The following is a 67,005-nucleotide window of genomic DNA, read 5'->3' on the forward strand; positions in this document are numbered from 1 at the left end:
AAGCCCTGTGCTCAACCGCCATCTTGTCCTTGAAGCACCTTGCACAAGCCTCCACTTGGTACATTTCTCTCTTCCACTAGACTTAACTTCCTCGGGGTCGTGTCTCGCTCACAGCAGTGTCCTCAGCATCCAGCCCAGTTCCAGGCGCCTAGAAGGCGCCTGGTAAGTGCTTGCTGAAAGCATCCATCACTTGCAGCTTTGACACGTTCCCCCCCCCATTCTCTCGGTGTGCGTCCACTGTGTGCCCAGCTCCCGACTTGGTGCTGGGAGACACAGTCCCTGGCCACAGAGCGTTGACAGTCTCGTTCAGGAAGCGGAAGCAGGCGTGTGCACACACGATTCCCCGGAAATCAAGGCTCTGTCCGCTTGAGGCAGTGAGCTACAGGAACATGCTGGGAGAGCTCAGGCACTCAGAACTCGGGGGAGAGATCACAGTGAAACTGGAACCTGAGGACTTTGATGGATGAGGAGGAGAAGAAGGCTTTGGGGGCCAGGGACCTGCAGGAGTGAGGCTGGGCTGTGAGGACACAGAAGACGAAGCCACCAGCCCAACAGGGTGACTCGAGGGAAAGAAGAGTATAGGGCTGGGAAAAGACGCTGAGATCAGACAGTGAAGGGCCTCAGATGACAAGGACGAGAAGGAAACTAGAATTTATTGAGGATGTGTGGGCCAGGCACCTCAAAACTACCCTATGAGATGATGGCTCAGAGACGTTAAGCAACTTACCCAAGATCACACAGCTAGGAAATGGTAGGCCTGGGGTTCAAAACCAGTCTGACTCTAATGCCCAGCTCTTCATTCCACTGGACTGTAATCCAGAGGCAGAGGGCAGGATGGAGCAGGAAGGGAGGTCACAGATGAGAAGAGTCTTTACAAAGATTATGATAATGCTATTTGAACTGTGTTCTCTGTCCCTGTATCAATGAGCTCCTGGCTTATTTCTTCCTTTGTTGGAAACACCAACCCTCCACGAACCACCTAAGCAGTGTGTTTACCTCCACTGCTTCTAAGGAGACAGGACAGAGACCGAGGCCTTGAGGCTAGCCCTGGACCGAACAGGTGACCTTGGCCCGTCCTACCCCAGCGAGCCTCCCCTCCGAGGCCTCCCCTCGTCCCGGTCAGCACAGCCGGCTCTGTGTTCCATCTCAGGGAAGTCCTCAGAGGACAGGTCACGTGCTGCCCAGAAATCGATGTGTGTTTGACCAGCTGCTTCCCTTTCATCTCTTCATTGTATAATTCTGCCCCCAGAATGCAAAAACATTGGTCTGGCAAGATTTGTTCTTTTTTCTTCTCTTTTTTTTTTTTTTAAAGTCTTTATTGAATTTGTTACAATATTACTTGTGTCTTACATTTTGGTTTTTTGGCCATGAGGGATGTGGGATCTTAGCTCCCTGACCAGGGATTGAACCCTCACCCCCTGCACTGGAAGGCGAAGTCTTAACCACTGGACCGCCAGGGAAGTCCCCAAGATTTGTTCTTTTTAAATCTGGGTGGAGCCTCACTAAGGGCCGTTAATCTTTAACTCTTTATAGATTTTTCCTCTTAGAATATATGCCCTGTGCTTACATTTCACGTGGGGATTCAAGTTCTGCTTCCATATTGATGATGACTTGGCAGACTTATGTTCTCTCTGGGGTTTTCTTCTGTGGGCTTATTCATCAGAGCCAGCACACCAAGATCCCCTACATCTTTGCCTCATTCAGGAGATAATCCGCAAGGTCAGGAGACCTTGGGCTTGGGGTCACACAAAGCCAGACACAAATCCAGTCCCCAGCTCTGCCACTCTACCCATGCGACCTCGAGCCAGACGCAAGCCTCTCTAAGGCTCATTGTCTTCTGAAAATGAAGACCCAAGGCAGTCATATCTCACCCGAGGTTGTATAATCAGCACAAAGCCCATACACAGTCATAACAATTACTTTTGAAAAGTGCTTGACTCTGCAAGGACTCCCGTCTCCTCGGCCTCATCCCTCACCTTTTTCCAGTCTCCCCTTTTCTTCTAAGAGTAGCTGCCTGCTCTTTCTCTGTCCACTAAGTCAACTTTTGGGGGCCACCTCTAATCCTCCCTTCCACCCAGCACCTCTGACTAGCCCTATAAGAAGGCCTGGGATAAAGTACACAAAACCACAATCCTCCATAAAAGGCAGGGAGGTGGGTAAAGTTGTGAATATGTATGATGCATTTTTTTTTTCAAATTCATTACTGGTCAAAAATATATTTTAAGAGTATCATTATGTGTATATATATATATATATATATATATATACATATATATATATGTGTGTGTGTGTGTGTATATATATATATACATATAACTGAATCACTTTGCTGTACAGCAGAAATTAACACAACATTGTAAATCAACTATACTTCAATTAAAAAAAAAGAGTATCATCAAAGTGAAAACACAAAATTTATAAATCTTTTGTTAAATCTCAAATCCTCGAGGCCAAGCACACCAAGTACTTGAGAAAGGCTGCTCAAGAGAAGTGATTTAAAAAAAAAAAAAAAAAAATTGGCCACCTCTACCCAGCTACTGGCCCAATGGACCTACTGAAACCACAGCAAACACCACGTGGGTCAAGATGTGCCTACACCTATTTTCTATCTAATAGTTGGCAAGGGCTGCTCTTAGTTGCCTAGCTTCTCAGATAAGCTATGCCACCTCCCACTTTAGTCCTTTTGTGGGCATGTCCTGGGGAGGTAGGCTGACTGGCCACCAGTAGGCCAATAAATTATGTGGACCCTTTTCCCACCTTTTAGTGACACTGGTATAACCCAATTGCTAATGACATCTCATTTAAAAATTGCTTTGCTTTGCTTTTGACCAAAAACACTTCCCGCATCATTGTCATGACATGGCAAGGCATGGAATCGTGACATGTCCCATCTTTCCATCCACTGTATCATTTCATCCATTTCATTGGATGAAATGTCCACTTAAAGACCGAAATTAGACTGGAACTCAAAGACTGACTTCTTCTGATTTCCTACCAGCTATGCCACTATACAAGATCTCTCAGCTGAACCAGTGCCCTGGGGAACCTTCCTGTCAGACAGCTGTAACTCCACCCAAATCCTCCTGGTCCTGTCATCTGGGTTGGTGAGCCTCTATTCCATAAAGTCTCCATCCCAGTCTAGGGCTGTTAGGTCAGGAGACATCCAGCACAGTTGTCTCCCTGGCACAGCTTTGGAACTCACGTCGGGGGGGCGGTGCTCACACCAACCGTCGATGAAAAAATGTTGCCTGCCATATCAGTAAGCAAAGGATGCTGCAGCCATCAAACCATCACATTACAGCCGCCCCTAAGGTGAGCCCCGAGGGCACTCAGGATGGAAACAGAATGCTGGCCATCTAGCAGTCAGTTGCTGCAGCTGCCCCTGACAGTACAGCCTGAGGAGACTCAGGATGAGAAACACAGGATACTGGCCCCAGATAGCTGAGGTGCCTATCAATGGAATGATTTTAGCAAGCCCAGACCCTTGCATCTTCCCATACGTAGAAAAGCACTAAATTCATGAACTTGAGATTTCTGGTTTTCTTTCATTAACAGTAATCTTTTGATGTTCCAACACCCTGGTCTTTGTTGGAAAAACCCCTGTATATCCCGGCTTCTCCCTCTCCTCTTTGGAGCGGTCCCTTAGAGCGATCTGAGAGGCTCTGTCTCAGGCTTAAGTCCTCAGTTTTGTCCGCCGAATAAAACGTAATTCTCAACTTGTGCATTTTTTTCAGTCGACAGAGCTTATGGGTAATCCCCCTACCTACCTGACATCTATGCCTGCCCCACAGAAATCACAGGATTCCACAGGACCCAGGCTTCATTTTCCAGGAGGCAATTGCAAATATATGTCTGTGAGGCCACAGGATTGGAAAGTTGGGACCCAGGTATCTTTGCAGGATGTTAGGCTGGGGAGGTGGACTGGAGTAGATAAAGTAAAGTGTGCTCTGTTCTTCACAAAACTACCACTACCAAAAACGTCTCTTCATTGAGTGTCCTGGATCTGCCTTCTGGACAGTGTCCTCACTGTGGGCAAGACCTTTGCTAGTCCCCATCTTCTGTATCACCCTTTCCAAGGTGCTCTAATCATCTGGCAGCAACCCAAGAGAGCTACCACACCAGCCTGCCACTGGGATAGAAGGAAGGCATGTGAAAAGTGACCCCCCTCCCTAAAACTGGGCCCTGACATGCCTCAGCGGGAAGCCTCGCAAGATGGTGGACATATATGGCAGCCCATGGGGTACCTCTCATCTTCCCAGACCCTGGGATGCTCTGCTTTCCTTGGCCCCCTGAGCCTGGTACGCCATTTCTGGTAGCATGCTATAGTCACATGAGGCAACACTCAGGAATAGGGACTGCAGATGGAGTTGGTAAACACAATTTAATAAAACAAACCCAGAAGTCACATCTGAGCTCAGCAGTTCCACCCCATTCTGACGTCGTTCACACGTACAGAGGAGATCAACTGGGGCTTTTAACAATCCTGGCTAAATAGGAAAATGACTGCTCACTTCTTGGTATCAAAACCCTCCCCAATGCAAATGCAAACTACCCTGATATACTCTTTTTCACGGAGCGAAAATCCAAGAGTTTGACAACATAATCTGTTAGTGAGGAAACAGAAACTGTCATGCATTGCTGCTGGGAAGGCAAAATGGTACTATCCTAAGGAGGGAAATTTGGCCGTATATAACGAAAGTACATCAAAGTCTTTGACCTTTGACACAGCAATCCCACCCCTAGGAATCTATCCCAAAGATACACTCGCAGAAATATAAAAAGGCTTAACCTGCTTATTGCCGCACTATTTATTATAGCAAAAGACTGGAAATAACCCCTGTGTCCATCAGTAGGGGATGGGGTCAGTAAACACATCCACACAATGGAGCCCTTTGCTGCCGTAAAAGGGGAGAAGGAAGCTCTAGCTGTATTGCTGTGAGTGATCTCTAGGATGTTTGGTTACATTTTTTTTAAAGTATATAGTATGCTACCATTTATCTAAGAAAGGGAAGGTATGACTATATATTTATATTTATATATATATATTTTTATATTTTTATTTTTAATGAAAGATAATAAAAGAGATATATCAACCAATGGTAATGTACGAAACTTGTTTGGCTCCTGATTCAAACTAACAAACTGAAACAAAAAATTATAAGTAAGCTCTTTCTGGATATTTGATGATATTAAGGAATTAATATTATTGGTTTTTAGTTGTGATAACAGTGTTGTGTTATTTTTGTTAAGTGAGTCTTTATCTTTTAGAGATACTTCTTGAAATGTTTCCAGATGAAAGGATGTGATATCTGGTATTTGACTCAAAATAATTTTGGAAAATGAGGCGTGGGTGGGGATATAGATGAAACCAGATTGGCCATGGGTTAGTAATTGTTGAAGCTGGTGAGGTTGAATCCATGGGAGGTCAATGTACAATTAATTAGCTCTCTCGTTTATGGAGGTTTAAATGTTTCCATAATAAAATAGCTAAGAAAGCAAAAAACAGTGAGAGGAAAGAAAGAGAGAGAGAGAGAGAGGAGGGAGGGAGGGCGAAAGGAAGGAAGGAAGGAAGGGAGGGAGGGAGGGAAAGAAAGGAAGAAAGAAAGAACAAAAGAGAAACACGTCCCATGCAGGGTTTATCACAGTCTGTAGAAACAATTGTCATGTGTCAATGAAAGGTAGCTAACCCACTCTGCAGAACCATTTTCTGTACAGAAATAAATCCCCATTCCACCTCCCCAAAGTGGGTTTAAGATTCTGGGGCTTGAAGACCTGGTGTTTCATTTGCATATTTGCCTATTCATAAATGCATCAAAGACAAGCGTCCTGTGTAGACCTTGGTGCCCCTCAGCCCCTGTGGCCTCTTGACAAGCCCTCTCAGCCCCGAACATGGTGGACACGGGGAGGCAGCTTTGTTGGGCCACCCTCATACTTTCAGACACTAGCTTCACAGATGGTATGGCAACAGCTCAGGGACTGGAGGGGGGTTGTTCTCCACAACATAATTCCAGACACATATTTGAACACAGGAAAAGAGAAGATTTTACCAGTCTCTAAAGTAACATGAGCTCTTGAGAAGAGAAACGTGGATGAGGAAGGTTTTCTTTATCAGCATGAGGCAGGAGTATGAGGTCACCCATCCCCTGCTAGGACACCTGAGTCTCAGGGAGTGGGAGACCCAGCAAAGAGGGCAGGTGCTGGAAGGCATGCTCCTGCCCAGCTTCTTGTGAGGAGCGTCTTTGCGGGAGGGATGGAGCCTCAGGGTCTGTCCCAGGGCTCTCTGCTCCAACCCCACTGCCCTCGGGAAGCTCTGCTGCCCCACCGGCTAGGGACACACAGGGCAAGCTGCCTGACCACTCAGTGATACGGGAATAGGACTGCCCGCCTCACACAGAGATTGTAAGGACCATGGGAAGTCAAGGTATCCTTTCATGGAGATGGTTCTCTGAGCTCTGATTTATCCCCCGGGAGCAGACTGGTCAGCTAAAGAATGGCACGGCACATTTCCTCCCCAGCTCCTCTGAGCAATCCTCTCCCCCAGGCGACCACCTTGGGGGCCCTTGTCTCTCTCTTGTCCTCCCTCCACCCAACCCAGGATTGCTCACTGGCCTCACACATACAGCCTCAGGGTGGTTCCGCACTGGCCTGGCTCCCCTCCTTCGCGGTCCTGCTGGCTCTCTGGGACTGGTCGTGGATCTCTGGATCTCCACTGCTCTGCTCTAAGGCTAGTGAATGACACACGTCTGGTTAGGATGTCCTAGAGTGTTTACAAATCTCTCAGCCATTCACAAGTCGACCCCTTCCTCAGCACCCCCTTGTTCACCTCTCTCCCTCCTCCCCTGGCCTGTGCGTTCCCCCCCTCCCCTACCTCTCTGATCCCGGCCATCCTCAACATCCAGCTGGAGCCTCACCCCCTCCAGGGAGCCCTCACTGACTGCCAGCCCCTCACGGGTCTCCTCTCTCTTCTTCACAGTCTGTCCTCAGATGCTCTCCTTGCTTTACACATCCCAAGAGATATCACCCCAGATAGAAAGGAGCACCCAAAAATACTGATTAATGGAGTAAATCAAGCATGATGGAGTGGGCTGAGGAAGGATAAGGGTGATGATATTTAATGCTCCTGCAGCACTTCCACAGAGCATTTTCACTCAACTCACTGGATTGATCTTAAGGTCTCAGAAGCGGGGGGCACAGGCCAGCACCTCTTCTCTCTCTTGCCTTTTCCCTCACTCCTCTGGCTCAAACAGCCGTGTATCTGGAGCAGTACTCTGTGCCATGCCCTTTGTATCCCTTATCTCCTTTGCTTCTCACCACCTGAAGAGTTAGGTAGTCAGAGCGTCCGCATTTGACAGATGTGGAAACTGAGGCACAGAAGGGATAAGCAACTTAACCAAGATCACTCAACTAGACAGCGACACAGCCAGCTTCAAACCAAGTGTTCTGCCTCTAAAGCCTGCCCTCACAACCAGCCCCCAGCTGCAGGTAACAGCACAGCCAGCAGGGGCTACACTTGGGAAAGCCCTCCTGGGAGGAAACCCAGCAGGGCAGGAGTATACTTAGCCACTGGGGGACTAGACAACGACAGACAGGAACCAGGCAAAAGCAGGCTGAACTAAGTACCATGTGCCCGGCCAGCCAGCTCAGAAGACTGAAGCTGGGTGAGCAGATGACCAAAGTTGCCAGGGGAGGGAGGAGTGGCTAGACCTTGGCTCTTTGGGATGAACAAAGGAGAACCGACTAGAGAGGTGGGGAAGGCGGGGGGGCGGGGGGGTGCTCTGCCTAGTGCACAAGGGGACCCTCTGGGCATGGCAGAGAGCCAGCACTGACCGGCCCTTGCTGTGCACCTTCAGCCTGGGCGGGGCGGGGATAGGCTGCCCCACTGTCCCACTGAGATGAGCCCCGGGCTGGCCAGGGAAGGCTGCAGAGCCAAGGCCTGTGTGAACGACCGATGGTGTGAGCGTGAGACGAGATGGGAAACAGGCCTGATGAGGGGTAAAGCTGTCCACAGCAGTGGCCCTCAACCAGGGGTGATTTTGCTCCCCCTGCCCCCCGGCCTGGGGCATTTGGCAATGTCTGGAGACATCTTTGTGGGAGGTGCCAACTGATATCTGGCACGTAGAAGCCAGGGATGTTGCTAAACCTCCTACAATACGTAGGGCACACCCCTCCCCACCTACAAAAAATTATGGGGTCCAAACTGGAGACAGTGCCAAGGTTAAGAAACCCTGGTGTAGAGCAGGGCAGGTTAGAGAGGCTGAAATCCAAGCCACTCCCTGGGACGAAGCTGCCCCTACTCTGATGAAGAGGCATCTTTTCCTAACTCAGCCGGATGTAGTGTGAGGGGAGGGTGGGCGGGGAGGCGGTGGGGTTGGAGCCATGGTAGAGCTAGAGTGGGAGGGGAATGTACCTGCTGTCACCTAGGCTGTGAGTTGTGCAAAAAGCAATTTAAAAGAGTTGTTTAGTCTTTAATAGAGGTCAAAAAGTCAACCCGCATGATTATGTCATCTCCTTGCTGGCAAAGACAGAGGTTTTAAAGCACCATGACATACCCACCAGGTGAGAAATGAGATGTGCTCAAAGATCTTCATTGCAGTACTGCTTCTAATAGTAAAAGATCGGAAAGTAATATATACATAAATGTCCAGCAGTGGGGGACAAGATGGATACACAATGGAATATCCTGCAAAAGAATGAGGTCTCCAGGACAGAGTAAGTGAAAAAAGCTAAGTGCACAACACTGAGGAGTGCTGTACTGCCACTAGGTGAAAGCGGAGGGGAAAGTCAACAATGTATTGATAATTGCTTACATTTGCATGAAGCAGTGGATCTCAAACTTCACTCTGCAGAGGGCCTTTTTTTAACCATACTTACTTCAAGCAACGTCAGCCTTGCTTTTATGTGGGGGAGGGATGTGGGGCGTGCCCCACTTTTCTTTCCCAGAGTTGAACTGCCCAGCTTTCTGGATCCTGGAGCCCCACCGGCCACCCGCGCTGTAAGCCTGTAAGTGGTCTCTTTCCCTAATTACTCCAGCAAACGCAGGAGAATGTTTCCCCACCCTCAAGGGGCCGCTGAATGTGAGAAGTTCAAGGCGTTTGAAGGAATCCCGCAGGAACCGAAAAGTTGGAATCAATAAAACAGCCCTCACCTCCACCGCCATCTCCTTTTCCTTCCTAGGGAAGGAAACTGAAGGTCTGACCTAGGCGGCGGCGGGCCGGGTACAACCTGGCCCTCGGACATCCCCGGCCCCTCCCCGCTGAGGGGGGAGGAGCGACAGCTACGGTGGATCCTCCCGCTGGCTTTGTGCGCGCTTGCAATCCAGCTGTCGCCGCCCCACGAGCCCCTGCCCCCCGAGGGCGCACATTTCCGGGCCGCCCACCATCCGGATCGCTCCGCGAGCCCAGATCTGCTCCCGCCCGCTCGGTCCCGGTCCGGCCCCAGTCGCCCCCTGAAATGCCGGTCGACTTTACCGGGTACTGGAAGATGCTGGCCAACGAGAATTTCGAGGAGTACCTGCGCGCGCTGGGTAAGCGCTGCCCGCCGCGCTCTGCCCGGGGCGCCCGGCCGGGCCGCCGGGGGTGGGATCCCGGCGCCCTCCCGAGCCGGCCGCCCACCCGCCTGCCTCCGCCGGCCCAGCCACCGCCCTGAGCACCCCGACCGGGGAAGGGGCGTCTCCAGGGGGCCAGCAAGTGCGAATTGGAGGACGGGGGTTATTAGGGTTCATGGTGGTCAATGTCTGATGGTTGGCTCTCGAAGTGGATAATTTCATTAGGAAAGCTGGGCTTGATTGTCTAGCTTTAGTTTTCAAAAGGTTAGCATAAGGGTAGAAAACTTTGTTGTAAAAAAAAAAAACAAAAAACAAAGAAAGCAAAGAAAAGAAAGAAAGAAAACAACACAGACCAGCTAGCTGCACGCAGAGGCCTTGCTAATGGAGCAGGGGACCCCGATGGTTTCCTTGCGGGGGGCGGGTGGGGGGCGGGAGAAGCGGCCTCCTAGGGCCCCGCTACCTTGGCAACATTTCTCTGAATTTTCCAGTCAACTCTCTGCTCCTTTCTGCCCCCGCACTCCCTGCAGATGTCAATGTGGCCTTGCGCAAAATCGCCAACTTGCTGAAGCCAGACAAAGAGATCGTGCAGAATGGCGACCACATGATCATCCGCACGCTGAGCACTTTTAGGAACTACATCATGGACTTCCAGGTTGGGGAGGAGTTTGAGGAGGATCTGACGGGCATAGACGACCGCAAGTGCATGGTGAGGCTTTGCGTACACCTGGGCATCTGCTGCCCAGGGTTCCTGACCGAAGGCAGGGCTAGTTCATCTGAGAGGGGAGCAAGGGCCTTTGTGTTCTTAGGGGCCCAAGATCTTCACACTCCCAGCCCCCAAGGTAGGCAGCTCTGGACTCATCAAGCATACCCTCCGAAATGAAAGCTGTGGTTTGTTGAGTCTCTACTGTGTCCCGGCATTGGTGCTTTATACACTTGCCTTCATCTAATCCTCATAACAACCTCTGAAGGAGGTCTCAGTACGCCCATTTTACAGATGAAGAAACAGTCTCAAAGAGACGAAGCAACATGCTCAGAGTAACACAGCTAGGGAGGGGCTGGGCAGGAATTCCAGGCAAATCTGTTGACTCTCTTCTTTGTCTGAACTGTAGGCTGGGGGAGGAAAGCAAGATGAAACACAGGCAACCCTTCTGAAGTGTAAACTTCCTACCAGACCTAGCATGAAGCCACTCTAGGAAGCAGGGGGCACCGTGACTCTGCCTTCTGACCTGCCCCTCTTCATCCCCAAAGTGGGGTTTGGCTCCTGGCCATCCCCTTCCCTACCCTATCCTCCACTGCCCCCTGAGCTTCCTTTGAAGCTTGCAGCCAACAACCTAGTCAGTAGGTCAGTGCCACAGCAGCCCAGGCCAGAGGAGGAACAGTGGGGGAAGGGAGTGAGCCCCCTGCCCCCAAGGGTGGGAAGCTGGTGACCCGGAGACCCCAATTAGCGTCACCACAGCAGCCTCCGGAAGGTCAGCCCGGGGCCTCCATCAACATTCTTGGGGTCACTGGGAGGTCAGGGTGCTTCCGGTCTCCCTTTCCCAGTCTTGGGTCCAGAGCTAGCTCACTCCCACCCCCAGGGAGCTGCTTTGCTTACTGGTGAGCTTCTCCCTGACTCCTCTTCCCCTCCCCCTCCTACCCTTTACTGAGGGTCTGCTCCGTGCCCTGCACTGTGCCAGCTATTTTACACCACAGCCCAGTGAGGGAGGGGTTAGTAACCCCGTATTTTACAATGACTGAGGCTCGCAGAGGAGATTCCAGAGACTGGACTTTGAGGCCCACACTCCTGCTCCGGGCCAGGCTCCTCTGTGGCTTGCCTTTGCAGAAACCGGGTGTCTGGGGTTCGTCAGGACTGTGGTTGAAGGAGTGCCAGTGTCTGGGGATGAGGAACCCCAGGCCAGGATGACTCACCCCGCTACTTGTTGATTCATCTGAAGGGGATCTGAGTTAGTGTCTGAGTCTGCGCTTGGAATGGTGGCGGAAGAGGGGGTGGCCGCCAAGGAGGATCCTTGGAGAGGCCACTGCAGGGAGAAAACACTACTGTTGTAGGGAAATGTCAGGTCGTGCCTTTAAAAGGCCCAAGGCCTCTTAATCCTCGTAGAGGCTCACAGTGGGAAAGGAGACCTTCAGACAGGGCCTGCCTTGGCGAGGAGGGGGCCTGGGCCTGTCAGACCACTGCCCAAGGTCTGGTCCCTGGCTCGCTGCCTAGTAATGCACGTAAGAACAATCCTTGTCCTCGGCCCACTCTTGAGGTACTTACAGGGCACAACAAACATCTCTATTTATTTTGGGTCACTGCCGCCTCTGGAATGTGCTGGCTTGTACTTACTTGGCTAATTATCTTTGCTGTTTCATTCCCGCCCTCATCCATTACTGTATGAAACATTTATTGATCACCTAGTAATACTAGTTAATATAGGCAGACCTCGGAGATATTGCAGGTTCAGCCCCAGACCCCCGCAATAAAACGAACATCACAATAAAGCAAGTCACACGAAGTTTTCTGTTTCCCAGTGCATATCAAACTTATGGTTACACTATACTGTGGTCTATTAAGTGTGCAGTAGTATTCTGTGTAAACAACAGTGTATATACCTTAGGTAAAAACTACTTTAGGGACTTCCCTGGCGGTCCAGTAGTTTATACCCCACACCTCTAAACCAGGGGGCACGGGTTTGAGCCCTGGTCGGGGAACTAAGATCCCACAGGTGGCGCAGCCAAAAAAAAAATAGAAAAACTACTTTATAGCTAAAAAAATGCTCACCATCATCTGAGCCTTTAGCAAGTCGTAATCTTTTTGCAATAGTAATGTCAAAGATCACTGATCACAGATCTCCGTAACAAATAACGAAAAAGTTTGAAATACTGCAAGAATTACCAAAATGTGACACAGAGACCCAAAGTGAGCAAATGCTGTTGGGAAGATGGCACCAATAGACTTGCTTGATGAAAGTTGCCACAAACCTTTAATTTGTAGAAAACACAATATCTTTGAAGTGCAATAAAACGAGGTATGCCTGTACTCTTCAAGTGCTGAAGTACCGTTCCCGTTTTATTTTGACTCAGTGAATCTTCACAATGCTGGTTTCAGCCGCATTTTACAGATAAGAAAACCAAGGCAGGATTTCTTGTTGTGTGACCTTGGGAGGTTAAGGAAGTGGCAGAGGGAGGGTGTGAATGCGGTCTGACCCAGCGGAACATGTCACAATCTCTGATGTCCAGGAACTCACAGTCTTTGTGGTGCAGACAGACACACACACAGTGAGAACACAGTGTGATCAGTGGTGGCAAAGGGAAGCTCTAGAGGAGGGCATCTCAGAAGGAATTCTGGAGGTGGTGACTTCTCCACTTACTTGTAACAGAAAAGAGGTGGAAGGGACGGGTTTGGACACAAAGGAAGGGGCACACGGCCACCCTCTTTTTTCGGCCATTAAGCATTAGGACAGTGGTAGGTGAACAGATCTGGGAGCCCAGCAGCTGGGCAAACTCGATGACATTGTATGAGGACTCGTGGTCACCTTTGCTGTCCCAGGACTCAGGGCGGCCCCCTCCCAAGTATGATAGATGGCGCGCACTAACCGTGCTGTTGCCTGTTGGGAGGATGGACGGCCCTCTGCTCTGGCCTCCCCTTGGCCCTTGCACTGCAGAGAAGCCCTTCTCCCCTGCTGCCCAGCTGGAGGGGGGCCACAGGGAAGAGCACGGCTGGGGGAGAGCATAGGGTAATGGAATGATGGCAACTGCCCAGCCTCGTGCTTGTGAGTGAAGGGGAGCTGCCTGCAATAGGCCACATGGCCAAGGCCTGGAGGGTCCTCGGGGGTCCCGGGCAAGGTGGTTGCCAAAGAGAGCGCACCACTACCCCCTGCTCCCCGTGCTCTGCAGCCACCAGCCGGGAGCAGTGGCCGGAGGAAGCCAGTTCTCAGCATCAGGTTGGCCTCATTCTAACATGTACTTCCCAGCACATTACAAGGATCTCATTGCTCACCTGTTCTGTTCATTCCTTTCTTGGTCCTGTAAGCATTTCGTGGTGCTCACTCTGTCTTTGCGGCCCTTGCGTTACTAAGATGAATCGCACAAGAGTCCCGCCCTCGTGGAGTTCAGTGTAGTGGGGGCAGCAGACCAAAGCAGTCAATCATACTGAGATGGTGTGCTGATGGGGAAGGACAGGCAGAGAAGGGCCCCCTGGGTCTGGGAGGTCAGGGGCTGTTCCCACAAGAAGTAGAGTCTGAGTAGTGGCTTGAAGGATAGGCAGGAAGTAGGCAAACAGAAAGGGGACGAGAGGAAGGCCAAGGCCAAGAGAACAGCACTTGGTAGGTGCTATTTCAGACCTGTCCCACACCAGCCCTGGGCTCAGCCTGGGGACACAGAGGCAGCAAGGCCTCCTGGAACACCCAGGCCAGTGGAGGAGACGGACACAGCCTCAGGCCATTACAGCCCAGTGCAGTGATGGAAGCACAGCAGGCTAGGAGGGCAGGGATGGGGGGATGGGGGGCAGGCAGTGGTCAGGGAAGGCTCCTGGGAGGAGGTGGCGGCTGAGGGGGCCTTGAAGGACAAATAAGAATTAGGGCGGATGTGGAGAGCATTTCAGGCGAAGGGAACCACGTGCACAAAGGCCCAGAGGTCAGAAAAGGCCTGGCTGGGAGGGGTTTCATCCGGGACAGAGGTGCAGTCTGCAAAGACTTCATGTGGCCAGAGTGTAGGGTGTGGCTGGGGAAGAGGGCAGTGCTGAGGACCCAGTGGGGAGCCTGGATGTGGCCCCGACAGGTCCCAGGGAGCCTTCTGGGAGAGGCGTGGTCAGGTTGCCATCCTCCCCAAAGGGCCCAGAGGCTCAGAGAGCTCTGCTCCTGCCTCTTTCCATGGCAACCTTATCTGTCTTCTGGAACAGCAGCCAGAGGATGAAATCTGGCCTGCAGATGTGTTTTGTTTGGCTCACACGATGTTTGACAAATTTAAGAGCCAGTTGCCAATGACTGCCAAAGATTGTAAGATGTCGTAGAAAAATCCATATTTCTGGCTATTTGTACCCCAGTGAAATCAAGACTGCTGAAAATGCTGGGTGCCCTTTCATTCCTGCACCCTGTGGATCCCCAGGACACTGTCGCAGTTCCTTCTTTTAGATGGGACCTTCTCCACTCTTCCGCAGCCCTCACCCCACCCTGGTACCTAAAGTCAAGGATCAAACAGCCGTACGTCATTGTTTGCACCGTGTGTTCCTTAGAGCAGTGGTTCCCGAAGCTGAGACCGGCGGCGGCCGCAGCAGCAGCGTGAGAACTTGTTAGAAGCACAGATTCTCCAGCCAGACCCCTGGTGGATCAGAAACTCTGGGAGTGGGGCCGGCAATCTGGGTTTCAATAAGCCCACCAGGTGGTTCTGGTGCAACTAAACCTTGAGAACCACCGCTTTGGAGAAAAGAAACCTCTCTGTACCTGTGTCTCTGTAAAAAGTGGAAAACACTCATGATGTTTCTTAGGCACTCAGGTGTAGAGGGCCACATGCTGGCTTCGTCCATCGCTGGACCCCTGTGGACATGGCAGTCCATGCCCAGAACCACCTGAAATGGCTCTGTGGTCTCTCCCCAGGCTGACGGGTGGAGGGGCTCAGACCTGTGTAGCCGGGATCACTCAGCTCCCATTTGCAGTCTTTTCTATTCAGATCTTTACATGACCACAAGCAGCCAGGGCTGTGGTTTTGGTAGAAGTGTATCAAGACTGGACTCAGCTTTTCTCCACCGCCTCCTGCACGCCTTTATCCATTAAAATGAAATCTCAGGCCCAGTTTGAAACCAGTATGATTTATTGAATCTAGCAGATGGAGGCTTTGGCAGGGTGGGGACCTTCCGAAAGGGAGATGCTCCTTCGCTTCAAATACCGTTCCCCGCGCCAGGGCCAGGGAGCCCTTCGGCACAAGGCATGATCGGGTTCCTGGTTCCCAGCTCCCCCGGCACAAGCAGCTTTTGTGGGAGAAGAGGAACCTCGGCAGGAATCCCAGCCGGGACCCTGGCTCTGCATGGTGGTGGCAGAAGGGCCATTCGTCATCCCTGCATCCCTGTGGACACCGGGTCAGGTTTCCCCTGGGGGAGGCAGCTTTGTTCACTCAGCAGCGGGCACCTCCTCCCAGGCTGAGGCCTTGCCTTCATCTCCAGCCTTGAACTCAGGATGACCCCTTCCGCAGAGCCTGCCTTCCACTTCCAGCCCTCTGTTGCTTTCTTTGTTTTCACTGCAAAAGGAAAAAAAAAGAATTCAAATGGCACAGGAGAAAGTGGACTGAAAAGGAAAGGACCCCTTCCCTTACTTGGCCTCATTCCCACCCCCAAGAGGTTATCACTGTTACTGTTTCTGGTGGATCTGTGCAGAAATCTTCCTCGAATATAGAAGCCATCCAGCCATGTAGTTATTGAGGAGGTGATTTGTCAATGTTTCTATCTAAAGCCGAAAAAGGCAGAAAGAGGGAGAGACAGAGAGAGAGAAAGAAAGAAAGGGAGGAAGGAAGGAAGGAAGAAAGAACGAAAGAAAAAAAATCTACTTCTTAGCACATTGTTTTCTCACTCGATGATATTTCTTAGGCATCTTTCCGTATCAGCACTTATATGTTTCCTTCCCTTCCCTCCCTGACTTACTTTCCTCCATCCATCCATTCATCTAAGTATATATGGTAATACATGATATCTACCAAACTGCTGTTAACGCTTTGGTTTAAATTCTTTTGCCAGCTTTCTTCTGATCCTATTCTTGATTCATTAAAGAGATTTTTTTTTTTTTTTGGTTCTTATTTTAAAAAACACGATGCCAAAGGCAGAATTCACTCCCTGGGCTGCAGAGCTGAGAATGCCATTGGATTTGGAAGCCTTCTGAGAGCCGCCCCTGCTCAGATCAGGCCCCCAGCATGTGGCAGGGTCTTTTCCAGGAAGGAAACACGGAGTCTCTTTCATGTCTTAGCTAAAGTTCTTCGACCTTTGAAATCGGTGTCAGCAGCATGCTTTTGAGGATTACAAAAAGAAGAATTAAAGCAACCCAAATAAAATTCACAAAGTAACTTTCAAGAATCACACTTGTTTGTTAGGTTTTGTTTTTTGTTAGGCAGGAACAAAGGAAAATAACATGTGCTAAATCGTTACTGAGTGCCATGCCTGTCCCAGATGATTTTAGCACTTTTTCTCTTTTGGTCCCCACAGCAAATGCTGTTCGGTGAGTAGCATTATGCCCATTTTACAGATGGGAATCTGAGGCTCCGAGTTGAGGAAACTTTTCAGCCCAAGGTCATCCAGCCAGCTGGTGGCAGAGGAAGGGTTCTAACTAGTTTATTTATAAAGCTATTACAAGGTCTCCTATGGAGCTCTGCTGAGGGCCAGCACCTCAGTTCCTTATTGTGAGGCTCATCGCAACCTGGAGGTGAGCACGGACGGTACTGACAAGGCTTGGGGATGTGGAGAAGGAGTGCTGGTAGTAGAGGCAGACATCTGGTTTTGAATCCTCCTCTATTACTTAGTTAACAAAGTGACCTTAAATGACTGGACCCGCTGCCTCTGTTTTCACATCTGTAAAATGGGCATCATGATTGCTGCTTCACCTGGCTTACAGCAAATTCTGAGGACCATGGTGATAGCACAGAAGACAGGGCCTGGTGAAGCCACAATACTATGTGCAATAAGCAGGCAAAGCCCTCCTGATACCCTAGACTGCAGGCAAAGCGAACTTGTGATGGCCAGATGTTTACTGGAGGATTATAGCTGTTTGTTTTTCTCACCGACATTGCTCTCCTTATTTGGTGGGAGTGACCCCTACTTACCTGTGGGTTCTGGTGAAGCTGCAAATCCCAGTACGTTGTGTCTCCTGGGGTGAGCACCTTAAACCAGGGCCATGACAGTATCCTGTGGCCTGTCCCATGATTGTGCATTTGACCTGCACTGGGCCAGTCGTACGTTTCCTGCCACCCTCCATGGCTGCATGCAGAAATCCAACAGAAGGAAAAAATAAGATGAGGCTGGTAGATAAGCAGAAATGAGAGAGAGAGAGAGAGAAACCTCAGCATCGGAGGGTTGCTGGAACTCCTGACACTTAATGCCATTCTGAGACTTTTCGTGTGTACTTGAACCAGCGAATACATGCCCTTTCTTTCCCCTGAAACTATTTGAACTGGTTTCCTGTTGCTTGCACCTAAAAACATCCTATGACATACAGAGCCCACAGATCATAGGTTAAAAACCACGTAAGTAGTTAAAGCACTAGTTCTCAGACTTGAACTTGCCCCACATCCAGAGTTTCTGATTCAGAAGGTCTAGAGTGGGGACCAAGAACTTTTCTAACAAGTTACTGACTGATGCCGATGCCGTGGGTTCAAAGGTCATGCTTGTGATAACTACTAAGAAAGAGAAATGAGGAAGTGGGCTGGCCCACGCCCGGGTTCCAGTGATGTTCTCGTCATGATTCAGTGTAATAAGCCTGTGCTGGGGTTAAGGGTGCCCAGTTATGGGGGATGAATGAGAGTGGAGAGGTGCAGTCCCTGTGGATGGAATCTGCCTGGGGACACCAAACTTGCAGCAGCCCATGATGGTTTGCAACTGAGGGTCCGAGTAAGTGATACCAGTAGTGTGTGCAGCTGGACAAGCGTGGGATACAGCAGAGCAACTGGGAGCCTTGGCTTTGAGATGAACCTGGATTTGACTCCTGGGTTCACTCTCCAACTGTGTTTCCTTGGGGAAGGTACTCTATCCCTCTGGACTTAAGTGTTCTCATTTGTAAAAAGGAGCCAGAGGTAGTACCACTGATGGGATGTTGTGAAAATTAAATGTGGTGATGAATTATTTCAAATTTCTATTGCTATGTAACAAACCACTTCAAAACTTAGTGCTCCGAAACTCCAAAACAATAACAGTTGTTTATTTTCTTCATGAATCTGCAGTTAGGGCAGGGCTCAAAGGGGATGGCTTGTCCCTGCGTCATGCCATGTCTGTGAGGCGTTGGAGGGTCCACTTTGCAGATGGCTCACTCATACTCACTCTCTACTGGCTGCTTGAGCTTCCTCACAACATGGCAGCTGGGTTCCAAGAACGAGAGGGCCAAGAGAACAAGGCAGAGTGTATGACATTCTTATAATCTACTTAGCCTCTGAAGTCATATAGCAAGAATTTTGCCATACTCTGTTGGTTGAAGCAGTCACAAAGGCCCACCCGTCTTCCCAAGGAAGGGGACATGGACTCCACATCTCAGTGGGGGAGCACGTCGGGTGGAAGATACTTTAGAAAAGTTCAGTGTGCTATATGCAAGCTAAGCTGTGACCACAGTGCCTGGTGTCTGGTGAGTACACAGTGGGAGCTGGAATATTATTCTCTGGCTGAAGTTTGCAGGTCTGTCAGGGCTGGGCTCTTGTTTCTGGCTGATCTCGAGTAGCAGCAGAGACCACAAGGACTCCGTCGGGGTGGGAGAAGGTAGGTGGTGCCTGGAGCTGGGTCTCTGCAGGCAGGGCGGGAACTCCACCTCCCTGGGCTGCCTGCCACCCAAGGCAGGCCCTGCATGGGAGGCTGGCGTGTGAGTTGAAGGGCAAAAGGATGGCCTCAGAGAGTTGGGAGTGGTGCAGGGCTTCACCTTCAGCCCTGCACCCACCTCCAAAAGCACTTGATATATGTTATGTACTCAACCCTCCAACAATGCTAGCACAGAGGGGCTACTCTCCCATTTAACAGACAGGGACCTGAGGTCCTGCCAGGGTCGCACTCCCAGTTAACTACAGCCCAGGGACTGAACTTCAGATCTCTCTGACTCCCAACTTTGTGTGGTTTACAGAACAGGCTGCCTTCTGCTGGTGTCCCTAAGTGCCCAGGAACCACAGGCTGTTAGAGTGACTGTGGGTTTTTAATTCCATAGACCACTAGGTAGCCATGAAAGTGATCGCTGTGAAGATAAATGGAAAGTGTTTATGGGCAATCAGTCCACAAGTTCCATAGATTCTGCTTCTTAATATCTCTCTCCCCTTTCCCCATCTTCTGAATATCTCTTGCCTGTAAAAATAATAACAATTAATGTCTCTTATGCTTAGTATGTGCCAGGCTTGGTGCTGCTGGCCGAGATCTGCAGCTTCCGGGCTGAGGGCGGTTGTTCCTGGCCCTCCTCTAAGCTCTTACTTGTCCACAGCCCGTCTCCCTCTGAGGCAAGACCTGGCAGTCCGGCTGTGTCATAACCGGTTCAGTCCATGAACCAGACTGTCATCTTTGGAATCCCATCTCTGCCACTTACAAACTGGGTGGCATTAAGCAAGTTACTTCACCTCCCTATGCCTTCACTTGTCTGTGAAATGGGAGTTATTGTCAAGTAAGGGATCTACTTCACAGGCTACTTCACAATGAGGATTAGATGCAAGAAAGCCTGCAGTCAACTGCTCCATCAATATGAGCTGTTATTAGTAATTCTCTCACCTTGTAAACTGTGTGCTCCAGAAGACAAATTCTGGAGGTGGCGATGTGTGAAGGGACACCTGGCCACCCAGAGAAGAGCTAGCAGGGTTACACGTGCAGAGGCTGGCCTGAAAGGGCACTTGCCTCTCCACCCTGATGGAGAACGGTGCGGGGCAGCGGGGTGGGCTGCAAGGTCAAGAGCAGAGGGGAAACCAGTGCTTACTGAGAGTCCAGAGCTGCAACAGGTCCTTGCAACCCCTGGTTTCATTTCATCCTGATGGCTCTGTTCTGTGGCGGGACTCATTAGCCCCATTTTGCAGATGAAGAAATGGAGGCTCAAAAGGTAAATTGCTGGGGTCACCCAGCTAGAAAGAGGTGGGGATGGATTGGAGCTCAGGCCCGCCTCTATCCAAGGCCGTCATCAGGTCCCTCCTGAACGCCCAGCTCAGTCAGGCTGCTGTCTGCTGGCCAGACGAGCCCCACAGCCTGCCAGGTTCAATGTCAATGGCATCCATGGCAGCAAGATGTTCATGTGGGAGCAGTAAGCAGGACATGGGTTCAGAGTTGGGGAGAAGGGGGTTGAAACCATGACTCATGCTCTTCCTGGCACAATGACTAAGCACTCCAGGCCTCAGAAACTCGGGGCCAGTGTCACTTCAATGGTTAACCTGTTTATATAAGACTAGTCTATGGAAGAAGAAACATATGCCTGAGATATTTTGTCATTTAAAAAAAGGTGTAAATTACAAGAGTACCCCTAGAATGTTTTCTGCCATTCATTCGTTCTGTTGATTCAACAAATGGTAATGTGCATTTTCTCTGCCATAGATTCTAAGGTAGGGGCTGGTATCCTACAGTGAATAAAAGGATTCCAGAGCCCAAAGAACTCTTGGTCAAGAGATCCTGACCTGCTCACTCTTCCCTGGTTACTGAGCTACCATCTTTTATCTTCTGGGAACTGTTTGTTTCTGTTCGCCTTGCAAGATAAAAAATAGGGGCCAGAGGCTCTCGTGGAAGAGATGAGGCCTTGGGTGGGCTCTGCCCTTCTGAGACCCTCTGAGTACCTTCTGGCAGGACGGCCCCTCCTTTATTCCACCCCCACTGCAGGTGGACCTGAGAATAGGCCGATTTCTTACACTTGTCCAAGTAGCAAAGCCAGCTCTGCCTGCCAGATAAGCAAATATTTGGATTTTCCATTGTACCAGGTTTGGCTGGTGGGAGCCACATAGATGTGAAGTGAGGAAGAAGAGATGCTGGGAACTTCTAGGGTCGGAGGTGCAGGATCACACTCCCTGGGGAGTATCATGCCATGAGAGTCCAGCCTGGCAAAGCCCATTTAGAAGCCTCACTCATGCAGCCCCTGACCTCCCTGCATCTGTGCAGGCTGTTCCCTCTGCCTGGGATTCCCTCGTTCCTCTTTTCCAGATTCTACTTCTTCACCTAACTCTCTTGATGTTTTTTGGTGTCGGTTCCAGCATTACCTCCTCCGGGAAGCCTTCCCTGATGGACCTCTGTCTCTACTTCAGAGGCAGATGAGGTGCCTTCCCACTTCCAAAATCACCATCACCTGCCTCTACCCAGCACTTGCCGTTTTGCTGGAATTCTCTGTCTGCTTGTCTTCAATAGTCTGTGAGCTCTTGAGAACAAAATTCTCACCTCCCCTGCCTCTATTTCTAGCACACGAGGCTGGTGTGCAGGTGTGGAACCCGCATTTGCTGAATGATGCTTCCTTACGCAGAACCATGATGCAAAGTCTTACTGTTCATTCAAGGGTCAGCTTAGATCAGGGAACCGCAGAGCCCAGTAGCCAAGAGCATGGGCTGTAGAGTCAAACCTCATCTCTGTACTTCATGGCTGGGTGACCTTAAAGCCTCAGTCTCCACATCTGTAAAATGGGGAGAAGCATAACTGCTCCAGGAGGTTTAAAGAATCAACTTGATATGACCCACGCTTTAATACCCTGCCCAGCACATAGTGAGTATTAAATAGATGATTTTAAGGTGATGATGGTGATGGTGATAATGACAGTGTTGTTATTACTTACACCAGGAAGTACCCAGCACACAACACACAGGTGCTGTTGATGCCAGTTTACATGTCTGTCTTCCCTCCAGCCTGAGCTGCTCCATGGCAGAGCTTGGGTCCAGCCCAGCCTCAGGGCCACCCTTGGTGCTGGGTCCCTGCAATGACTGAGCCCAGTTCCACAGGATCCCTGTGACCTTCTCCAGCCTCACTTCCCCCTCCCCATCCAGAACCTTGGCCTCATGGGGCCTTGAGCTCTCTGGTGGTTTGTTGTTTTAAAATTAATCCTGGGCACTTTCTGGAATGTTTAAGGAATTTTAAAAATTTTCATGTCAAGATTAGTCTTAACAGTTTATCATTTAGTTTGTCCTAAGAATCGTGTTATCATTTGCTGTTCGCTTCTTCATGGTATTGGAATCACATTTGCCCATGCCCACGAAGGCCTGCTGTGGCTTTACTGGTCTGTAGCTGTTGCTTCTAACGGTGTTTATGTGCCTAATTACTCGTTCGTGTTTTAAGGCCTTATTAATCTAGTTTTAATATGCTTACAGAATGAATCGGCTTTTCCCCCGAATGTGCTGATTTTAGGTCATTGCCGTTCCCCTGGGAAAGGATCAGAGGCTCACCCAACCTGACCTCCCAGGCAGGGCAGCTCATGGCCTCAGCCAGAAAGAACCGAGTTCAAATGATGGCTCAACCCCTAACCCCGAGGAGGCTTGGGCTGGTTACTTAACAAGCCTAACTTTGATTGGCTCTAAATCTTGAGGTGGAAAGCCCCCAGCACCATACCTGGCACTCGGCAGGTTCTCAGTTACCTTCCCTGCCTTTCCCACCCACCCACTTATTTCACAGGCACGGGAGGCTGAGAACCTTCTGTTATTCCAGAAACCCTCAAAGCGGGAAGCACACTGTAACATCAAACTCCAGGAGGAATGGCCAGTTTGTATCTTTTAGCGATTCACATCGCGCTTAGAAAGTGTCTAGTCACCGTCTGGTTTTTCAATTTTCCCCTTAAATTTAAAGAGCACAGGCTTGGGAGTCGGACCTGGGTCAGTCCTGGCTCTGCCCTTTGCAAGCAGCACCGCCATGGACAAGACCTCCCCTCTGAGGACCTGGCTCTAGAACCACAGAGACAGTAAGGTCCAGTCCCAGCCCTCTGGGAAGTGGCTCTGTAAGCAGAGGGCCTCCCAGAGCTGGGCGGGCGAGTGGGGTGCACCACCCATCCATCCTCCCCCTGCTCATGAGAGTGGATGTTTGGGGCACGTGGGAGCTTTAAGGAACGTCACAAGTTCTTGGCAGCCAAGCTGAATCCCACTATTTGTGGTTCATGTCAGGTCACTGCCAAGAGATGGGTCCATTTAGTGGGAATGGTCTGTCACTCCCGGTATAGGTCACTCGTACAGGGTGAGGGGCCTCGAGGCTTCCTTGGGGCCAGCTTCCCCAGGCTGCCTGCGGGAGCTGAGTTTTCTATGTCACCCCAGTGCCAGCTCGGGTTTCCAAGTGGTCAGGGGAGCTGGATAATGGCTTTTGAAGTGACAGCCCCCTGTCAGAGTAATACAAAGCTGTCTTCACTCATCTTTTGGTGCACGTATCTCCGGGAAAGCTGCTGACAAGGCCAAAGTGTTGGAGGTTATTAGTTTTTAATAGAAAAGTGAGACCGGCTTTGCTTTAGAACCAGCTGCCCTGGGCACCAGCTCGTTTGCAGACTTCAGATGGTCTAGGCGGTGAGAATTACCGTTGGGAGGGGAGTTGAAGGTGGCCATGCTTTCCCCTTGTTCTTGGGTTTGTCTGGGCTTCGTTTCCAAGGTGGACTTCCCAGAAGTGGGGTGCCGGGCAGCTCTGCCTATCCCCGTGGTTTGTACCATGCCCACCTCAGCCGCCACTGGCATCTGCCTTCCTGTGTCACTTGAAAAGCACCAGGAACATCTTCTTGCCTGAAACTCCCCCACTAGACCCTGATTAAATGGATTAAGCAATGGTGAGTGTCCAAGCTGGGCGACTGAATTGAATGACCTCTTCAAGACCCTTTCAGATCTGCATTCACAGGGCAAGCTGAGCCTTGTCCCAGACTTTGCCTGGTGTGGCACAGGTGGCTGCTCATCACAGAGCGAGGTCACAGAAGGAGTCCTCGTTATCAGAAGCTATGTTTTGTGTCACAAGAAAACAAGTGACCATTGTTTGCTACATCCCCCTCCCAACATTCTTTCTTTTCCTTCTTTCCTCTCATTTGTTTGTAGGTGATCGTCCCCCCGCCCCCCTTTTCTGTTCTTAGGACAAATCTGATCCTCTGGGAAATGGCTGGTTTATTCCCACAGGGTACAAAGCTTAAAAAGAAAAATCCATGCCCACCACATGTGAACGTGGAACAGCAAAGTGGGAGAACTAAATCGCATTTTCAGAGCCATCGCGGCTGTCAGTGGGGAGTCTCCAAATAGATCTTCTGCTTAAACAAAGACTAACTAAATTTTAGGGGAAGCGGACATCGCAGGGCTCCTGGGCACCCGGCTCAGCAGGCAGCCCCTGCAGGGTCTCCTCTTGGATCCAAGTCTCCTGGAAAAGAAGGAGCTTCTGAAACATGTAGCCATGGTGAATAGCTTGTCCATCACTTCTTCACAAATCTCCAACTTAAAAAAGAAAGGCTCTAATTGTTGTTCAACTTCGACAGGCAAATCCCACCCTTATCTAAGCTCTGGACATCATGATTACCATTACCTCGGGACCCATATGCCAGCCCTATGCATTTTATGTATATTTTCTCTCATCCTCTGCATACACTGGTAAAGTAGGTCTTGCAGTTATCCAAAGCCACATAACAAACGACCCCAAAACGTAATACATTAAAACAACCACCACTTGCTCTCACGATGCTGTAGGTTGATTCAGTGTCCACGGCTCCATGTGACTGCATTCAGCTAAAGGCTCGGTTGGGGCGACCAACAGACTGTCACAACCTCTGGCAGTGACTGCTTTCTCATCGTCTGGGGCTTATCATGTGGGCTTTCAGTCTAGTAGAATAACCTGCACTTCCTGAAAGCACAGCAGCTCGGTTCCGAGAGGGGAGGGTCCCGAGAGGACGAGCCCCCAGCGTACCAGGGCTTTTGAAGGCGCCTCTTACCTCACGCTTGCTGCTGTCCTGTTGGCCAGAGCCAGTCTCGCAGCCAAGGCCAGAATCAATGTGGGAGGGTCTTTACAAGGGCGTGAATGTCACGTGACCCATTGGGAGCCCCGATGGAACAGTCTGCCATAGTAGGTACCATGAATCCCCCTTTTGTAGATGAGGGCCCTGAGGCTCAGAGAGGTTCATCCTGTTGCCCAAGGTCATTCCACACAGTTAGGGACAGAGGACCCAGGTCCGTTGACTCCAAGGAACATGTTCTATGCTGACAATACTGGGTCAACCTGATACAGGGTGGGAGGGCGGCAGGTACCAGGAGCCCAGGGTAAATTACAGCTGAGCTTCCCAGAGGACAGCCCGGCAGACTCCCTGGCCCACTAGGGAGTGTTCCACCCAGCAGATCAGAGCCATGGGGCTGTGTGAGGGCGCAGGCAGCATTGGGGGGCATTGAAAACATGCTCCAGGCCACTGTCTCAGTTATAGTCTGGCGCTATGACCCTGTCTACCCCCCAGCCTCGTACTCGCCCCTCCTTCAGCACTGGCCTGCTTGTCGTAATTCACTCTGTTTGGGATGCCTCCCCACTTTAAAAAACTAGCTGCGTTTCCTCTGAAAATGAGGGGCCCTCCTGGGCACTGCAGCCCCTGTGCTTCCCCTGATGGCAGCACCTACCACACTGAGCCGTAACCGCCTGGCACTTCTCTGTCTGCCCGTCTCTGCGGTGATCTCTTAGCCCAGGGGCCTTCAGGACCCATCTCTGGCTCCCAGCACCCTACACTCAGCAGTGGTTGGGCTGAACTGAAGTGTGTTCCTCCGGGGGGCTGCTCAGAGTCTTAGCATAATGCCCATGTTTTCTCTGCACCCCCCAAAAACTGAGCAGACATCGGCTGGGTGCGTAGCCTGGCCTGGGAAACAAGGGGGCACTGAGTCACACAAGGCCCATGTTCCAGCCCAAATTGTTTTCCTCATTAGCTGGGTGACACTGAGAAAGTCGCTTAACCTCTCTGAGCTCAGCCTCCTCTGTATATCCAATACAGACGAAAATAGTCTCTTTTCCATCCAACTCACTCTGGGTCAAGAGTCAGCGGGAACTCAGGGCTGAGAAAGTGCCTGCTCTGGACACTGACATAGCATTAGTGCGTTAAGGATCCTTCTCTTTGAGGGTCTGATTTGTAGGCCTCTAAGAAAGGGTTCTCTACGCTCAAAGAGCCTTCTGCTCCCTGAATCCCTTGATCTATCATGAAGCCTGAAATTGCGCCATCCATCATTCTTTTGGTAAGGTATTTTTATTAATCTATATCCAAACGGTCCCTGTTAAAAGATGTCAAATGATCCAGAAAGTGTAACATGTTAGCACAGGAGCAAAGCCTGCTTTACTGGGGTTTTTTTATTTAATTTAATTTTTTTTTATACAGCAGGTTCCTATTAGTTATCTATTTTATACATATTAGTGTATATATGTCAATCCCAATCTCCCTAGCCTGCCTTACTATTTTTTTTTTAGATTTTTTTTTTTTTAATTTATTTTTGGCTGTGTTGGGTCTTCGTTGCTGTGCGCGGGCTTTCTCTAGCTGCGGTGAGCAGGGGCTACTCTTTGTTGCAGTGCGCAGGCTTCTCATTGTGATGGCTTCTCTTGTTGTGGAGCACGGGCTCTAGGCGCACAGGCTTCAGTAGTTGTGGCACGTGGGCTCAGTAGTTGTGGCTCCCGGCGTCTAGAGCGCGGGCTCAGTACTTGTGGTGCATGGACTTAGCTGCTCCACGGCATGTGGGATCTTTCCGGACCAGGTCTTGAACCCATGTCCCCTGCATTGGCAGGCGGATTCTTAACCACTGCACCACCAGGGAAGCCCCTAACCTGCTTTACTATTTTTTTTTTTAATTTTTTATTTTTTTATTTATTTATTATTTATTTATGGCTGTGTTGGGTCTTCGTTTCTGTGCGAGGGCTTTCTCTAGTTGTGGCAAGTGGGGACCACTCTTCATCGCGGTGCGCAGGCCTCTCACTATCGCGGCCTCTCTTGTTGTGGAGCACAGGCTCCAGACGCGCAGGCTCAGTAATTGTGGCTCACGGGCCTAGTTGCTCTGCGGCATGTGGGATCTTCCCAGACCAGGGCTCGAACCCGTGTCCCCTGCATTGGCAGGCAGATTCTCAACCACTGCGCCACCAGGGAAGCCCTGCTTTACTATTAATGAACATCTCTTTCGTGCTCATTCTCTGACATTGACATTGGAAGGGAAGCACGTGTGAGCCTTTTGGAGATGAAGGTGGTGATCCTTATCAAAAGCCTTAAAACTATGCTCACTCTTTCATGCGACAATTTTTCCTCTGGAAATTTATTCTAAAGAAACGTTGTGCTCAAAACTGTATACAAGGAAGTCTTCTTTATAGTAGCACAGAATTATAAATAACCTAAAAGTCCAGGAATGGGTAATGGGCTAAATAAGTATGTATGTACAGTGAAATACTACCAGAATTGTCCTCATGGGCCTGTGACCAGTGCAGTCCCACAGGCTTCTGTGCCCAGAAGGGCCCCTCACTTGGTTTAATGCTCTGAGGTCACTGTCTTAAAATTCTTAATCATTTTTTAAAAAGGAGCCCTCATTTTCATTTTGTGCGGGGTGGGCACTACAAATTACATAGCCATTTCCTAAATATTATATAACAATTAAAATAATGCTTATGAAGAATATCTGTTGAAGTGGAAAATTGCTTCTATTAAGTGAAGAAACTAGGGTGCAAAACCATAAATGATGCAATCGAACTTTTTAAAAATAATATATGTGTGTGTGTGTGTGTATACACACACACACACACACATGTATAAAGACTGGACAGAAATACACCAAAATCTAATTATCTCTGAAGAAGCAAGATTTTAGGTATTCTTGTTACTACTATATTCTTTTTTGAGCATTTCTCGAGTTTTCCAGGGCAGAGGGTATGAATATGCTCATAGACTCTAATATTTCCGGTAGAGACAGAAGTGTATCTATTGTAACTGAGCACCAGTGGGTCTCTCTTGGCCTCTGATAGCGTCTGGAGCCCTCAGTGTGCAGGGTAGACTTCTGGATAAACACATGAAGAGAAGCTCAGTTGATGAGGAGGCCAAGTGTTCTTACGAGCTCCTTGAAGTTGAGGCACGTCTGATTTCAGTCCCCACTTCCCTTCACAGTCTGGGCATGGACAAGGCGCCCAGTGAATGGGCATCTTGTCTGTGGCTTGAGGTCGTTGGTGGCCTTTACCCTCGACCCACCTCATGAGACATTCACTTCATTCTGTCCTGACTTGGAGGTGGGACCTTCTTTCTGGCTTGGGGCTGGACATGTGCCCCGAGTGATCTCCGGACCAGGGAGAGGAGCCGCCCGCCCCCCACCAGGTCCTCCTGTGCCCCTTTCCCTCTGGGCTCCAGGAGCAGAGGGCAGATCGATGCCTGGGCAGAGCTGGGGGCGCACTGGCTCCACCTCTTCCCCTTGTGCCCGCCTCTCATTGCAGACTTCATCCCAACAGTAGAGGGCGGTAGAGATCAACAAGCTCAGGCGTGAGACTGGGGGTTGGGGAGGAAGGGGGGGGTGGTCCTCCCGTAGGGAGTGGCCCACTCACTCCACACTCATTTCCCAGATTCCTCCTTATCTCCTAAATCTTGATCAGGCTCTAGCTGACTGTCCTCTCAGCTGAGCACGGCAGGAACACAAGAATCCTAGAACCTTACCTCTGTAAAGCCAAGGCCTCTGAGTTCATGGCCTCTGACACCTCATATGACAGATGGGGACACTGGGGCCCAGAGGAGTGATGAACTTGCTCAGAGCCGCACAGAGAAGGGGCAAATGGGGTTCTAACCTCTACAGGGGGAGGCAGGGCCCATGTGGATGGGAGGTGGGTAGCTGCGGATATGGGAGATGCCCACTGCACACAGGTCCCAGTCTAGACCACGAGCTCCTGGACCATCTCCCCTCTAAATTCCAGCACTTCGAGCCCTGTATTTCTGGGTGGGTCCATGTGCACAGGCTGGGCCTCCTCCTCCTGTCTGTCTGCCCTTCAGCACGCCCAGTACTTGGCGGGGCACACAGGGCTCAGGGAAGATGTGAGCGCTCAAAGCTGGGGCCGGAGGCAGGGGTGGTGGCCAGACCGGACGGGCAGACCGGGGGCTTCCTCCTCTTTCCCCCACGGTCCCCTGGAATGTGGAACCTGCCTGAGGAGCTCCTGAGCACGCCCCGTGCTGTTCAGTCTCTGTGCCTTTGTCCGGTCGTGGTCCGCAGAGAAGCTCTCTCTCCCAGCGCCTGCTTGTCTCTGCTTCCGCTTTGCTCTCCTGTCCTTCAAAGCCCAGCCTGGTACCTTCTCCTCCCAGCACCTCCCTTCCCTGAGTCTCCTCTGGGCTCCCGCAGCCTCTGGTCTGTAACTCTGGTGACGCTGGGCACCTAGGGAGGCAGCGTAGTCCAGTGGGGAGGGGGACCTCTGAGCGTCACAGATCCGTGTTCTGATCTGGCTCTGCCATTGACACCTGGCTGGACTTGGCAAGTCCCTTAGCCTGATCTGTGGAGCAGAGATGCTAGCCCATGCTCCACGTGGACAGTCATGAGGATCCAGAGTCAGCGCGGATCGTGCCTGGAAGAGCTGCCGTTTGTGCCCGCAGATGGTGATGTATATCTAAGGCCATTCTCCAGGCAGTGAAAAGATGTTTGAGGCGGTGGCGGGGGGGGGGGGGGGGGCTCTTTTTTGGTGTCCCAAGACCTTGCAAAGGTTGAAACAGTGAATGAATGAATGAATGAATGAATGTCTGGGGATGAGCAGGATATTCTAAGAAGTCTGCCTCTCACCACCGAGATGCAGGCCAGCAGCCCTCACGCACCCCCAAACCCGGTGTGCACTCAACCCTCAGAAACCCCTCCTCCCTTCCCAGCCCCATTCTCAGCCTTTGCACCGACAGCTCCCGCCCCAGTGACTTTACCCATTTAAATGAAATTTATGAAGGTTTTTGTGAATTTTAAAACCGATTTGCCTGCTTTGATAAGAGCACGTGATGGACAAGGAGAATGAGGCTGCAGATTTTCTGTAATGAAGTTGACTTGAGCGCACCCTGGATTCTCCAGGTTGGGGCTGCCCCTCCCCCAGCGCCCAGGGGCTGCTGGCTCCAGACTGACAACTGTGGTTTTTGGCTCCGCAGACCACAGTGAGCTGGGACGGGGACAAGCTCGAGTGTGTGCAGAAGGGCGAGAAGGAGGGACGTGGCTGGACCCAGTGGATTGAGGGTGACGAGCTGCACCTGGTAGGTTCCGGGGGTACGGAGGGTAGGTAAGCCAAGCTGGGCCCCAGACGCCCTGGTCATGTTGGGGTCTGGATGGACTTTGGAAGTAGGCACCATGGGTGGACCTTGGTTCTGCTCTGAAGCTTCTCTTCCAAGGCCCTGGGGAAGATGCTTGAGTGACTTTAAAAACCGAGCAATGTGTTTTCAAGGTCTAGGCTGACCCACTTGTCCAATCAGAGGGAGGAGGTGAGGGGATGCATCTGCTAAGCGTGAGATGGGGAGCATTCTGTATCTCTTTCCATTGTCTCAGCAGCCCGACGGGCCAGGTACTGTTATGGTTCTTATTTTGGAGATGAGGGCACAGAGGCTCACATCCAAGTAACACAGCTAGAAGACAGCAGAACTTACATTTGCTCCCAAATGATATCTGTTTTCACCATGCCAAATTGTGGCTAGCCAGAACCAGGCGAGTTCTCTAAGCTTCTCAAGACATGATCTTGTTACCTGAAAATTGGGTTCACCTCTTGGTGGGTGTCGAGCCAAAAGATACAACCAAGCCAGAGGTCGGGAGAAGGAAGGGTTTATTACTCGGATCAAGTGAGGAGAACACCGGGGACCTTTCCCAAAGCTGTGTCTCCCTGAACAGCAAAATTGGGGAAGTTTTAAGCCAAGGGCACATGTGTATTCATGAAGGGGCTTGAGCAGAGGAGAATTCAGCATTGAAATGGGGCAAAGGTCAACAGAGTCCAAGCTTTAGTTGATTGAAGTCACGAGGGTCAGAAAAGGTCCACATCATAATCCCATCCTCCACCTGGGTGGAGGCCTTAGTTCCCGAGGAACTCAAAGATAGTTATGTGTATCCCTTGAGGAGGAACTAGGCCCCTGTTTTATCACTGAACTGTGATAAACTGTGATAAACAAGTCACTGAACTTGACTGCTTTTCCTTGCTTCCTGCATTTCTTCACTTCCCTTAAGATAAGTAATTACTGAGACCTGTTCAAGGGCAAGCACTGTAGCCAGGCTTAGATCACAAAATGGCTTAGGCCAAAAATGGCTTCTTTTAAGTCCGGGCACTCCCTACCCTATCTGCTTACAATCTCTACAATCTAGGTTGGAGGAGGAGAAGCCTTTCTCGGCTCAGGTGTGGGCCCCACTCACCCTGTCCTCCAGCCTGGGATCACTCGTCAAAGCCACTTCTATTCTATCCATTGTCTGGAAAAAGCACACCCAAATCCAGAGTAGGGGCCTTAGCCTCTGGGGGGCTAAAAATAACACCTGCCCTCTGAGCGGAGACCTCCTGTCATTCCTTCTGCCACCTTGGAACTCCCCAGCTACTTTCCTTCTGAGAAAGGGGCCTCGTCCAGGTGACCTAGGGTCTATTCTGACTTTTGGGGAGGTGCCTTCCTTCCCTCAACCTCATCTGCAAAATGCCATCCTAGCACATAGGGCTCCTGCCAGGGTCAGGGTCTGCAGGAGCTTTGGGACAGGTGAGCGCTGAGAGGAGGCACATCATATTCAGAGGCTGCTTAGGCTCGTGTAGAGCCTGGGCTGCAATGCCTGACCTTGAGCCTTTCTCCCTCCTGGGCCTCTGTTTCCTCAGCTGCAGAGCCATGAGGGTAGGTTATGTGATCTCCATTGGCCCTGTCAGCTCAATAGTTCTGTGGCTTTTTGCCAGAGGTTGCAAAGTGCGGGCCACAGGCCTCTTTTGTTTGGCCATCATGGGCTTCAAATTTCTTCAGCCAGTAATTTAAAAATTTGGAGATGTCACATAAATATTCAGATTTCTAGACTCCTACCAAAACAAACAAACAAACAAAAAGCTTCACAGGTAGGGCGACACTGTGCTGTCATTCTTGCTGGCAACACTCCGCAGGGGTTGCCCTGGAGGCAGAGCATGGACTTTCTTAGCTGCATTTAGCACTACCTGGGAGCTTTTAAAAATAGCAATTCCAGGACCTCACCCTCTGAGGTACTGATACCAGTCTAGCCTGGAACCCAGGCATTTTTCAAACTCCCCCCGTAACTCTAATGTGCAGCTGAAGCTTGGAACCACCATGCTAGTTTACAACCCTGGTCTGCGGTGACCCCTTTGGCGGTTGAGCCTTGTGTCTGGCCCTGATTTCTTGCAGCCCTGCACACAGACTCTGACCTGGGCTCAGGCCTGACGTTCTTAAAGCCTTTGGCTTGTCGAGGGTAGTAGACGGAGGGAGGCATCTGAGAGTCCTGTCAGTCAGCTCTGAGCCACGTCTGTCTCCAGCCAGCTCTGTCTATAGGGCATAGCCAAGACCGATGTCCACTGATCCAGTTCAACTGACTCGCCAAGGAATTGTCTAGTTCAGACCAACTCTTGGGGAATAATAGCAGTCACAGAGTATTTTCCAAGCCCCTGCCCCTGGATGCGCTGAGCCCCAAGTGTGACCTTGCTTTGGTCAATAACAAGAATCTGTTTTTGTTTCAGGAGATGAGAGTGCAGGGTGTGGTCTGCAAGCAAGTATTCAAAAAGGTGAACTGAAGCCTGAACATACCTTAGTCTCGAGGAATGAGTGGCATGGACGGGGAGGGGCCAGGGTCCCCCCCCCCCCCCCCCGCCCCTGCACAGCATGGGGCAGAGAGCCAGCCTGCATCTGTTAGCAGAGTCTGTCTCCTGGCTTTGTCTCTTTCCCTTTTCTTCAAACGAAGCCGTCCCAATAAAAGTGGTCTCTGCTCGAGATGTCTATTTTGGAAAGGCTTTGAAACCCCACTGTGCTCACATTTTCTCTGAAGGCTTCTGAAGCTGGCTGCTCTTGACGCCAGCCCTGAGCGGAAGGGAGAGGTTCAGCCACAGCCTGCAGATCTAGTCCTGATGTTACACCTGTACCGTCTCTCTCCAGGGCACAGGCTTGGGTCCCGGGTCTGTGGCCTGACATTCAGTCATCTGTGTTTTAAGTACCTACCATATCATATGTCCAGTCAGGGCCAAGGTGTAGTGAGTGCCAGAAGCAGGCCAGGATGTCCTCTACCTCGGAACTTAGAGCCTTGTTAAGGTTGGACCAACAGTGACTTCATGACTGCACTTACAAGTGTACAAGAGATGCTCCAAAAATTGTTTGTAAATGAAATGGACCTGGATAGAATTTTAAACTCAAAGCTAGAATGAGGTGAACATTAATGAAAGACAATTGCCAACTGGATTTAATTTCAGAGATGTCATGAATACACACCTCATCACCCCAAAACCATCCCCACCCCATCTATGGGCTTATGTAAAGCCTTCCTCTTCACTGTTACAGATGAGGCATAACTTGCCAATCCTCCTGGAAGAAGAAAAGCAGCCTCGTGTTCTCACTAAAGTGTAAATGACTGCTAGCTGTGCCTTTGCATAAAGAAATGGGGACACTGAGTGAGGAGGTGGGACACCATGGGTAGGAAGAACCGCTGGGAAAGGAAAGACTCACGTTGAGGACCCTGAACACCAAACCTGCCCAGGCTGGGCCCTGCCCTTTGGGAGGAGCACTGGGGTAGGAGTCAGATGTGCTGGGATGGAATCCCAACACCACCACTCACAGGGCTACCACACCGCTCTGGACCTCACTTCTCTAGTCAGAAACTCACAGTAATAATCCCGCTCCCTTCCTGCACAGAGAGGTTCGTGAGGCTTGTCATGCATATAAAACTTGTAGACTGCCCAGTGCTAAACCAGTGGCTCTCAGACTTAGCTAAACCTTAGAACTACCTGGGGAGCTTTTAAAATTTCGTGTACCCAGGCCACTACCCAGGACCAATTATATCAGAATGTCTTGAGGTGGGACCCAGGCATCAGTTTTTTTTTTTTCCAAGCTCCCCAGATGATTCTAGTATGCCACTGGAGTTGAGAGTCACTGCCCTAGACCAGTGTTTCTAACCTGGGGGTAGTCCAGCCCCCGCCCAGGGGCATTTGGCAAAGTCTGGAGATATCCTTGATTTCACACCTTGGGCTGGGGGATGGCGCTCCGGGCATCTAGTTGGGTAGCGGCCAGGGATGCAGCTAAATAGCCTTCAATGCCCAGGACAGCTCCCACAACAAAAAATTATCCAGCCCAGTATGTCAAGGTTGAGAAACCCTGCCCTAGACAAACATAAGAAATGTTTAAAGTTTTTTGATTACCGAGGTCATTTCGCTAGCCTACACCAAGGAGATGAAAGTCCAGAATGGCCTAAGATCCTGGAGACCCCCTTCACGTTTGTGGCCTTGGTCTTTGTCCCTGAGGGTAGAGAACTCAAAGGCAAAGATTCTTGTAAAGACCGTTCGTTCATTCATCACACAAATGTTTAATGAAGGCCTATTGTGTGCCAGGCACTGATTGAACACCACACCTGTTGGGGATCCAGGCTTTCCCATCCCATCCCAGGTACTGAGACCCCATCCGACTTCCACTCCCAATACATAAATGCCTCAACCCAACGGTTAGGTTCTGACGGGGGTCTCAATGGTGTGGCCCTGCTGGTGTGAGTGTGCATGTGATGTAGGGGTCCTGACCCCACCCTTGGGAGCCTCTGGTAACCAGGGGAGACTCCTCACTCTGATTGAATAGCTTGAATACTAGGACCTATTTTAGTGGGCAGTGGGAGCCACAGAAGGTTTTTGAGCGGGAGAGTGGCATGATCCACCTTTCAGCACAACTAATCTGGTGGCCATTCTCTCCATAGTAAGAAAAGGTGAGGAGTCCAGTTGGAGTTTAGCACAGGGCAGTCACATTTAATTGAAATTCACTTCATATGAGATTAATCTTCCCAAAGAAGTACAGGTCAAGTGGGAGGGATGTTTCTTATTGTACATAAATCTATAACCAGGGAAGCAGGCTTTGGGCTTTTAACCTCTGCTTTCCATTTTCTCAGCTCCATTTCCAATGGCTTGGAGAGTGCTTGCTCCTAAATTGGTAGCTGTATGTATCATGGTGCTTGCTCAGCCCTCTTTGAGACATTTTAGCACTTCTGACTTCCAGTGCAAAGCTATTGATGTTGGCTCCATTTTGGGAACACTACCGCAAGCTCCACCACTTAACTGACACTTGGATGCCATTGTTACCAGTTATAAAAAAGATTTTCAATTCTAACAACAGTGACTGATCACATAACTGGGCACTAGGAATGGATTCACTTACTGAATTTCTAAAGCATGGCAAAAATTCTGTGATGCCCACAGGATGACAAATGATGGAGTTTGCCTATTTACCAGCTCACCTGGTGCCACGAGGCTGTAGAAATTGTGTCACTCCATCTCACAAATATCTGGAACTGCCAACTTGGAAATTTTTGCTGTTTTTGTTTTTTTCACATTTTTCAAATGGAAGGGTTACATTATTTCAAAATACACCTGAAGTGAGACCTTACTAAAGTATTTACATCACATAATTTCAAATATTCAAAACCTAAGGGGACTTCCCTAATCGTCCAGTGGTTAAGACTCCACCCTTCCACCTCAGGGGGCGCGGGTTCGATCCCTGGTCAGGGAACTATGATCCCCCATGCCACATGGTGTGGCCAAAAAATTAAAAAAAAAAAAAAATTTTAAAAACCAAAATAAACCAGGACTGCCATGTGCAGCAACTCAGGTGGGAGGGTTGAGGCTGGGCTTCGGGCAATGGAAGGCCCTCACTGGGAACTTGGGGTGAAGTGGCTGAGTGGCTAAGCTCTGGCCACGTGGCCCGGGTTCGAGTCCCATCTCTGCTACTTCCTAGCTCTGTGAGATTAAGGCAAGTCATGCAACCTCTCTGTGCCTCAGTTTGCTCATCTGTAAATTGGGACTAATAATTCCTCATAGACTTTTTGTGAGGATTAAATTAATCTATGTAAGCAACTTAGAGCAGATGTATATTTTATCTGCAAAGAGATTTGAACAGTGCCTGGTGTATAACAAGCCAATTTATGTATGGGTTAAAAAAAAAAAATCAGAGATCTGAGAGGCACTTCAGGGTAGAAGCAACATGACTTCACTGCAGACATGACAACACAACACAGTGTGGGTGACGGAAGAGCGGGAGGAGCCAAGGTCAGGGCAGCCGGGAAGCAGTTAACAGAAATCAGGAGGGGTGGGTTTCTAGAGCAGGAAGCCCCCAGGCTGCCTCAGCGGCGGGGGTGGGTGGAGGAGGCTCGTGCAGAGCCTCTCTCCGACCTCCTGGGGGTGCAGACCCCAGTGCGGGTTGTCTGCCACCACACCCCCAAAGGATACTGACAGGGACCCCAGGGCTTCTGATGCAGACACAGTGACCCTCCATCACAGGGCTGGCAGGAGGATGGACTTCTGACATGAAACCCCCAAGGCCCCTAAAATGTCATTCTCTGGGCAGCTTCCCAAACCTTCCCACAAGAAAATTCTAACACGTGAACCCCAAGGACCTCTCTGGACGCCCAAATATATAACCTCTGTCTCGGTTAATTAGGACACCACTACCGTTCCTTTCAGGTGCAAATTAAACAGCTCTATGCTGCATTGCAATTCAACTCTGCTTAATTCTCTGAAATATCCCTTATCCACGCTACCCCACCCCACCTGCAGAACTGAGTCTCCAGGGCCTTCACCCACTCAGCCCCAGCCCCACATCCCGCCCTGAGCTGGGGACCTGCAGACCTGCAGAGCTGAGTTAACAGAGGTGGCGGGGACCTGTTAATCACCCACGTCACAGGAATGGGTTTCCTCTCAGGCAGAGTTGGGACAAGGAAAGGGATGGCTGTCTCTTTGGAAAAAAGGACTTGTTTTACTCTGGGAAGAATACTTACCAATCATGACATCTCCCATTTCCCCTCCAATAACCAAAACCCGACCCATCCTTCAGAGACAATTTTGGGGTCGTCTTGTCCCCTCTCCACAGCCCACAACCCCTGCTTCTTTGAGTTCTCATCTTCTCAAGGGTGATCCTGGCCATTTCCCCTTTTTGAGATGATCTCAATAAAGAAATATCAGATCAGAATGACAAAATTGTTGTTTATTTTAAATGGTTGCATGTAACCAATAGTTTAGCAGACAAAAATACAGTGTAATATAACTATGCTGTGCTAATTCCAAGATCATTACAGAATTTGTAAAATTAGCGAATTCATAGTGCCCCTGAGGCAGTCTGGTCCAATAATGGTTCACAAGTTTAAAGGTGGAGAATGAACTTCATTACTGTCTCTCTGTGACCTTCATGTGTAACTTCCTTTGGTGATAATGTCAAAAGTTGAAGAGCCCCTCATGGATGTGATCTCTGGGCCAATGGGTCCCTTTCCCCAACACCACGGGCTCCCACTGGAGGCCCTATTTGAACTCCTAGCACTTAACTCTCAGTCCTACCATTGTTTCAGACACCCTAGTGGACAACTGTCACATTTATGGCTGTCTGCCATCTTGTGAGCAATTCTCCCATGTTTAAGGAGCTTTCTTCATTAGGAATTCCATCTCTTCAAGGTATTAATAGAAGAGAGAACTAGCTTTCCCAGCCTACTTGCACCCAGGCTCCAGGTGTAAGACCGAGGTGCCCTCAGTTATATGCCCCCAACAGAAAAGATTTGGAAAAAGAACTATGTGAGGTGGATAATGCTGATTGGATCCTTTGGGAATCCACAGGGATTGGCTTTGGGATGGCACCAGTGGCAGAGCTTACGGTTCCTGGTGTCCAGAGTCATGGTTGCTATCTACACTGACAGTGGATGCAAAAGAGAGAGGCCACCAGACCTACGTGCTTCCTACACACACCACCTCTGAAGTGGTCTCTCCAAAAATTTCACTTTGAGTCTGGTCAAGTGTCCAATCTAACTACATATTAATAAGCAACACAGGGGCAGAAGGACATGTTAAAGGCCATTTCAGGAATGCGATCAGCAAAACTCAGAATGTGAGAAGCTAGAGGACAAACAACTTGGTTTCTTCAACAAATGAATTGCAAGGGACAAAAAAAGATACAGACAGGGAACCTATAGACTAAAAGAGACTCAGGAGACATATCAACTAATCATACTATTTAGCCTTTATTTGAATCCTAATTCACACAAATGAACTACAAAAACAAAAACTAAAACAAATCACAAAGGACAGGAGATAATTAGTGAAATTTGTACACTGACAACGTTTGATAATATTAGCAGAAATACTGTTAAATTTTTAGGTGTGATAATGGCATTATGGTCATGTATTTTCAGAGTTCTTATCTTTTAGAGAGAACACACTGACATATTTATGGCATACTGTCTGGGATTTGTTTCAGGATAATTATGGAGGGGAAGAGCAGAGGAATAGAGATGAAGTAACACTGGCCATGACTTGATAAATGTCAGAGCTGGATGATGGGTGTATGGCATCCATTAAACTATCTTGTCTGCTTGTGTAGATGTTTGAAATATTCCACGATAAAAACGTTTTTAAAAACCAGTTAAAATAAATAAAATTTAAAATAAATAAATGATTCTGCATTAAATCAAACTCCATCTGGCTTAACTATGAACACCCTTACAGAACTGATGGGCTGGGTTAGCCAGGCACTTTCCGTTTTAGATCAAAGCATGGGAAGCAATTTCTTCTCTCCTGGGGGAGATGGAGGGTGGAGCTACTTGGATGTGGAGGCTGAGAATCTGGCCATCTGGTCTCCCTCAGCTCATAGATGCTCCGATTTCCAGGGCTGCACTGGGAACCGTGGTGCCCAGCTCCATGACTACCATGCATCTCTACTCCATCCCAGCCAGCTAACTGTCACCCAACTGCAGCCAGCTTTCTCTGCCATAAACCATCCATATGGACCTCTGTAGCCAAGGGGACATTGGAAAGTGTGTGGAGGTGATGGATCTCTCAGAGCCAGATTCTGGTTTAGGTGCTCTGAGAGAGCTGGAGTGGGGTCAGTGAGGTTGTCCTCCAACAATGGTCCAGGAGAGTGGCAGTGAGAGGCCATAGCAAGGCAGTGGGATGGAGAGGAGGGGCGGCTGCAAGCAACAAATCTAACAGAGAATCCACTGACTTATCAAATGATTAAATTTGGAGAGAGAGGAAAAGAGAAGAATCTAGAAAAAAAACATTCCCCATAAAGTGCCAGGCAGTTTATTCACTTTATCTCCTTCAACCTTCACCATCAGTGTGGTAGACCACTGACAGTTTGCTTGTTCCAAGTCTGGTCCCCTTTCTTCTGGTAATAACACTTGGTCCATGTGGTTCAAACAGGACTTAACTCCCTTGCCCCCAGCCAGTTCCAGGGTTGGACACACAACACCAGCCTGGCCAGTCAGACCTAGGGTCACTGGCCCTGGCACATAATCTTGGGTTTTTAGTTTAAACCACTGGGAGAGAGATACTCTCTATCATTTGGGGATGCTGAAAGGGTAGAATGTCAGCTTGCGACTGCTGAGAGCCATCACATGGAGAGAGCCTTATTGGACTGAAGCCTTCACGGAGGAAAGCAGAGGCAAGAGATGAAGAGATGTCTCATTATTTAAGCATCAGGATCCAGCTCTGCCTGACGCCAACCCTAACACTGGGCTGTTGACTTATGAGCCAATTAGCTCCTTTGCGTTTCCTTAACTAGTATGAGTCAGAGTTCCATTACCTGTGACTAAAATAGTCCTAATATATCAATCTTGTGTGATAAATATTACCATCCCCAACCTCCTGATGAAAAAACGGAATCTCTGACAAGTCAGTGAAATTGCTTAAAATTATGTACTTTCATGTGTCAAATAGGATGTTTTCTTCCCCCAGCCCCTTTCTCTCTGTCCTCACCTTTTATTGAGAAGGTTCTTTAGCATACAGAACAGGAAGAGATTTTTGCGAGCAAATCCAGCACCCCATCACCACCACACACATACACACCCCACTCTGGCAGAGACCCTGGACCCTGGGGCTCTGGGAGAGAAGGTGGGGAGGAGCAGAATAGTAATTAGACCAAGTAGCTGAGGACAGAGTAGAAGAAGGGTGGAGACCTAGTGCAGAAGAGAGCTGTGGTGTTTTTAAAATATTTTGGCCAATTCTTTGACATGCCTTCTTTCGAAAGGTGAAGCCTCACTGCCCCCGGACCCCCCCAGCCCTTGAACGTGGACTGGTGGCAGAAGTGATGGTATGTGACTTCCAAGGCCACGTCGTGGAAGGATACAACTTCCTCCTTGCTCGCTCTACAATCATTCAGTCTGAGGGAAGCTAGTCACCACGTCATGAGGACACTTGAGCAGCCCTTGTCCACAGGGAGAGCAGTGGAGGCCTCTCACCAACAACACCTCTCATCTGTGAGGCACCTTCCAGAGCAGATCCTCCAATCCAGCTAAGCTGTTCTCAAACTCCTGGCCCCCACAGAAACTACGAGATAATAAATGTTTATGTTGTTTTTAGCCACTAAGTTTTTGGGGTAATTTGTTACACAGCAATGAAAAACAGGAACTCTCTGATACACAGTCAGGGTGGCCTCTGTGTGGACTGACTATCTCAGTGGAAACCATAACCGACAGCTATGCCTTGTTCTCTGAACCCCATGAGTACAACATGTCTGCCAATGACAAGACTTCCTTTCTTCTCTGTAGGGCTTTCTAGACAGAATCCAGAGGCAACGCTGGGGTTGGCACCTGCCAAAGACTGTGCCTTTCCATGGGACCATATTTCAGAGTCTGGATGTCAAGGAGCTGGAAGAGCAGGAAAGAAGAGTTAAAAAACCTCAGGTTGTTCCTTTGAATCTGACAGAGGCCAAGAATTAGAGGACAGAATAAGATGGTGCTTCTCTTATTTTTATTTATTTATTTATTTTTATTTTTGGCTGCGTTGGGTCTTCATTGCTGAGTGCAGGCTTTCTCTAGTTGTGGCGAGCGGGGGCTACTCTTCATCATGGTGCATGGGCTCCTCATTGCGGTGGCTTCTCTTGTTGTGGAGCATGGGCTTTAGGCGCGTGGGCTTCAGTAGTTGTGGCACGTGGGCTCAGTAGTTGTGGCTCGCGGGCTCTAGAGCGCAGGCTCAGTAGTTGTGGTGCACGGACTTCGTTGCTCCGTGGCATGTGGGATCTTCCCAGACCAGGGCTTGAACCCGTGTCCCCTGCATCGTTAGGTGGATTCTTAACCACTGCGCCACCAGGGAAGTCCTGGTACTTCTCTTATTAATTTAATTATTTAAAACCCAGTGGAGATGTGATTAGGGTAGAGATCAAGATGAAAGCATATTGGATTAGGGGGGCCCTAAAATCTAACAAGTCTATCCTTATAGGGGACAGAAAGGGACACACACAGAAGAGGGCAATTTGAATATGGAGGCAGAAAATGGAGTGATGTGTCTACACACCAAAGCATGCCATGATTGCTAGTAACCACTAGAAGCTAGGAGAGAGGCACTCAGCTGATTCTTGCTCAGAAACTCCAAAAGGTACCAACCCTGTCAATAACTGGATTTTGGACTTCTGGCTTCCCAAAGTGAGAGACTAAATTTCTGTTATTTTAAGCCAAACAAAAACAAACCCCAAAAAATCCAAAATCAAAACCCCTGCCAATGATATTAAATAAATAGTGGGGCAATAACAGATACCAGTTTCAAAATGGCCTTAGTGGATTGGGATGTCCCCTGATGTCTCTCATTCCTCTGTAAATGTACACTGATCACCTGATCAGTGCCAGGGCCATGTCTGGACCATTCACACTGGAAACTTTACATCAGGGCCAGGGGCCAAATGAACTCCTCAGACGGACCGTGCTATAGGAGCTCGCTGGCATATAGAGAGCAGGGTGTAGTACAGGATCTAGAAAGACGCCCCCCGCAGGGGGTGGACTGAGCAAGTTGGGTAGATATTTGGAAAGGTGAGAGGGTGGAAATTTCTAGCAGGCACAGAGATGCAGCCCCAGGTGATGCACTCTGGGCTGGTCCATCATGTGGGCAGAAAACCAGAGGGACAAGGGGCATATTAACTCCTGCACTATAGCACCTGTCTCCTCATTCTGATGTTCAAGGCCTCCTTCAGAAGTCCCTCCCCTGAAGCTCCCGGGCACACCCTGTCTGTTTCAGCCAGCCTTGTCTCCTGAAGTGATGTGACGGGTCCTGCCCCACACTAGTGTTCTTCCTGTTCCCCCTGAAAAATGCCTAGTTCTTCCCTTTCTAGAAAATTCTTACGAATTTGCTCAAAAAGTCTCTCTTCCTGTGGAGAAAAGGGAACCCTCCTACACTGTTGGTGGTAATGTAAACTGGTGCAACCACTATGGAAAACAGTATGGAGGTTCCTTAAAAAACTAAAAATAAAGTTACAGATGATTCAGCAATTCCACTCCTGAGCATATGTCCAGAGAAAACTCTTATTCGAAAAGATATATGCACCCCAATGTTCATTGGAGCACTATTTACAATAACCAAGACATGGAAGCAACCTGAATGTCCATCGACAGATGAATGGATAAAGAAGATGTGGTATATATACACAGTGGAATACTACTCAGCCATAAAAAAGAATGAAATATTGCCATTTGCAGCAACGTGGATGGACCTACAGATTATCATACTAAGTGAAGTAAGTCAGACAGAGACAAATATCATGTGATATCACTTATATGGGGAATCTAAAAAAATGATACAAATGAACTTATTTATAAAACAGAAACAAACTCACAGACATAGGAAACAAACTTTTCCTATGTTTCCTAAATGGTTACCAAAAGGGAAAGGTGGGGGGAAGGATTAAATTAAGAGTTTGGAATTAGCAGATACACACTAATTCCCTGGAGTCCAGTGGTTAAGACTCTACGCTTCCACTGCAGGGGGCACGTGTTCGACCCCTGGTCAAGGAACTAAGATCCTGCATGCCATGAGGCTTGGCCAAAAAAAAAAAAACCACAAAAAGCAAACTACATATAAAATAGATAAACAACAAGGACCTACTGTGTAGCACAGGGAACTATATTCAATATCTTGTAATTAACTATAATGGAAAAGAATCTGAAATGAATCAGACATATATATATATATGAATCACTTTGCTGTACACCTGAACCTAACACAACCTTGTAAATATATTAACTATACTTCAATTAAACAAAAAAGTCCCTCCCTCTCCAAGAAGACTTCTTTGACTGACTCGTTCCTAAAAATTCCACTCAGTTTTGATTGGTTTGGTGCTGCTGTGACCTTGGCAGAGAAGGGCCAGTCAGGCTGCCCATCTAGGAGCTCTCTCTTGTTGATCCCTGCATGACCTCCATCAGGCTTTCTCCAGCCAGGCAGGACCTGGTCTCCTGCCATTCTCCTCTCCCTCCTCACTTCGCCCTGTGTTCTCTGAGCAACTGGACTGTGCAAGTAAGTTAATGAATAGACCGAACTTCACACTCTGTAGTTATCAGCCCAACCTTGGCCACACTTTCATTTAAGTGGTCTTCTAAGGAGACCTCCAGACCATGTTAAAAAATCTTCCTGCCACGCAGCAGTAGGTGGGGACCTTTGGCCCACAAAAAAGGCCACGTCTGAGGGGGTGCTGCTCTTCAGATGAAGTGGGCATTGCATCACCTAATCTGAGGTATCAAGATAATGCCTGGGGATGTCTTAAGAAAGCCTCTGCTACTTTGTACTTTGGGACTCTTACCATTTTATAGCCCCTAATTGATAACCCTCAAGGTTGCTGTAATCACTACAGACTTTTTCCCCAACCCCTACTTATTCTTCAAGACTCAGATAAAGGCCCTGCCTAAGCAAGACACATTTCCCATCAGCACTGAATGACCTCTCTCCAGACCGACATTGTGTTATTATTAAATTCCATTCTTATTTGTGGCCCATTAACTCACTTAAGAAAATTTTGGATCAAAGAGTAAATCAAAACTGAAATTGAAAAATAGTTAGAAATTAATAAAAAGACTACATGGGAGAAAATATTTGAAAATCACATATCTGGAAAAGGATACATATATGAAATATGTAAAGAACGCTATAAACTTAACAGTAAGAAAACAAAGAATCCAGTTAAAAAATGGGTGAAAGACCAGATTAGATACTTCTTCAATGAAATAGAAGGATAGCAAGTAAAAACATTAAAAGATGTTCATTAATCGTTATCACTGGAAAAATGCAAATTAAATCACAATACATACCTTGATGCACTTGTTAGAATGGCTAACTTATTTATTTATATTTTTTAATTGAAGTATAGTTGGTTTGCAATGTTGTGTTAGTTACAGCACAGTGATTCAGTCATATATATATATGTGTGTGTGTGTGTGTGTGTGTATATGTATGTGTGTGTGTATATATATATATATATATATATATATATTGTTTTTCAGATTCTTTTCCCTTACAGGTTATTACAAAATACTGAGTATAGTACCCTGTGCTATATAGTAAGTCCTTGTTTGTTATCTATTATATATATATATATATATATATATATATATTTTTATATATAGTAGTGTGTATATGTTAATCCCAAACTCCTAATTTATCCCTCCCCCCACCACCTTTCCCCTTTGGTAACCATAAATTTGTTTTCTGTGTCTGTGAGTCTGTTTCTGTTTTGTAAATAAGTTCTTTTGTATCTTTTTTTTTAAAGATTCCACATATAAGCGATATATGATATTTGTCTTTCTCTGTCTGACTTACTTCACTTAGTATGATAATCTCTAGATCCATTCATGTTGCTGCAAATGGCATTATTTCATTCTTTTTTATGGCTGAGTAATATTCCATTGTATATATGTACCACATCTTCTTCATCCATTCATCTATCAATGGACATTTAGATTGCTTCCATGTCTTGGTTATTGTAAATAGTGCTGCAATGAACATTGGGGTGCATGCATCTTTTCAAATTATAGTTTTCTCTGGATATATGCCCAGGAGTGGGATATCTGGATCATGTGATAACTCTATTTTTATTTTTTTAAGGAACCTCCATACTGTTTTCCATAGTGGCTATACCAATTTACATTCTCACCAATACTGCAGGAGGGTTCCTTTTTCTCCACACCCTCTCTGGCATTTATTATTTGTAGATTTTTCGTTGATGGCCATTCTGACTGGTGTGAGGTGATACCTCATTGTAGTTTTAATTTGCATTTCTCTAATAGTTAGCAATGTTGATAATTTTTTATATGCCTGTTGGCCATCTGTATGCCTTCCTTGGAGAAATGTCTATTTAGATATTCTCCCCATCGTTTGATTGAGTTGTTTTTTTTTTTTTTGATATTGAGTTGTATGAGCTGTCTGTATATTTTGAAAATTAATCCCTTGTCAGTCACATCATTTGCAAATATTTTCTGCCATAGAATGGCTACATTTAAAATCTGATAATACCAAGTATTAGCAAGGATGCAGAGATACTAGCTCATTCATACATTTTTTATGGGAATATAAAATGGTAGGGACACCCTGGAAATGAGTCTGGCAGTTTCTTACAAAATTAAATGTACACTTATCATGCAACCCAGCAATCACACTCCCGGCTATTTTCCCCAGAAAAATGAAACCTTATATTCACACAAAAACCTGTGTGTGGATGTTCATAGCTGCTTTATGTGTAATAGCCAAAGTCTAAAAAAAATCCAGATGTCCTAATGAGTTTACACATTATTTCATATGTTTGTTAGAATTTTGAGTTTTCTCTTCTGTACCAGTACTAGTGCTAGTACGTGTCCTTTGACAATTTTTTAAAAATTAGGATTGCTGTCTTTTTTTCATTGATTCGCAGGAATTCCTTGAATATTCTAGATATTATTTACTTGTTGGCTTTAGATATTGCAACTGTCTTCTTGCATCCTGTTGTAAATTAAACTTGTCAATGGTATCTGTTGAATAAAAATCCCCATTTTATATGTAACAAGTGTAAGCATTGTTTTGCCTTATGGCTTGTGCTTCCGAAATTGTAAGAAGTCTTTCCTTGCCCTTAGGTCCATAAACAGTCCCCTACATTTTCTTCCAAAAATGTTATAGTTTTACCATTCGCACTGAGGTCTTTAATTCGCTTAGAACACACGTTTGCATGGGGAATCAGGGAGATATATGGTTTTGTTTTTCTCTGTATAATGAATCAGTTCGCTCACTCTCTGTCCCTTTCCCATTGATTTGTGATGTCACTTCTATTACACATTAACTTCCCATACACAGAGGGGTCTGTCTCTGAGCTCTCTATTCTGCTCCTTTGGCCTATCTGTCCCTACTTGTGTTAATACCATAGTGTATTTATTACTTGGACATTGTAGTATATCTTAATATTGTTAAGACAAATCCCCACCCTTCAATCTTTTAAACTAAGCTATTCATGGACCTTTATTCCTCCATATAAATTTCAGAGCAATTTTATCATGTTTCCCCACCAAAAATTTCTACCTAGAATTTTGTTTGGGAATATATTGAATTTATAGATGAATTTGTGGGGAATAGAAGCCTTCAGAATGTTAAATTATCTAATCCAAGAGTATAGCACATCTCCTCTTTTATTCAGTCAGAGAAATTGTGTATGTTTTCATTTTTGTTAATTCCTATACTCTTTGTAGATTTCCTGCCCTTGTGGAAAATTTCTTCTTTTTTATTATATTTTCTAGTAAGTTATGGCTGGCATAAGGCAATGCTATTGATTTTTGTAGTTTGCTCTTATACCTGGCAGTTTCTGAAGTCTCTTATCAGTTCTAACAAATTGTGTGTTGATTCTGATTTTTCCTAGGTAAATGATTATATCACCTCAAATAATGACAGTTTTAAGTCTTCCAATCCCTACACTGCTTATATAAAGCAGTCAAGAGCAGAGAGAAAAAGAAGAAAAGCTTCCAAATTCATTTTACAAACTAGTGCAGTATTTATACCCAAAGCAGACAAGATAGTCTAAACAAAGAAAACTACATATTAACCTAATTCATAAATATCTATGTAAACATCCTAAATAAAAATAATAAAAAAGTACATTAAAAGAACAATTCACCCAGAAAAATGGTGTTAATTCCTAGAAAGTAAGGTAGGTTTGATGTAATTCATCACATTAATATGTCAAAGGAGAAAATTATATGACCATCTCCTTAGATGATGAACATCCATTTCTGACTAACTTAAAAATAAAAGCTTAGTGAAACAGACATAGATGACTGACTTCTTAACAAGATATATTAGACTAAAAACTAATCAGTCGTATTGGCAAGACATTGAAAGCATTTCTACTGAAGTCAAGAATAAGCTATAGATACCACTAATATTTTTGTGGAAGGATTAGACATTGCTGCTGGACAATCGAAAGGAGTAAAAGTATAAAAATTGGAAATAAGGAAGCAAAACTATCATTATTTGTAGATGATATTATATTCATGAAAATACAAGAATACAAGCAAATCAACTAAAAAACTATTACAGATAATAAGAAAACTCAAAAAGGTAACTGACCACAAAATATGCTCAAGTCAGTCAATAGCTATTCTATATACAAACAAGAAGCAATTAGAAAATAGAGTGGGAGAAAATATTCCATTTATAGTGTTAACAACTGACAAAATCTTTAGAAATAACTAATAAAAAATATGAAAGATATAGTCACAAAAAGCTTTAAACTCAAGTCTTCATATAAAATAAGATTTGGATTAATGGAAAGCCCTACCCTGTTCTTGTATAGGAGAACTCAACCTTATAAAAATGTCCTTTCTTCCTAAATTAATATATACATTGAATATGACAATTTTCTCATTTTCATAACAAAATGGAATTTTACATTAGTGAGGAAATGATTTGAAATGGTGCTAGATAATCAATCACACATTTGGGGAAATAATTAAGCTGAACCAAAGTTTATAAGCTAAAAATGAAAGTGTAAAGGTTCTAGAAGTAAACGAGAGGTTTTTGTTTGTATTTTTAAAATTAATCTTAGGGTAGGGAAGGCTAGTCTAAAACACAAACTTCAGAACCAATGAAGTAAGTTTGATATCTTTAAGTACTTATAAATTAAAATGTTTGCACAGAACTTTCAGTTTAAAAATGTGGATTGAACACATGAATTTATCACTGCTCTTTCCCCAAATTTCACTAAAATGACAGTGTTGAAGAAAAAATTTTTAAAGAAGATGAAATCATGACCCTCATACAAACATATACACTTGACAAAGATTTTATTTAATTTATTAATTAATGAGGGAACCGGAAAGATGTTACAATTCTTACAAAGGAAGCTTTGGCTTACAGATTTATATTCCCCACCTAACAGAATCTGTTCACATTGCCCTGTTCAGGAGTCCTTTGCATAGCTGTAGACTGGAAGCATTTTCATTATTATTAGTCCTACAAGTTAATTTCTATCCCTGCAGAGTTGGAAAACAGCCTAGTCAAAGACAACCAAGGATAACTTGAATGGGTAGGCTAGACAGGATACTCATTAATATTTTTTGCCCATTTCAAAATCTTTTGCAATTTTCCTGATAGTCTCCCCCACTTGTAATCATAATAATCTCAAGTAAGATTATTCTTGATGACAAAATAACACCCTTCTCATAAGGTTTGGCCTGATTATTTACATAGGTGCAGGAGGAGTGTTCATACAGGTCTCTTTAAATTTGCATTGTGATACCAAGGGCAAAACAAGTTTGAACAATTACAAAATTAACTTCCATCTGAAAGTCTTCATAAGGCATCTCACTGGACTTTTAAAAAAGTCTATTGGGACTTCCCTGGTGGCGCAGTGGTTAAGAATCCACCTGCCAATGCAGGGGACACGGGTTCGATCCCTGGTCTGGAAAGATCCCACATGCTGCGGAGCAACTAAGCCCACAAGCCACAGCTACTGAGCCTGTGTGCTTCAACTACTGAAGCCCGAGTGCCTAGAGCCCGTACTCCACAACAAGAGAAGCCACCTCAATGAGAAGCCCGCACACCACAACGAAGAGTAGCCCCTGCTCGCCACAACTAGAGAGAAAAAGCCCACATGCAACAACGAAGACCCAACACAGCCAATAAATAAGTAAATAAGTAAAATAAAAACGTCTATTATTTGTCATCCCAAGGCTAAGAAATAAGCCCAAGAAACTCTCTCTACCAGATTCTACCTGCAAAGTTCGATGAATTCTTCTTTTCTCAAGGTTCCCAAAATAACTTAGGTCTCTTGGCCCACCAGGAAGTGACCTCCCTTACTACCTGTGAGACTGGACCCTGTAAACGAGGCACTCAGGCCAGTTTTCCTGAGAGGTCATAATACGCAATGTCTCTTTAAGTACTACCAGACTTTGTTCCTTAGTGTGACTTGTCAAGCCTGATTAAAAGAGCATCGCACTCAAATATGATACTGCAGGAAGGCCTTGGATGTTTAATCAATTCGTTTAATTATGTTCTGGTAGAAAGACAGATTCTTATTAAACGTATGCAAATAATTATATTGCCATGAAAAGCAGTCTCAGAATTTCTGAAGTCTAGGGAGTTGGTACAATTAGAGATCACTTTTAAATGTTTCACTTTAGCTTAAAAAAGCAGAGTCCACCAAATTGCTATGGGTTACAGGGAGCATGAGAAGAAACAGAAAGGGCTTCCTTATAGATCTAGAAAATAGTACATTAAAACAACATTAGCAATATTCCAAATAAATAACCACGATAAAATTTTGCTCATTGATTCATTCAGTTCTATATAATTAATTCTTGTTCCACTGGATCTTGGGTTAGTAGTCTCATGAAGCCATCTGTTTCTCAACTAAAAAGAGTTCTGGAAATCCTAAATCAGTCCACTGATATGGTCTGAAAGTTGCCTAAGTGATTCCAGCTCAGATACTTCTATCCAAGACTTGATTCTTTGAAAGGTCAATATTTTGAAGTACCTCTTTCCACAAGGCTCTGAGATTTTCCTTCTTTGTTGAAGACACAAACTCTGGCTTGCTGCTGATAAGAGAGACTTCAGCAGGCATTAGATTAAAATACAAACTATTTATAAATGACAAAGCTGTGGTTATTTTATTACTGAAAAATTTCAAGTGTGGAAGGACTGATGAGAGTTTATAATAAATATAATGCAAGAATAATACAATGGACAAGGATATATGGGTGTTTGGTTGGTGGCATGCAAAACAAAGATAATAAACACATTCTCCAAGAAAAAGTTTTAAACAAATGTCTCTTAGCTCAATGATGAAGTCTACTTTCTAAGAAGCCAGTGAATGCTGCATCTGATTTATAAAGTTGGATTTTATAGAGGAAAAGAATCTTGAGATATAACATGATAATCCTTTGATATGATATGTATATAATATACCTAGACTATTGAGTAAAGAGAATCAATAAATCTGAAGTAGGGCCTAGACATCTGTATTGCTGTAAAACTTCATGATTTAGGTCTGATATGCATTGAGAACCACTGGCCTAAAAATGACTTGGTTCAAAGTCTTTTAAAAAAAAAAAAGAGTGGCAATCAACATTTTAAATAATAATTGAAATATATTGTTGCTCAATATCATCAGGTAAAACACTACCAAGGCTCAGATAAATAGGGGGAAATTCAACAGAACAATTTTATAAGACTTTCAATGTGTTTTCCTTGAAATTAAAATATATAGAGAAAGTGAGGCATTGAAAAATCTCCAGGGGCTTCCCATAAAGCATAAAGTTTCTGAAATATTTGTATTAGTAACATCTTACCTATACAAATTTAACCTATGGAAGGGTAAGCATCTCTTCTGATTTGACAACTCTTCCCATGCAACTCACCAAACCTGATTACTTCTAGCATCCCTTTTTATAAGGTAAAAAGACAAATTTTCCTGATTTTTTTCCAGGAACCCTATGGGAAATCTCAAAGACTATTTTAGGTGTATAAGATGTGTGGCAAGTTTTATTTTCTTCTATTTTGCAGACCTGATTTTTGGAAGGCAAAAATCAAAAGAGTTGTCAGAGGAGATTTGTACACTTGATTAAGACAAGATCATGAGTACCTGTGAAACAATACTTGGTTGCTTATTGAATCAAAGGGAGAATAAAACATTTAAAAATAAACAAGAACCTTAATATTTTCATAAGCAAGGAATCTTTTTCCTTCTCTTTTTCCTCCTATTTTTCCTCCTCCTCCTCTTCTTTTTTATAATTAAGAGTGTAAAGTCAACATACAGCATGTAAAATTATTCGGGTAAATCACAGAATCTTTGCTTTCTAGGCAGATTACACAGAGAGTAAATGAGGTAACCATCCACTTTGGTTTCCCCAGGACTCTCCTGGTTTTAGCACTGAAAATTCCACATCCCCGGAAACCCCATAGTCCCAGGCCAATCAGAAAGGTGGATCACCCTAGAAAGAATAACCATTCACACTGTAGCTGAAGACATTAATCAGAAAACCAAGGGAGCAAGTCCATCAAGATTGAGAACTTTGCAAAAATTTTAACACATTTTGTAGCTTGTGAGATTTAGTATTATGAACCAGGACAAGTAAAATTCACTTGTTTGATTCAGGACAAATCCAAGTTTTATCCTTTATTATGCTCTTTTATACTCTGGTGACACTTTTATTCTAACACAGATCTCAAGGGGTCCACACGTTCAACTCTAATTTCATAATAGTATTTAGATGCTATTTCTTTTAGCACTCTATGCATTCATCATTGCTATCTTCAAATAGATAAATGAATATTTTAAGTATTTCTCGGTTTTGATTTTTAATAGAGTAAACACAAATAATTGTAACCACATAAATAAAAGCTCTTTGTGTCCCTCGATACGCGCGAAGTAGTTTGAAGAACAAAAATCCCAAGAACCACTGCTTATGGAAAAGCAAAAGCATATTCTCAGTTGTATGTCTCTGTGATTATTGCAGTTGTCACCACTCATATTAACTATAACTTTTCACTAAAGTAATTAACTTCTATTTCACAGAGAAAACTAGAGAGCAGATCATTGAGAACTTTCTGTCACACTGAAGCATTTTAGCAGATTAGCGAAGTTTATAATACAATTTTTTACAGTCACACGCATTCCTGTGTGGCAAAAATGAGCACATTCATTAACATGACTTGTGGTTATTACCTATAGCACATACAAATAAGAAAAATTATGCTTAATAATCAATGTGTCAGTGTTCCAGGCTACTTAGAAAGTACCTAGATATCCATTGATTACATGATTAATTTAATTTAATATCAGCTTAAAATTTTAAGTTGCCGAGAGATCTTGCAAATGATCTTCAAGCGGACGTACTACAAAACACAATTACTGTTGAAATTAAGTTTGTCAGAATCATGATTCGATTGAGTCAGACATAAATTTACATTTTTCATCATCTTAAACATTATGGAGGAGTAAAGCGAGCTAATTCAATCAGCAAACCTGTTATAACGTTTGGGGAAAATATACCCAATTAGAAAAAACTGTTTGCCTGTATTACAGTTGACCCTTGAACAATGGGAGGGTTAGGCGCACCGACCCTCCACACAACTGAAAATCCCCAGAGAAATTTACAGTCAGCTCTTCCAGTCCACAGTTCAGCATCTGTGGAGTCAACCAACTGTGGATTGTGTAATGAAAAAAATTATTTAGTGAAAAAATCTGTGTATAAGTGGACCCACACAATTCAAACCTGTGTTGTTCAAGGATCAGCTGTGTACTTAACAGTGATAAATTAGAGGAAGACAAAGTTGTTTTTATTAAACCCACATTAGTAAACTGGTCTTGTTTGCCAAACATTTACTTTAATTATGTGAATTTGGATTCTTAAAATGTTTCTGAGTGAGCTGCACAAAGAACAATTTTTGGCACATTTTTATAGCACATTTAAAGTATTAGAAGTTTACTTGTCTTATTTTTCAGGATTTTATGTTGGCACTTATTTATTCCATAAACCAATCAGGACATAGCTCCTTTAATTTAAAAAACTTTGTAATTTAATTCATTTACACCCTCCAGAAACAGGAAAATATACACACACACATTGAAAAGTAAAGGCCTTTGCAGACTTCCCTGGTGGCGCAGTGGTTAAGAATCCGCCTGCCAGTGCAGGGGACATGGGTTCGACCCCTGGTCCGGGAAGATCCCACATGCCGCGGAGCAACTAAGCCCGTGTGCCACAACCACTGAGCCTACGCTCTAGAGCCCGTGAGCCACAACTACTGAGCCCACGTGCCACAACTACAGAAGCCTGCGCGCCTAGAGCCTGTGCTCCGCAACAAGAGAAGCCGCTGCAATGAGAAGCCTGCGCACTGCAGCGAAATGTAGCCCCCCTTCGCCACAACTAGAGTAAAGCCCGCAGGCAGCAGCAAAGACCCAACGCAGCCAAATAAATAAATAATAAATATTTTTTAAAAAGAAGAAAGGTAAGGCCTTTCCAAATTATAGACAGAGAGCTTACAGCTTTAATTTTAGGATTTTAGTCAAAAAAAATTTTTATTTACCATTTCATATATCCAAAAGAACTGTTCTCTTTCCTAGTGGGCATGAATTTTTAAACTAATTTGTAGTCAAACACATAAGCAAACATAAATAAATAGCCAGATTCTCTGTTACCGCTCACCCAGCAGAGAATAGATACCTATCATTCATCTACAGAAATCACCAAATGGTCAGACCGTTAAGCCAAATTCCCAGTCATTGCTGTCACCAATGAGGTATAATTTATGGGCTCTTAGTAAACCAAAACCAAAACAGAAAATTAATTGAGAGTTGGAAAAAACCCAGAGAATATAGAGTTGGCGAAGTTAAAGTTCTACTGACACTTGGGACTCACCTCTAGGAGCCAAGAAAAAAATGTGCTCTGGCTTCAACTGTTCATGAAGGATTCTCTGGACACAGAGACTACCTGACTCTGTCAAGGTGAATCTATTGTGCATCTCAGCAGGAACTCCAAAATTGTTAAAAGATGATTTTTTAAAAAGATGAAATCATAACTCTCATACAAACATAAAATGAACACTTAGCAAAGATTTTAAATTAACTCATTAATTAATGAGGCAACCACTAGGATGTTGCAACTGGTTCAAATGAGGATTTGACTTACAGAGATTTATATTCTCTACTGGACTATATATATATATATATATATATATATATTTATATTTATATTTTATATATATATAAAAGAGTCAGAGCAAATAGAGGACGTAAATGTATATGTGGGAAGGGAAGGAGGAGCTGGTATGAGTGCTACATCTTCAACATCCATTGACAGAAGTCAATAGAAAATGTTTAAAATTGATATAATTTTTAAAATGATATAATTTTCTTCAGAAATGCAGAAGAAAGGGCCAGCAAAACAGCTAAAGTGGTAAAAGAGTTGCTTCTGGGAAGTAGGAAGTTAGTGAGTAGGGATGGGATAAAAGACTTCTACATTAAAAAAATTTTTTTTTATTGAGGTATAGTTGATGTACAATATTATATAACTTTCAGGTGTACAACACAGTGATTCACAATTTTTAAAGTTATACTTCATTTATAGTTATTATAATATATTGACTATATTCCCTGTGCTGTATACCATATCACTGTAGCTTATTTTATACACAGTAGTTTATATCTCAATTCCCTACTGCTATCTTGCCCCTCCCCCTTTCCTCTCCCCACTGGTAACCACTAGTTTGTTCTCTACATCTTCAAGTCTGTTTCTTTTTTGTTATGTTCACTAGTCTGCTTTATTTTTTAGATTCCACATATAAGTGATATCATACATAATTTTCTTTCTCTGTCTGACTTATTTCACTAAGCGTAATACACTGTAAGTCCATCCACGTTGCTGCAAATAGCAAAATTTCATTCTTTTTGATGGCTGAGTAATATTCCATTGTATATATATACCACATCTTCTTTATCCATTCATTTGTTGGTAGACACTTAAGTTGCTTCCATATCTTGGCAATTGAAAATAATGTGGCTATGAACATTGGGGTGCATGTATCTTTCTGAATTAGTGATTTTGGTTGTTTTGGACATATACCCAGGAGTGGAATTACTGAGTCATACGAAAAACTCCTCCATTTATTATAAGCCTTGTAGTACTTTGATTTTTGTAATATCTGCATGCACTGTTTTGAGAAAAGTAGAAAATACAAAAAAACAGTGTAATAAAGGTAGAAACAACTGAGAGAAATAATTGTAACAGTTATAGAATAAGATTAATTTCATTAATATACAAAAAACTCTTTAAATCAATAAAAAAGACTAACAATCAAATTTAAAATGAACAAAGGACATGAAAAGGCAGCTCACAGAAAAAGAAAAAACGTTCACAAATATTTGAAAGTACGTTCAACTGTACTTATAATAAAGAATCTATTTTAAAACAACAAAATACATTTTTCAAAACCTATCTGAATGACAAAGTTTTTTAAAACTATTTGCTCATACACTGGGTTGCCAAGAATGTGATGAAATAAGAACTCTCATACACTGGGACAACCTACTTGAAAACCACTTTGACATTTTCTGTAATTTGCACAAAAACATATGTACACGATAGATCAGAACAGCACAGTTTGTAATTGCAAGTAATAGTAACAACACAATGACCTTCAACTCAGGACAGGCTAAATTAATTATGGTGCTTGTAATCAATAGAATACTATACGACAGTCAGAAAGAATGAGAAAACTCTCTGTATTGATATGGAAAGTTTGCCAAGATAAGTAAAGAGAAAAATGCAGATCCAAGTTTGTTGTATTTTCCTTTTTGGATAAACAGGCATGAGGGAGAAAATATCTTGATATTTGGCTTTCTGTGCATAAAGAAACCCTGAAAAGATACATAAACAATGAATACAAATGGTTTTGTATTTGGCAGTAGCAGCAGTGGGACCTGAACACAGGTGACCCAGAATTTTCATTTTATTGATATATTTTTTCATACTACTTGAATTTCTAACCATGTGAATATGTTACCTGTTCAAAAATGCAATAAAATATGAATAGATAAATAAATAAGAATGAAGTAGATCACATGTGCTGATTTGAAAAGATTTCCAAGATATATTAAATGGAAACGTCAGACACTCCTTAGGTCTGGTGGAAGGAAAGGTCAGTGGGAAGAAGTTTCCATCAGGTGTGACTGCAAAGGGCAGTCCAGGGATTCTTGGAGAGGCAGGAATAGCCCCCCTGGGAAAAGGTGGTCTGGGGTGACCCCTGCCAGCTCTCTACCTCCTCCTGAGTAAGGGGATGGGGAGGGTGGAGGAAAAGAGAACTGCAAATGGGTCCCTTCCTGGGTCAGAGCAATCTGATCCCAAAATGAGGGTTTATGACTCCTGCTCTCCTGTCCTGCCTTCTGGGAGCAAAAGTGGAGAAGAAGCACAATTTATATAAAACTAAAGCAAGGCCCACTGCTGCCTGGTGGCTGAAGGAAGTCCCAGGTCCCCTTCCTCCTGGGTCTCCAGGTGAAGACAAATCCAGTGGCTTCTTCGGGAAACTTTCAATCTGATTCACGTCCATGGCTGAGGTGGGCAGTCTGCCCAGCCAAGGGCAGCATGACCAGATGCTCCTCACCAGCCCAGCATTGATCCAAACACACTTACATGCTCCCAGTGGCTGTCTTGAGGACACTGTGGGCACAAGGATGGCCGTGGCCATGGCCATAGCCATTACTAATACCTGTTCCTGAGGCCTGGCTCTCCCAAGTCCAGGGGGCAGAGCCTCCAGAAAGCAGGGCACTGAGGGGACTATCAAAATCTGGTGGTTTTTCTGGCCCAACATCTTTAGCCACCCTCTTTTCTCTTTACACCTGACCTCTTGGGAATTTTATATTTGCTTGTTTGTTTTCTATCTCCCCCCATGTTTTAGTGTATGTAATGTACTGTATCAATGGTTCTCCCACTTTGGCAGGTATCAGAATCACCTGGGGGAGGAATAAGGCACACAGAGGCTCAGGATCCTTAAAGTAGCATAGGGTCTGACCTCCGTGTTTTTACCAAGTTCACCAGGTGATTCCGATAGGACCAAAGTTGGAGAACCACTGCACTAAATTTTTTCAGACATTCAATTTAACCCCCAACCCTGCTTTAAGAGGTAACTACTATGTTCCTCAATTAGAAAATAAGACCTAATAGGCCAGATAGAAAAGTGTCTGGTTTCAAATCCACTGTCTTCTTACTAGCTGTGTGACCATTGGGAAAGCACCTAACCTCTCTGGACCTCCTCTTCATCGTCCTTACAATAACATCCCCCTCTCTTAAAGAGTTGCTAAGATAGTTAAAGGAAACAAGCCGGCACAAGTGCTCAGCACTCACAACAAAAAGTCACACTTTTTTTCTAATCATGGCTCAAACCACTTACTGGAAACAAAACACTATGTAATAAAAGTTTTTGAATGGGTACATCTTCATTGTTTTTAACACATCAAATGGCATTTGATAAATGATGGGAGAGTATATGGACCAAAATATTATTGATTAACTCACCAATGCTTTCATTTAATTTGAAGTCTTGAAAAGAAAGATTGCTAGTAGCTCATAGAACCACTGGTAGTCAAAGTCTTTCTGACCTTCCTTCCACAGAATATGCAGAAAATTGGGGCTCTCTGCTGTGGAAAGACCCTCCCGTACTCACACTCAAGACAAGCAGTGTTCACAAACATTTGTTTATTTCTCATCTGCCATGTGCCAGGCACTGGGGATATGGTGGTAAACAAAAGAGAAAATGACCCCTAGTCTCAGGGAGAGAGACAGTAAATAAACAGATTTTGCCTAACCTGGGAAATGTGAGACTTTCCTTAGGTCTGGTGGAAGAAAAGGTCAGTGGGAACAAGTTTCTACCAGGTGTAACTGCCAAGGGCAGTCCAAGAGTCCTCGGAGGAAAGGCAGGAACAGCCCCCTTGGGAAGAGGTGGTCTGGGGTGACCCCTGCCAGCTCCTTACCTCCTCCGGACTGTGGGGAGGGTGGAGGAGAAGAGAATCGCAAATGGGCCCCTTCCTGGGCCAGAGCAATTTGATCCCTGTGGCCAAGAGAGGGATGAGGGTTTGTGATCTCCTGCTCTCCAGGCCTGACTTCTGGGAGCAAAAGTGGAGAAGCAGCACAATTTACATAAAACTTAAGCAAGGCCCAGTGCTGCATGGTGGCTGGAGAAAGTCCCAGGTCCCCTTCCTCCTGGGTCTCCAGGTGAAGACAAATTTGATGGAATGTCTAGTTCCCATAACAAGCACATTCAGTTGGACCAGACATGCAAGTCGAAAGGACGTTGCTCAATGGGAAGGGAAGGAGTGGGCCATGCAGAGAAGCTCAATGAGCACCCAGCTGATGCCATTTGTCTTCTAAGGAAACGCCTTCTCACCTCAAGAGAAGGAGAGAGGGTGGCGCTAAGCAGGCCTGGGCTGGAGTGGTTTCCTGGCTTCCAGGAGCCAGCCAGGAGCCCAGCTGCCCGCAGTCAGATGCACCCCAGGACTTCCGGTAAACGCCTCGGGATCTTGGCTGTGTCTGCTCTTAGCTGACTGATCTATCTCAGACCCAAGCTTCTTGAGAGGTCCACATCTTCACTTTTTAGTGTGGTCTCCAGAAAGCTTCTTGCAACCTAGAAAGATTTCGTTTATGACTGATGAGTTTTCCCAGTCTTAAGAGTCACCTGAGGGATTCCACAAAGGGTCAGGTACATAAATTCAGAAGTGGAGACACCAGGCACCTGAGAAAATGGAACATCCAGGTATGTGATTTGTTAGTACGAGTGGAGAGTTAAGGGACCCTAGGACAGAACTTTTGAAACTTGGGCTCTTGCTGCCAATTCTAAAATGAGTGGTCCTCCTTGAATAGAAGGTGTAGGGGACAATACTGTCTGAGTTGTTGAGTGACAATTGTCTTCTTTCATCCACTGTCCCTCACTATTTCCCCTTAGAACCCTCCCCTGCCCACCTCATCCTCTACACACACGATCTGAGATGGAAGAGTGTGCCAAAGCTCTGTTCTGTTGAGGACATATGTCAAGCATTGCTAGGAGCTTGAGCTACGACACCTACCACTGCCACTACCTTGGAATAAATGTGTGCTATGTGTCAGGGACTCTGCCAACAGCTTTATGTTTGTGATCTCCTTTTATCCCTACCAAGACCCCAAGACTCAAAAACTGAATCTGAAACTCAAACAAGATAGGTGTCCAAGGATCCCACTGCTAGGAAGTAGTGAAACTGGATTCAAAACTCTGTGTGTCCAGCTCCAAAACTTTTTTAAGATTTTATTTTTTCCATTGGTTTCCTTTTTTATTTCCATTACTCTCTAGCAGTAGTTCTCAAATCGTGGTCGTGGACCAACAGCATTATCACACCAGGGAACTTATTAGAAATGTAAATTCTTCAGTCCCACTCCAGACCCTTTAAATCAAATTCTAGGTGTAGTATCCAACAATCTCTGTTTTCATAAGCCCTCCAAATGAATATAATGCTTGCTAGAGTTTGAGAACCACTGCTCTAGAGGTTTCTCACAAGTTTTTAAGATATTTAAACTTATATTTCTTTTTTTTTAACATCTTTATTGGAGTATAATTGCTTTACAATGGTGTGTTAGTTTCTGCTGTATAACAAAGTGAATCAGCTATACATATACATACATCCCTATATCTCCTCCCTCTTGCGTCTACCTTCTACCCTCCCTAACCCCCCCTCTAGGTGGTCACAAAGCACAGAGCTGATCTCCCTGGGCTATGTGGCTGCTTCCCACTAGCTATCTACATTTGATAGTATATATAAGTCCATGCCACGCTCTCACTTTATCCCAGCTTACCCTTCCCTCCCCGTGTCCTCAAGTCCATTCTCTACGTCTGCATCTTTATTCCTGTCCTGCCACTAGGTTCTTCAGAACCTTTTTTTTTTTTTTTTTAGATTCCGTATATATGTGTCAGCATACGGTATTTGTTTTTCTCTTTCTGACTTACTTCACTTTGTATGACAGACTCTAGGTCCATCCACTACCAATAAATCAATTTCGTTTCTTTTTATGGCTGAGTATATATGTATATATTCCATTGTATATATCTTCTTTATCCATCTTCTTTATCCATTCATCTGTCGATGGACACTTAGGTTGCTTCCATGTCCTGGTTATTGTAAATAGTGCCGCAATGAACATTGTGGTACATGACTCTTTTTGAATTATGATTTTCTCAGGGTATATGCCCAGTAGTGGGATTGCTGGCTCATATGGTAGTTCTATTTTTAGTCTTTTAAGGAACCTCCATACTGTTCTCCATAGTAGCTGTATCAATTTACATTCCCACCAATAGTGCAAGAGGGTTCCCTTTTCTCCACACCCTCTCCAGCACTTATTGTTTGCAGATTTTTTGATGACGATCATTCTGACTGGTGTGAGGTGATACCTCATTGTAGTTTTGATGTGCGTTTCTCTAATGATTAGTGATGTTGAGCATCCTTTCATGTGTTTGTTGGAAATCTGTATATCTTCTTTGGAGAAATGTCTATGTAGGTCTTCTGCCCATGTTTGGATTGAGTTGTTTGTTTTTTTGATATTGAGCTGCATGAGTTTCTTGTAAATTCTGGAGATTAATCCTTTGTCAGTTGCTTCATTTGCAAATATTTTCTCCCATTCTGAGAATTGTCTTTTGGTCTTGTTTATGGTTTCCTTTGCTGTGCAAAAGCTTTTACGTTTAATTAGGTCCCATTTGTTTATTTTTGTTTTTATTTCCATTTCTCTAGGAGGTGTGTCAAAAAGGATCTTGCTGTGATTTATGTCATAGACTTTTCTGCCTCTGTTTTCTTCTAAGAGTTTTATAGTATCTGGCCTTACATTTAGGTATTTAATACATTTTGAGTTTATTTTTGTATACGGTGTTAGAAAGTGTTCTAATTTCATTCTTTTGTATAGCTGTCCAGCTTTCCCAGCACCACTCATTGAAGAGGCTGTCTTTTCTCCATTGTATATTCTTGCCTCCTTTATCAAAGATATGGTGACCATATGTGCGTGGGTTTATCGCTGGGCTTTCTATCCTGTTCCATTGATCTATATTTCTGTTTTCATGCCAGTACCATACTATCTTGATTACTGTACCTTTGTATATAGTCTGAAGTCAGGGAACCTGATTCCTCCAGCTCCGTTTTTCTTTCTCAAGATTGCTTTGACTATTCAGGGTCTTTTGTGTTTCCATACAAATTGTGAAATTTTTTGTTCTAGTTCTGTGAAAAATGCCATTGGTACTTTGATAGGGATTGCACTGAATCTGTAGATTGCTTTGGGTAGTAAAGTCATTTTCACAATGTTGATTCTTCCAATCCAAGAACATGGTATATCTCTCCATCTGTTTGTATCATCTTTAATTTCTTTCATCAGTGTCTTACAGTTTTCTGCATACAGGTCTTTTGTCTCCCTAGGTAGGTTTATTCCTAGGTATTTTATTCTTTTTGTTGCAATGGTAAATGGGAGTGTTTCCTTATTTTCTCTTTCAGATTTTTCATCATTAGTGTATAGGAATGCAGGAGATTTCTGTGCATTAATTTTGTATCCTGCTACTTTACCAAATCCATTGATTAGCTCTAGTAGTTTTCTGGAAGCATCTTTAGGATTCTCTATGTATAGTATCATGTCATCTGCAAACAGTGACAGTTTTACTTCTTCATTTCCAATTTGGATTCCTTTTATTTCTTTTTCTTCTCTGATTGCTGTGGCTAAAACTTCCAAAACTATGTTAAGTAATAGTGGTGAGAGTGGACAACCTTGTCTTATTCCTGATCTTAGAGGAAATGGTTTCCATTTTTCAACACTGAGGACAATGTTGGCTCTGGGTTTGCCATATATGGCCTTTATTATGTTGAGGTAGGTTCCCACTGTGCCTACTTTCTGGAGGGTTTTTATCATAAACGGGTGTTGAATCTTGTTGAAAGCTTTTTCTGCATCTATTGAGATGATCATATCGTTTTTCTCCTTCAGTTTGTTAATATGGTGTATCACATTGATTGATTTGCATATATTGAAGAATCCTTGCATTCCTGGGATAATCCTCACTTGATCATGGTGTATGATCCTTTTAATGTGCTGTTGGATTCTCTTTGCTAGTATTTTGTTGAGGATTTTTGCATCTATATTCATCAGTGATATTGGCCTGTAGTTTTCTTTCTTTGTGACATCTTTGTCTGGTTTTGGTATCAGGGTGATGGTGGCCTCGTAGAATGAGGTTGGGAGTGTTCCTCTGCTATATTTCGGAAGAGTTTGAGAAGGATAGGTGTTAGCTCTTCTCTAAATGTTTGATAGAATTCGCCTGTGAAGCCATCTGGTCCTGGGCTTTTGTTTGTTGGAAGATTTTTAATCACAGTGTCAACTTCAGTGCTTGTGATTGGTCTGTTTATATTTTCTATTTCTTCCTGGTTCAGTCTCGGAAGGTTGTGCTTTTCTAAGAATTTGTCCATTTCTTCCATGTTGTCCAATTTATTGGCATATAGTTGCTTGTAGTAATCTCTCATGATCCTTTGTATTTCTGCAGCATCAGTTGTTACTTCTCCTTTTTCATTTCTAAATCTACTGATTTGAGTCTGCTCCCTATTTTTCTTGATGAGTCTGGCTAATGGTTTATCAATTTTGGTCATCTTCTCAAAGAACCAGCTTTTAGTTTTATTGATCTTTGCTGTCGTTTTCTTCATTTCTTTTTCATTTATTTCTGAACTGATCTTTATGATTTCTTTTTTTCTGTTAACTTTGTTTTCTTCTTTCTCTAATTGATTTAGGTGTAAGCTTAGGTTATTTATTTGAGATGTTTCTTGTTTCTTGAGGCAGGATTGTATTGCTATAAACTTCCTGCTTAGAACTGCTTTTGCTGCATCCCATAGGTTTTGGGTGGTCATGTTTTCATCGTCATTTGTTTCTAGGTGTTTTTTGATTTCCTCTTTGACTTCCTCAGTGATCTCTTGGTTATTTAGTAGTGTATTGTTTAGCCTCCATGTGTTTGTATTGTTTACAGATTTTTTCCTGTAACTGATATCTAGTCTCATAGTGTTGTGGCTGGAAAAGATACTTGATATGATTTCAATTTTCTTAAATTTACCAAGGCTTGATTTTTGACTCAAGATATGATCTATCCTGGAGAATGTTCTATGAGCACTTGAGAAGAAAGTGTATTCTTTTGTTTTTGGATGCAATGTCCTATGAATATCAATTAAGTCCATCTTGTTTAATGTATCATTTAAAGCTTGTATTTCCTTATTTATTTTCATTTTGGATGATCTGTCCATTGGTGAAAGTGGGGTGTTAAAGTCCACTACCATGATTGTGTTACTGTCGATTTACCCTATTATGGCTGTTAGCATTTGCCTTATGTATTGAGGTGCTCCTATGTTGGGTGCATAAATATTTACAATTGTTATATCTTCTTCTTGGATTGATCCCTTGATCATTATGGAGTGTCCTTCTTTGTCTCTTGTAATAGTCTTTGTTTTAAAGTCTATTTTGTCTGATATGAGAATTGCCACTCCAGATTCCTTTTGATTTCCATTTGCATGGAATATCTTTTTCCATCCCCTCACTTTCAGTCTGTATGTGTCCCTAGGTCTGAAGCGGGTCTCTTGTAGACAGCATATATATGGGTCTTGTTTTTGTATCCATTCAGCCAGTCTATGTCTTTTGGCTGGAGAATTTAATCCATTTACATTTAAGGTAGTTATGGATATGTATGTTCCTATTACCATTTTCTTAATTGTTTTGGGTTTGTTATTGTAGGTCTTTTCCTTATCTTGTGTTTCCTGCCTAGAGAAGTTCCATTAGCATTTGTTGTAAAGCTGGTTTGGTGGTGCTGAATTCTCTTAACTTTTGCTTGTCTGTAAAGGTTTTAATTTCTCCATCGAATGTGAATGAGTTCCTTGCTGGGTAGAGTAATCTTGGTTGTAAGTTTTTCCCTTTCATCACTTTAAATATGTCCTGCCACTCCCTTCTGGCTTGCAGAGTTTCTGCTGAAAGATCAGCTGTTAACCTTATGGGAATTCCCTTGTATGTTATTTGTTGTTTCTCCCCTGCTGATTTTAATTTTTTTTCTTTGTATTGAATTTTTGATAGTTTAATTAATATGTGTCTTGGTGTGTTTCTCCTTGGATTTATCCTGTGTGGGACTCTCTGCGCTTCCTGGACTTGATTGACTATTTCCTTTCCCATGTTAGGAAAGTTTTCAACTCTAATCTCCTTAAATATTTTCTCAGTCCCTTTCTTTTTCTCTTCTTCTTCTGGGACCCCTATAATTCGAATGTTGGTACATTTAATGTTGTCCCAGAGGTCTCTGAGACTGTTCTCAATTCTTTGCATTCTTTGTTCTTTATTCTGCTCTGTGGTAGTTATTTCCATTATTTTATCTTCCAGGTCACTTATCTGGTCTTCTGCCTCTGTTATTCTGCTATTGATTCCTTCTAGAGAATTTTTAATTTCATTTATTTTGTTGTTCATCATTTAAACCTATATTTCTTATAAACGTCTAGTCAATCCACAATTATAGCCTCCTTAGCACATGTTTACTTCATGTCAGTCAGCTAACTTCTCATGTGGGCATAATAAGGGATTTTAGTTTGGGTTGAAACTAAATATTTTCACATAAACAATCATGAATGAATATATGAATAAGAACAATTTTATTCATTTTCATTAAGTAAAATTTACATACAATTTAAAGGAAGAGGTATCAATTGTAGAGTTTGAGTTTTGGCAATTTTCTTACAACCACCATCTCAACTGTAGAACATTTCCATCTTACCTCCCCAAGAAATATTCCTTGTGCCCTTTCCTATTTCACCTTCTCTTCCAATACCCATCAAGCCACTGGCCTATTTTATTATCACTACAGATGAGATTTGGTTTTCTCTAGACTTTCATATAAATGGAAACATGCAGTATGTTATTTTCTGTGTCAAGTTTCTGTCCCTCAGCATAATGTCTGAGATTCATCCATGTTGTTATATATATCAGGAGATTGTTCCTTTTACTGTTGAGCAGTATTCCATTGTGTGAATATACCACAATTTGTTTTTTTATTAACTTGTCAATGGATGTTTGGGTTATTTCCAGTTTGGGGCTATAATATGTGAAACTATTTTAGTTTTTAAAACCCTCATATTTTAATGAAGTTGGCTGGGTTAATAATTCTTACTCAAAAGTATTTCCCCTTATGCCTCTAAGATATAGTTCCATCACTGTCTTCCATCAGAGTTGTTGAGACATCTGATATCATTTTGATTATTGTATTGTTTCTCTATAGGTAATCTATATGGTTGTTTTTGTTTTCTCTGTAAGATTTTAGAATTTTATTTTTATTTTGATGTTCTAAATTTCCACCAGTGTGTTCTGTGGTATATACATCCTGGGTAATTTCCTTAACTTTATCTTCCAATTTACTAATTCTCTCCTCAGCTGTGTTCAATCAGCTGTTTAACTCCTCTAATACCTTTTTACTTTTAATGACTATATTTTTAAATTTCTACTACTCTCTGGTTATTTTTAATCTATCTTTTAAAAAATCATTTTATCCTTTTTTATGTTTTTAAGTACTTTTAAATTTCTTTAATTTTAACATACTTATTTTATAGTTTATATCTGACAATTTTTATTATCTGAAGCTCTTGGAAGTCTAATTGGACTGTATGTTTCTGCTGGTGCTCGCTTTTTGGTGGATTATTTTCATGTGTGTTTTGCAATTTTGGATTATGAGCTCACATTTGGCATGGCTTTATACAGAGAATTCTGGTTGGTCTGGGTTGAAGGTGTGTCCCTCCAGACAGCTTTTACATTTACTTCTTTCCAGCAGCCTATAAGTATTGCAAGCTCAAGACTGCATTTATTTTAATATATTGACTACCAGGCAGCATAAATTCAAACCCCAAACCAGAGTCAGAACAGGGAAGAACCTTTTTTTTTAACTCACGTAGAACCCAGGCCAAATAAACTTTCTTGTTGTCTCTAGGTAGATTTTGGCTATTCCACACTCTCACTGAGGGACTAGTCCATCAAATATTTTGGCTTTATGCAAGCATCTCCGTTTCAACTTCCTGCCTTACACAGGGTAAATGACCCCCACCCCCACCCCCATGCCCATTAAAACTCAAGTCCCTGGCTTTTTGCAACTGGCAAACCCATTCTTGTCCCCAGTCTCCTCCCGTACATGGCCAGCTTATTGTTACTTTCTTGCAAGGGAGGCCTACAGGGGACTCAGGTAGGAATTGGAATCTGAGCCTGGAGGGGAATACCTAGCTCCCAGGAGGCTGAGTGCTCAGCCTACAGCAGATTCTGGCTGGACTTCAAAGGATGAAGCCCAAGGCTCCCTATCTGTCCACTTCTGATGCCTTCACTCATTTTCCATTTGTAGTGACGTTGTCCTTTACTCCCCTCTTCCTTTCATCCTACATTGGCCTTTCGACAACAGCTGGGCCAATTTTTACTGTGTGTCTTTCTGACTCCAGTATATTTACTGAAAAATAAATGTGTCGTTTTATACCTCTCAAACCACACACAGCAGAACCATTTGCTTAGATTTCATAGCACAAGGATATATACATTAGAACTTCAAAGTGTCAAGATTAAAACTGGGGACTCATGGTTTATCCATCTCAGCCCACACCTCCATTCTTCAGAGTGTAGGATCCCCTGCTCAAGCCCCAATTCTCAGAACCATGTGTCAGAGCAGTAAGCCAACCCATTTCCTGACCCACTGGGATAGCCAGTTTGAAGAACAGTCCTGAACAAGGAGTCCTTGTCCAAATGCCAGCCATGCGATTCACCTTAGGCAGGTGATCTTCAGCTTTTTCCTGGGGTCTAAAGCAGAGTCCCACTACCCTGCTGCCCTCCATCTGGCCTCCCTCTGAGTCCTGCTTGCTTTTAGAAGATTCATGCTCTGAGAAAATGCTTTTCTTGAGTAACCCCACTGTGTAGATGCTCTCAGGGTACCTTGTTGGGAAGCAAGTGAGAATCAGGTTCTCAAG

The 67,005-nt window shown here is 45.0% G+C and overlaps 1 protein-coding gene across 1 annotated transcript; it reads left to right on the forward strand.

Moving 5' to 3' along the window:
* The first annotated feature begins 9,196 nt into the window (after window positions 1–9,196).
* Window positions 9,197–40,607, forward strand: RBP1 (retinol binding protein 1). The gene is made up of 5 exons (XM_059920216.1): window positions 9,197–9,523; window positions 10,072–10,250; window positions 30,223–30,324; window positions 32,763–32,807; window positions 40,273–40,607. Exons 1-5 carry the CDS (start codon window positions 9,451–9,453, stop codon window positions 40,417–40,419), a joined length of 546 nt encoding a protein of 181 aa, XP_059776199.1. The 5' UTR covers window positions 9,197–9,450; the 3' UTR covers window positions 40,420–40,607.
* The last annotated feature ends 26,398 nt before the right edge of the window (window positions 40,608–67,005 follow it).

The sequence above is a fragment of the Balaenoptera ricei genome, chromosome 4, assembly GCF_028023285.1.
Source record: "Balaenoptera ricei isolate mBalRic1 chromosome 4, mBalRic1.hap2, whole genome shotgun sequence".
Taxonomy (NCBI): domain Eukaryota; kingdom Metazoa; phylum Chordata; class Mammalia; order Artiodactyla; family Balaenopteridae; genus Balaenoptera; species Balaenoptera ricei.

Bases quoted from the DNA above. Each gene is read 5' to 3' on its own strand.
- RBP1 (XM_059920216.1), top strand. From the start codon at position 9,451: ATGCCGGTCGACTTTACCGGGTACTGGAAGATGCTGGCCAACGAGAAT. The intron at 10,251-30,222 runs GTGAGGCTTTGC...TTGGCTCCGCAG, and splicing joins TAGACGACCGCAAGTGCATG to ACCACAGTGAGCTGGGACGG. The intron at 30,325-32,762 runs GTAGGTTCCGGG...TTTTTGTTTCAG, and splicing joins AGGGTGACGAGCTGCACCTG to GAGATGAGAGTGCAGGGTGT.